The 60,948-nt window shown below is 49.9% G+C and overlaps 3 protein-coding genes across 4 annotated transcripts in view; 2 read left to right on the top strand and 1 right to left on the bottom strand.

Moving 5' to 3' along the window:
* The first annotated feature begins 11,073 nt into the window (after positions 1–11,073).
* Positions 11,074–25,503, top strand: LOC119112558 (uncharacterized). Of its 2 annotated transcripts, none has more exons than XM_037236773.1 (5): positions 11,074–11,117; positions 15,886–16,099; positions 21,791–21,862; positions 22,528–22,700; positions 24,274–25,503. In XM_037236773.1, exons 2-5 carry the CDS (start codon positions 15,941–15,943, stop codon positions 24,389–24,391), a joined length of 522 nt encoding a protein of 173 aa, XP_037092668.1. In that variant the 5' UTR covers positions 11,074–11,117; positions 15,886–15,940; the 3' UTR covers positions 24,392–25,503. The 2 variants fall into 2 exon arrangements, with proteins under 2 accessions (XP_037092668.1, XP_037092669.1); XM_037236774.1 differs by having other exon boundaries at positions 11,076–11,117; positions 15,940–16,099.
* Positions 25,504–27,284: 1,781 nt separating this feature from the next.
* LOC119111220 (forkhead box protein E3) lies at positions 27,285–33,164 on the top strand. Its single transcript, XM_037235039.1, has 4 exons — positions 27,285–27,366; positions 28,003–28,140; positions 32,259–32,333; positions 32,986–33,164. Exons 2-4 carry the CDS (start codon positions 28,101–28,103, stop codon positions 33,162–33,164), a joined length of 294 nt encoding a protein of 97 aa, XP_037090934.1. The 5' UTR covers positions 27,285–27,366; positions 28,003–28,100.
* Positions 33,165–54,124: 20,960 nt separating this feature from the next.
* Positions 54,125–60,948, bottom strand: part of LOC119111219 (protein pelota-like) — a 35,753-nt gene continuing 28,929 nt past the window's right edge. The window contains 3 exon segments of the mRNA XM_037235038.1: positions 54,125–54,950; positions 56,115–56,184; positions 56,186–56,222. Of these exon segments, the coding sequence (XP_037090933.1) occupies positions 54,856–54,950; positions 56,115–56,184; positions 56,186–56,222 (202 nt within the window). The 3' untranslated portion in view covers positions 54,125–54,855.

Here is a 60,948-nt window from a genome sequence, read left to right as displayed (position 1 = left end):
ATGCGCCCAATATACGATCGCTCAAAACGTTATAGATAAAGAGCAGTTGTGTAGGACTATTCAGGACTCCAGTACTTTGAGAACCAGTGTCTCTTACAAAGATGTGCTTTGAGCTGAACAAACATTTCATCTGTGGACGTGGAGGTGGGGTTGACGCTAGTTGGGCCAAATAGCAAGATTAAACCATGAATAAAACACTCGAAAATTGAGCAGGCCAGAGTCGCGAGGAAAACGACGTTGGAAAGATGCCATCAAACTGCTTCAGTTGGATGTGACTAGTGAAACAATGGTGAACGTGGCCTTTGATAGGGAAAGTCAGGTGACACGGGTTAACTTAACACTTTTGAACATTACATGTTCGGAGAAAAACCGGGAGAATATAAATATAGAATGGAATCCATATTTCCTTCCTCTATCCATGGAATTCACCTCTGCTATTATTTCAACAAAGGCATGTTGCCGAAATATCAACCAATCTAGATATCCATTCTCTGGTTTTTCTCCGAGGAATAAGGCTATTGTTACTGTCTAATCTGTGTGAATAATGTTCTTCGCGAATGCGCTGAACAACTTACGTAACATTTGCTGTTATCTTAAAACGCACCAACAGGGAAGGCGGCGTTGTTGAGCTCTTGGAAAGCTGTCAGATGAGCCTTAGTGGACGTGGACACCTGTGACCAGTGATTTGTGATGTTAGGTCAAAGGGATTTTGCTGTATTGTCCGTCCAACATGTTAAAAACTAGACAAAGCTCATCGATGGGAGAACAGCGTTTAGAAAGACGCTTTAAAGTTGTAGGGCATGTTACATTAAGGTTGAATTGTGCGACCTTCAAAATATCAAATCTGGTCACAACTGCCTATGCTTGACCTAGCTTGACCTGGCGAAAGCGTTAGCATGCCATTCAGAGTGACTGCAGTATTGACTGTATTTGTATGCCCTGCAGACATACAAATACAGTCTATATTCCTTCTGGTGCATGTCCTAGGAGAAATGCGTATATGCATACGTGCTATTTGTGACTTTTGACAAAATGCCACCGACATTACCTGGATAAAGAGGTCATAGATCACGAGCCGGACATCAGCAAGGTCGAAAGCTTCGAAGTTTCACGCCGTGTGTAAAAACGATTTGAGCCCATTTGCCCAGAACTCAGCATGGTGCTCAAAGCGGTCACAAGTTATTCCAGAAAAAAACAAACTTTATGGGGTCTTCTCAAGCAGTCTCGTAGGTCAAGGGTTAGTGGGCGTCTGTCAATTTAACGTCGTTAAACTCAGGAGACGCCACTAGAAGACGCGTGGCTGCATCCCACCTGTGCAAACAAACATGCTGGTAGTCTTAAAAGCGGCATCTTGAGGTCTGAGAACACAGCCCAAAGCTGAAACGCGTCCGAATTTCTTTTCATCACAGCCCGGCACAGCATTGTAAGACTTCAAACAACATAGTGGCCTACTGTACGACCTTCCAGTGGAAAGTGCTGTGTGCCGACCCTTACCAGCTCATGCAAGAGCCACCTAATGATGACCCGCGAGAAGTCTGCATTTCGCCGCGTTGCTTTCATCCCTTTGGCTGCATCTGCTCTGCTTATTCGTCACCATCCAGTTCTCAATCAATTTATGCAGCGTGCTCAGTCGGTGTCTTAAATGCTTGCTATTTGGGTCAACAATTCAACCATAAAACCTCAAAACTCGAGATATTACGGAAAAGAGCATTCAAGGGTGTTGTTTCGGGTGGGGCCTCTGAGACCCTCCTTCACAGAGCAAAGCTGTGAAATCCGTGGCGCGAGTGCTAAACGTCGGCCTACCGTTTTATTTCCTCCCCTGGAGTACGTGATAGGTTCTTTTCAAGCTCACAGAACTGAAGGGGATCTCATTTTTGACATTCACGGTTTGTGTTGAAGGGGCGGTGATGGCGTAGCAAGGATCGGTTGCACTGGCTTCTGCTCGTAGTTAATACATATCCCACTGAATGTCTTCATTAGTTCCGCACGACTGGCCCACTCGTGGCCATGGCTTGACGGCTCCAGCCGTCGATCTCGATATGTCGACTCTCCATTCGCCGGGCCACATGGTCCCGCACGCCGACCCGGCCTCAGCGACGCACAGGTACCCCGCGCGCGCCACTACCGACTGCACCTCCCCACCACTCTCCCGGAGTCAGGGATCACTCCAGGCGCGTCACGCACGTCACAAGCGGGCCCAGCCAACCAGCTCAGGTCACATGTCGGTCTGACCCGAGTGGAATCTGGGATGACAGAAGACGCATGCCCAGGGTTTGCAAAAATAAGAGTGAGAGAGAAGACTTGTAAGGCAGCAGGTGTTGCCATTCAAACATCTGCTCTGCGGGGGAATCTGACATCCCAAGCGTACCAGACAACCAGGCAGGGCTTCGACCGAGCGCCAGCAGCGCCAGCTGACTAAGCAGCCATTGTGTGTAGCTGCCGTCCGACAACGCTGTCACCGCTCTCTCGCGGCCGCCGGCGTACGCGACTGGACGAGTTACAAACAAAATATACTCTCAAAGGGCTTAGAGCCGGACAGTAGGCCTATGTTACCTCAAAATGCGAGATGTTACGGACGGAATCTTTTAAGCCATTTTGTAGATGTCATTGTGAATATTATTTTTGTAAATGCTTGGGGAGGGGGGGTGGGGTGCTAGCCGTGAACCTGACGACACAATCTCATCCGATTTGTGTTTCTCAACGGATTAACCCACTTTGTTTTAATGAGTGACAATTTTGGTTTGTTGTTATTGCCTAAATTATCAAAAAGTCCCTGATTGCAGTGGCATTACAGTCATGGCCAGAAAATAACGCCCAAAGAAAATAGGCCCTGTGAGGCAGTCAGACTTTTCTAACATTCTTGTAATATCCCTGTCAAAATATTGGGGCTGGGGGAAGCCAACACCGGGAAGTTAACCCGACATTAGGACAGAGCTCTCACAAAAATACAAAGCGACACTCCTGGAATGATTGTTTAGACTGTCGTTTCCTTTGGTGTGTTGATGTGTACACAACGCTTCAGCCAATTAATTCTCCGGCCTTCATCAAGATCTATTAAGTAACGAAAAGCTGTAGAATTTATTCTAATTTCAGCCATGTACGCACCTCGGCCAGAAGTTTCTGTTTTGAATCACTAGGACCCGGGCCGGGGCCTTTTGGTCACGAGTTTAGCGTTTTACCGCTGAACAGCCAGCCACGTATCCAGGGTGCCAGAAGCAGACAGAATGAATGCTGCTGTTCTCCACCGCCAGACCAGAGGACGGTCGGCGCTGACGCGGCTGACGTAGTCATTTCGGACCTGTGTCTCCATCTCCTCTCAGCACTGAGAGCTGGGTCGATGACGCGGCTGATGTAGTCACTGCGGACCTGTGTCTCCATCTCCTCTCAGCACTGAGAGCTGGGTCGCTGACGCGGCTGATGTAGTCACTGCTGACCTGTGCCTCCATCTCCTCTCAGCACTGAGAGCTGGGTCGATGACGCGGCTGATGTAGTCACTGCGGACCTGTGTCTCCATCTCCTCTCAGCACTGAGAGCTGGGTCGCTGACGCGGCTGATGTAGTCATTTCGGACCTGTGTCTCAATCTCCTCTCAGCACTGAGAGCTGGGTCGCTGACACGGCTGATGTAGTCACTGCGGACCTGTGTCTCCATCTCCTCTCAGCGCTGAGAGCTGGGTCGCTGACGCGACTGGCGTAGTCACTGCGGACCTGTGTCTCCATCTCCTCTCAGCACTGAGAGCTGGGTCGCTGACGCGGCTGACGTAGTCACTGCGGACCTGTGTCTCTATCTCCTCTCAGCACTGAGTTGTGGGTCGCTGACGCGGCTGACGCACTGACTGTGGACCTGTGTCTCCATCTCCTCTCAGCCCTGCGTGCTGGGTCTCAGCCTCCTGAAGAGCGGGGTGCCAATGCACGTTTCAGACGGCTTCGAGACGCCGGACGTGTTGACCGGGGTCGCACTTGAGCCAGCCAGCTGGGTCGCAGTTTCAGGCGGTCTCCTGTCTGGATACGACTTCGGTTTGGTGAGGTTCAGTGATCCAAGTATGCGGAGGTGGCGGGTTGAACAAGAATGAGTACCCTAATCGATTCCAGTATTGGAGCATAGTTAGGATGATTAGCACATTAAGCTTTTCGTTTTCTTGAGATTTAGTCTGCGCCTTGCAATTAATGGATTGGTGGGATCCGCGCCCAAGCCAAGCATTACTTGGTGCGTGAGCCGAGCCCCCACAATCCGATTATAAAATTCCTAGTTAACGGCTGAATTTTACAGCGAAAACTTAACATGTCGCACTGCTCAGCGTGGTCTGCCATGCTATCTGACACAGCCAGCTGACATTTATTTAGCAAAGTCCCCGACACCGGCCCCACTGGTCGCAGGCTATTCTAGTCAGGAGCCAAGATCGCGTTCTTACATCGATTCGAACCCTCCCCGCCACGGCCGGGTAAACCGGGAGACAGGCGCTCTAACCTACTGAGCTACCGGGACGGACGAAGAAGCCCACAGACCGGACTGCCGGTGTCCTGAACGGAGGAACTGGATCCCTTCCGTAAATGACTGGAGATAAAGATAATTTACAGAAAGTTTTCATGCTTGCAGTCATGCGAAATGACAGGATGCGTGGCATTTGCGTGCCCCAGTTGCCTTAACTCAGGTTTAGTTTTTTGTCAACATGTGAATGTGATGAAACCGCCGCACTTTGCTATTCGTCTAGGGGCGGTATGGATCGTCCTGACATGTTCATAGCTAAGGCAATTAATCAGCTGCGGGACGATGTCTTAGCATGATTCCATTACGCTGCCAGACAAAAGATTTCGCAGGTGTTAGTGCCGCGAAATAATGTCTTCCATCGTTGTTGGCTACCTTTAATCCTTCTGGTCTGGTGGTGCAAAAGCGTTTGAGCTAGGATGGGAGGAGAGTTATGTAACGGTCTTACGTGAAGAAAAAAAATTATATATCGCTACCGCTATATACTGTTATCATTAACACAAGGCACTTACTGAAAGACTCCAGGTTCTTGTACTGTGGTGTAGAGCGGTGCAGCGACTGTAGGAACATCAGCCTAATAGCCACAGCGAGATTCGACCATTAAAGGAAATATTACATTAGCTATATCTTTGTGCATCAATTAATGCATACCATGTTTGCTTCGCATTTATAATGGAATTTTGAATGTTATCCAAAGAGATGTTATAAGCTTTCTTTGAGAAGGGCGCCCACCAAAGACAGCGACACGTATATTATGCTTGTCAACATAAGAGTATAGCCGCTGGTTCCGATTCGCCTATAATTCATAAAGCCGATGGATTTTATGGCTAAGGCAGATTTTTGGTATGGAGAGCATGACAAACATCGTTCGCTGCTAAAGTATTTATGGACCTTTTTCAAGCAATTGGTTGTAATTGGTTAGTTGGATAAGCAATTGGATATCACTGCCACTGAACGCCGAAATTTTTGTCTGAATAAGTGTGACACACCCGGGTGTCAGGTTTTGAAGGGAATGGTTCACATTCGAAGATATTTAAACAAGCATCGGATGCGATAAACAAGCACACTTGTAACTACTGGCGTATTTTTTAAGTGGAAAAGACTGTTCTAGGCAGCACAATTCCCTGTTTAGTAAATATGTTCCTCAATGAGTCATAGTTTGATTACGTCTTCCTGGCTTGCACAACATTGATTGAAAGCCAACTGACGCCGTTATATCTGGAAATCTTGCTCACAAACGTCATATTTGAATCTCTCGTCTGGACAATTATATTATTATTGGCCTTGGTCGTCGCATAGCCTATGAAATGACAAAATTTGAATGGCGCTATTATGACGTCACGAATGTCAAGGTGACTTTGAAATGCTCTCCCCGATACACCCTCCGTCACTTTCGCGGGCGTGTAGCTCAGAAAGTAGAAGGGCTTAGGTCTTGAGAACGGCAGGATTGTGAACAGCACTAAAAGGTCTTCAAGATGGCTATTTCAAATCAAGCCCCCCAAATAAATGTGGAACATTCCCTTTGAGCAAATCCGAGCAATTGTAAGACTTCTCCAGTCTTTCTTTTAGTTTTCTTGGCGGGCGCCTGCCGTGGAGCTCTCTTCGAGCAGGGCTGCTTAGTTTTCCGTCTGCTGGCTGCCAAGTGAAGCACCGTTGCTGGCTGTGTCTGATATCAGGCACCCATGGCGGATGGGACGCCTATCAGCTGTCCACTGGTAGCCGGGTCGGCTGCTGCTGGGTGTCCGAGTCTGCTGCCATTGCGACGTTGGTCCCGACTTGCGCTCTCAGCAAAGGGCGCTGCCCTGGATGCGGCGCAGGCCGGGCATGCTGAGGTCTGAACACCCTAGACGGATGCTGATATCGCGGTGTGGTGGACGCCGCGGCAATCACTGGAGAAAGCATGGATCACTCACTCTGACCTGTCCCAAATGCACTGATCCCGCCCCATGTTAGGTTAAATGATTGCACAAACCCGGAGATATTCATCCCGTTCCTTACCCCTTTATCCAGAACATGATCGCATTTTGCACTAGCCTCGTATTTTTATGCATGCGACAAACCCGCCTTCCTTAGAAAATCGAGAACAATTTCCTTGAGAAACTAGCTTAAATTAATATGCTGACTATCGGCTCACATTCGTTTTACCAGCAGCCAATAAGCGCTCAAAAAGTGGGGGTGTCAGCCAGTCGGTCGATTTCATTGGCATTCATGCAGAATTCGTGCCTGGGACGTCGAGCTGCCTTTTTGGCGACGCACGGGATCTCTGATTTTCCGAAAACAGCGAAGGATTTCATTGAAATAATGGAACGAATGTACGAGAACATAATCAAATGTACATTCTGTTGTACATAACATAGTTCGCATTGCTGGAAATATACTGTCCAGAGTCCCGATGATGCATCGATTTAACCGCGAATGTGGGAAACCAGAGGCATAGCTGCGGCATAGCTTTTTATTTTGACCTGTCATGGTCTGGACTGTCAGGTCATCCTTGAACAAGGGCCTTTGATTTGTGTGCAGATCAAAGAGACTTGTACATTAAATATAAAAAAACACTTATGGTGACAGGCTGCTTGTATGGTTACAATCTCGTACCGGTGCACAACCAAAGGCAATGTTTGTCCAAGATGACCAAATGTGCTAGGTCAAGCGAGGGTGCGCCCCAAATACGGCTTACGTGACACGGTCCTCAAGTCTGCAACAGGTTCCGTGGCAAGATCACGCTACCGATATGGCTTTAGGTACTATGATGCCATTCCGTCTATCTTAAATGTTGTTCTGAAGACAGCGATGAATGCTGCTCACCTATGGCAGCTTAACATTAGCTTGGAGTCACCCGTCCCGACCTTCGTTGATTCCATGAAATTTTGAAATGTATTGCCACAATGGAGTGATGGCATATCAAGCAGCATCCCGGACACGGCTGAAGCTTCCAACTTCGCTAGGTACTGGCCACAGCGCTGATAACTTCATTTTGACATAGCTTGTCGAGATCCAGCTCACCAAATATTTACACAAGGTGACGTTGATGCCCATAAGGTGGTGCTGAAAATTGTGAGTCACTCATGTAAATCGCTAGAAAGTGGGGCTGGAAAAGCCAAGAGGCAGCAAATCTATAATTTATCGGTAACTGACAGGCAGCACATGCAGGTAGGACGTTCCACGGAGGAGATGCCGGGAACGTTGGGAAGGAAGGCAGCGTTGGCAAGTGTTCCATTCTTCAGAATAATTTGCACGTTGGCTCAAGCTAATTCCTTTCCGTGTCAGGTCATGTTGCATTAACAAAGTTACAAGCCGTTGCGTTTTCCCTTCACCTACTCAGAGGATTAACCGCCACTGCATATTAAGAGCCTCTCTGAAAGGAAATGTGCTGCATTTGCATTGGGTTTCGACCTGAATAAGTCATTTTGAAGATCACCTGGTGCAGTTCAAATTCCTGCCCTTCTTAAGACCTTATACCCGCTAGTTATTGAGCTACACGTCCGAGAATATATATATATATATATATATATATATATATATATATATATATATATATATATGTGTGTGTGTGTGTGTGTGTGTGTGTGTGCATGCTATTCCATGCACAGTATTTCAAGGCCATCCATGTATGCATGACGCCAAAGCAACACATTCAAATTTTACCACCTCATAGGCCAGGCGCCGTGCAAGGCCAGGACAAATATTATCGTCTAGCCGTTTAGATCTGGCGTCCGTGAGTACAATTTCAAAACATGGTGGACGTCGATTGACTCCCAAAAATGTTGAACAGCCTGAGCAAGATTCAGTCACGAGTCACGTTTTATACTGCATAATGCAAGATGATTGACATAACTTCTTCACTTGCGAAAATAGGACATGCGATCGAAGAACTCGAGAATAATGCCATGACTGAGCACGCGAATAGAGGTAGGCACCTAAACTCATAGATAGATATGCAAGAATATCACGAAAAGGGGTCAGAACATGGACCCACAATGATATTCGGTTCAACGAACAATTCCGACACCACCACTTACTTGTGGGCTTCAAGCTCTCCAGGTGACAAATGGTGTGGTGACAAAAAAATCCAATGGTGGCAAATTTGCATGGGTAGTTGGACAGCACCTCAACATCATGCAGATGCTCCATGACGCAATCACACAATGACGTGGTGAGGAGCGTGTTTGCTAAAAACAGAAACTTTGTGGTCCAGAGCAGTGTTTTCCACCTAGAAATATCCCAGTAGGTGTAAGTGAGTTTACTTCATCACATTTTTTCTCGCTTTCATATCTTGAATATATTAGTCATTTAAGTCCATCAAAACATTAAATGTGTATATATATATATATATATATATATATATATATATATATATATATATATATATATATATATATATATATGTGTGTGTGTGTGTGTGTGTGTGTGGGATATATAATCTACACTTACTACAGTTTTTACAGCTCATGTGCGTAGCCACATCAATTGCATGTGAGAGCCTGGCAGTTTGCATTGGCTTCTTATAAACGCACCTGTTTTGGGAAGCTGAAGGGGTGCAGTCGCACCTCCGTCTAGCATTCTGAATCAACCCATGCAATATTTTTTCCTGCGGGCCCAGTACTTTTACGCGGGAACACACACATGTTTGTGGGCGGATAGACAGGGATAGGACAAGTCCCAGAATGGTATTTGTCCGTTCACCGACTGTTCGTCCGTTCGTGGATATTCCGTCTGTCCACAAGGTGACAATCCTTCCATGCGTTCACCACCAGCCCGTCTTCCATCCACCAAAGGCTCACGCAATCCTCCACCATAGACGCACATCCATGATTTTCCTAGTGGGATGGGTTCTAATCTTGCAAGGGTTGTCTTCAGTTCTAAGCAGAGCACCATTCAAAGTCCGATCGGAAACTTTGCCGAGACTTCGAGAGAGCAGAATGCGTTCGAGACGCCAAACAATTTTTTCTCCTGGTGCAGAAATTCTGAAAAGGGTTTGAATCTATGCTATGCTTCTAGCTATCTAAAATATCTCACAATCACATACTCCTCGAATAAAGCGGACGAATGGCTATTATGGTGATTCATAATTCACCCTGTTCTCCGATCACGTTTTCAATGCCTGAATGGTTCAGAAAGCTTGTGCATATTTGCTGATAGAATTGTCGCATATACTGACCAACGTGAAAAGTCAATTTTTGACTTTGGTAAAGGTCTTTTGACAAAAGTCTTCTTTGCATGGTTCCAAATGGAACCCTGCAAGGAAGCTCCAGGCGGCTCGCGACATTGCAGTATCCCAGGATGTTGTGGCGACACACGACACACACACCGGTCCTGGTACCAATGACGATTCACGGGGCATAACGCGCTCTCTCTCTCTCTCTCTCTCCTCTCTCTCCTCTCTTATCTCTCCTACTTCTCTCTCTCTCCTCTCTCTCTCTCTCTCTCTCTCTCTCTCTCTCTCTTCTCTCTCTCTCTCTCCTCTCTCTCTCTCTCTCTCTCTCTCTCTCTTCTCTCCTCTCTTCTCTCTTCTCTCTCTCTCTCTCTTCTCTCTCTCTCTATCTCTCTCTTCTCTCTCTCTCTCTCTCTCGCCTCTCTCTCTCTCTCTCTCTCTCTCTCTCGTCTCTCTCTCTCTCTCTCTCTCTCTCTCTCTCTCTCTCCTCTCTCTCTCTCTCTCTCTCTCTCTCTCTCTCTCTTCTCTCTCTCTCCTCTCTCTCTCTCTCTCTCTCTCTTCTCTCTCTCTCTCTCTCTCCTCTCTCTCTCTCTCTCTCCCTCTCTATCCCCTCTCTCTCTCTCTTCTCTCTCTCTCTCTCTCTCTCTCTCTCTTCTCCCTCCTCGCTCTCTCTCTCTCTCCATTCTCTCTCTACTCTCTTTCTCCTCTTTCTCTCTCCTCCCTCTCTCTCTCTCTCTCTCTTCTCTCTCTCTCCCTCCTCTTCTCGTTCTCTTCCCTCTCTCTCCTCCCTCCTCTCTCTTCATCTCCCCCTCTCTCTCTCTCTCTCTCTCCTCTCTCTCTCTCTCTCTCTCTCTTCTCTCTCTCTCTCTCTCTCTCTCTCTCTCTCTTTCTCTCTCTTCTTGCAAAGGACACAACTATAAACTGCAGGGAATGATCTTAACAATGGCTACCATGCCCTTTGACCCCATGCAAAGGTGGGGAATATGCAGCACCACATGGCCATCCATATTTGTGAATATATGTGCCGGTGCTCGTCTTTAACGTTTAGAATAGCGCTAATGCTATATTTCACCTTAAGTCTAGCGTAAATGCATGAACAACAAGAATAAGTGTCGTCATAAGGATACTGATTTAATGTTACCCATGTTGACAAAGTTCCTCTGAAATGATTCCGGAAAGGCAGAAGGAGATTTTACTCCTTCATTCCCTGCAGCCATGACTTCTGCACAAAGTTTTCAGCGTTTTTTCACTTGCGAGCAGTACTTTGTGCTAGTTTACACCTCTTCCCGGGCGTTTTAGCCGTGGGCGTCCCGAGCGCTCCGAGCTGGTCCAGCTCCCTCCCACGCGCAGATTGTGCGGCGGTGCGGCGGCGCCCCCGCGCCCTCCTCCCACGCGGCGGCGGTGACCTGGGCGGCGTGGCGGCGTCCGGTGCCAGTCGACCGCCGCATCCCGCCCCGGTCACCGATCCCCTGACGTAGCAGGTGAGCCCGACCACACCCCAGCTCGCGGCGGCGACCGGCGGCGGCGCCGGGGCCGCCCCGCTGCCGTCTGGCCGCAGCGGCGACCGTCACGACCAGGGTTCTCAGGCCGCTCTTTCGATTCAACGCAAAACGGCGTACTGGTATTTTCGGTAAATTGGGGGGAACTCTGCTTCCGGTCCTTGCTCTAATGAGGAGGTCACATTCATTGGTGCAGAAAGCAAGGGTTAATTGGCGCTCTCACCTCTTGACGAAGCACTGACGACAGTTGGATGTTTGTGCTTTTGACAGAATGTGTTGCGCTAATGTATACCAGCGCGCTTGTCGTCTTTCGCAGATATGATCAGTCATTCGAATCCCTTAAAACTGATCATACCTACATCGGATTTTCTGTGTTTAATACGCTTTCATAGCAGCGGCGCAGGAGCCTCCGTGAAGATTCGTCCGGAATAAAAAGCGGAATTTTCACCCCGTTCCAGGCAACACCATAGGACTAATATTAAATGTTGCTCGAAGTCCAGGCAGATGCTCCCCTGCCCCTCCCGCTCCCCATAAATCTGCCGTACTTGCATCACACTTCCGCGTAGATTCGCAAGCCATTCATACTCGGGGCCGTGTGAAACGTTTCGCATCATTCAGTATGTTGCCGCAAAGCGCACCTCTTTACGAGAATGCAGCCAAATAAATATCTAGCGCAAAAATGTGCGTCGAATTTCAGAATGAAAACGCAATGTGAATTTTGGATGTGTCTTAGACAAAACCCTTTTGAATTGCCAAGGAAAGGAATTTCAAAGGCTTAGTCTACACACATTCGTGCTTAACACTCACACGAATCGTTATAAAACACTTTACAGCGTTTTGCTTAGTCACAGGCAAAACATATTGGAGTCATTTAATTTGCAGGCTTCCGCTCTAAACCATAGCATCACAGCCGAAGATGTAGTGCAAAAGTAGCGATATTTCAGTTGTTCTGCACATTTCTGTGGGATGCAAATCATGACAATGATGGTTTCTGCATTGTGGTGATAATCACACCGCTTTTATGATAATGACACGGTCTGTGGTTGATGGTGACATACTAAAAAACACTAAGCAATTCTTGCATATAAAGACAAGATGGCGAAGTTGCCAGAGCATAGCTACAGTTCACGGGCCACGGAAGAGCGAGCTGCAAACGGTTCATGTGCGCAGCAGGCACGTAGTGTCACACTGAGGCAATGTGGCTCTTAAGTGTTATAGCTCAGTCAGGGGGATTGTTCCTGGAACGCCTTTAAGGCTCTTACGTGTCGGCTCCATCATAAAATCGTCGTTAAGGTCCTTTAAAGTGCATGTGAACCAAACAGTAGCCAACATGATCCGGGCTGCCTCCAGGCGGCAGCTACGTTTGTAAGGGGGGAGGGGGAGGGATTGATGTCGATGCCAGCCGTGGATGTGTCGGCGTTACGCTCACAAACATTTGATCCGACAGATGTGACAGGATGTGGCCTTTTATCGGACGTTGTGGTTCGTGGATTCCGTGCAACAGAGTTTTGCACTAAAACACGATCTCTGCAGTCGATCCTGTGACGGCGCTCCCTGAAGCTGTCATCATGCGTCAGAAATGTAGCGCTGCATGCGTTTACCAGTGCCTATGCAAGCTGCATTGTGTCTGATCTGATCTGATCTGATCTGATCTGATCTACACGTTGACGTTGCCGCTGTGTGGTGGACCGCGCGCCGCCAGACGGTAGGTGCAGACGACAAGCGTTGTACGATGTGAGCAATCCTGTCCCACGGGAGAGCGCCTGGAAGTGTACCCACGTGACTGGATTGCCGTAGCATCACCGTGCTGCTTCCCTGGCCTGTCTTCGCATGGTCAGTCCCTGACTCACAAGAACGGCAAACATTTTGATGCTTTGCTTAGTTTTACAGCTATGCAATCACAGCTGGTTGCATAGCCAGAAGTCTTTTCGAGTGGAGCTGCCGTCCCAAAAATAATTAGTTTCGTTTGTGTCAGATTAATCTCTAGACCGTCGGAAGTGAGCCGCGCAGAGGGCGCGCCCAGATCCGTTTCCACTCGCTTACGCAGTTCGGTGATCGAGGTAAGCACCGGGGATGCCCGTTTTGCACGAGAAAAGGCGAATTTTCTCGTTATTTTCCTCCCTTTGAGCCAATTGCTTCAAAATCTACGAAGGAAAAATGTAAGTTAACGCATCAAGCTCTTTTTTAATAGAGCTTACATCGGACAGGCTGGTCTGTAAATAAGCGATCATTTACTCCCATGATGCGCAAGTGCTACCAACATCGTTGAGATGAGTTATTCTGGGTTCATGTCATGCCCATTATATTTGTGTACTTCGCTTGGTTCACTCTCTAAGCCAGATCAGGTGTCAACATGCGCGCATTTTTCGAAATGACGTCTTCAGCACTGAACCCACCATCTGATGTTAAAATTTCCAATCAACTTAAGCAATTCGCGAAAAAAGCTTTAAGTGCCTTAATGCTGCTTGACCTGTACTTGTGAGAGCACAGCCCCATGGGCAGCACATAAATTCGGTAAAGGAATTCTTATCCGGATACCCACTCTCTATGATTGGGCATTACCTCCCGCCCCTTTCTGTACAATGCCCCAGATTTCGGTCACTAATCGAACAAATTGCTTAATTACAAATGCAATTCTAGGTTGTGGGAATATTCCATTTTAAGCGTAAGTAACAAATAATATGGTCTCTATGTGTCCATCAATGAGCCTAATTACTGATTCATTTGACCTAATTATACATGTGCTGCATTTTTTGACTGATGTTCGCCATCATATACTTATTTTGCAGCCGTTTTGTGCTATGTTTGCAAGACAAATACGTTCATGGAACCATCTACGACAGTAGCATGCGGGCAAATTAGGAATAGGACACGGAGCTATGGAGCCTACAGAACAACGCTGCGATCAATCCTTGGCAATGACAACCCCAAAAATAAAAGAGTTAACTCAAATATCGCGCTGAATATTGTGATCTGATCTGACCCGATCTCACCACCTGAAAATAGGATTCCAGTTTAGATATGAGCACTAAAACAGTCGCATAGCTATCAACCTGAATAGTGATAAACAAATCCAGTGGCTGCATCTTCGTTTTTTATTCATACAATTTGCCGTCTTTTGCTTCCTGAACTGGTTGGAAGCCGTCTCAAATGTGGCCGCAATGATGTCGATCTTCCGGTTTTATTCTTACTCACACGGATTTCGGACAAGATTTTTGCACCATTTTGTGTAATCCGTTTGTGCATGGTTCACGGAATTATCCATGCCGTACTCGTTTGGAGGTTGATGCGTACCTTGCTTAAGATCTCTGAGCGAATTTATAAGCCCATAAATAAAGCTGAGCTATAGTCGGGGATTATAGTCGGGGATGGGAATTATTCGCTTGTGAATTGTTAATGGGTAAGTTAATGCAGTTAGTGCAGTTAATGGGTAAGGTGCAGTTGATGGGTAAAGGGCGCTTCATTGCTTCACATGCTATGTTGAGGCAGCCGAAACACAATTACCTGATTGGAGTTAAAAATCCGTACACATCGACTTGACTTAATGTTTTTATGTCAAAGAAGAGGAACACACATACATCTGATCATGATGATATGTAGGTATGTGATTGAGCAAGATAACTGGATCGGTTCGCGCCTATCTGCAGGAAAAAATCGTGCGGATGCAGTAACATTTATCTAAAATGGTGTCCTGACGACGATTCCACCAAAAAACAAACAATTTGGAGTGAAATGAGGAACGGGGAGACAATATTTGTCCACAATATATTTCAGGTTACATTTGAGTGCGGGATGTCGACCCAGCTTGAGGTATTATATATTAGCATCATCCCAATACACGATGTGGAGCAAACTTGCGCATTTAAGCCATGTACCTACCCGCGGACTCGCCAAAAATATGTTTGCTTGGTCGCGCCGATGTCGAGAACTCCAACTTCCACACACAGAATGGTTCTTGCCATACGAACGGGCTCAAGTACAGCCAACTGAGCGGTCCGCCAAGGTGTTACTGCCGTCCAGCACTGAAACGATTTCGACACTCACCGCTCTCCGCGTGGGTAAAACCCCAGAGCGCCCCTGGATCACCACGATGAAGGGTCGAATAGGAAGGCGAACGTCAGCGTCCTCCCCCCAAACCGGATCCAATCTCATGGCAGACACTTCAGTGGCCCACAGAGCTGGACGCGCGATGTGGGCGGCTCACTTGCTCTGCATTGGACCGTATTTCGTCTTACAAGTACAGTTTTGGGGAGCACAAAATCAGGCTTGTCCCATTCAATGGGCTATGAGGTGTGGCTTGTGTGCCATGAATCCGAGAATGAATCGAGCGTTATGAGCCAGTCGGAAGATGTTAGAGAAATTGGAAAGACGCGGCAATATGGACCCTACGAGATACGGGCCGATAGTAGAGTGCAACAACTTACTGACAGTGTTGGAGTGCACTGCCGAAGTGCAGCGCTGTATCAGGTGTGTCGCCTCCTTTTCAGACTGGAGTCAGACGAGCCTCTGTGTTAGACGGGGGTCAGACGGACTTCGTGTTGGCATCCGTGTCACATGTTGGCATGAGCCCCCCCCCCCCCCGTGTCGGCATAAGATAACACTATCATCATTCGCCCTGCCTCACCTAACCCATCATTATCGTGGCATGTAAGACGCATACGCACAGATTCACCTCGTGCGCAACTTCATTCACTCACTTCTTTCCCTCGCACTGTTGTATTGAATGACGTGCTGTTCTCGTCCCGCTCAGGGGTGTGTCGTTGTCTTGGCCGAGCGACAACACGGCCGGCTGCGTCTGCGGCAGGATGTCAGCCAGCGCGCAGCTCTCAGTGGTCGGATGCCAGCTGCTGCTGGTGGTGGCCGCCCTGGCCGTCTGCGGCACCGCGTACAACGACGACAGGCCCATCTTCAAGTGGAGCCCCAACTTCTTCAACAGCCACTACCGACGCAGCATGTACAAACGCGTAAGTGGTGAGATTGGGCACTTTCTATGCTCTGAAAAGTGCACGACGGTGGCTTCACCCGGGTAATTAACACACAGTGATACGAAACGCGCATGTTCCATGCGATCTCGATTGGTCATTGATGATATCATTCAAGACGGAAATAAATAAACAAATGAATGTGATATATATATATATATATATATATATACATATATTTAAGGGGAATTAAGATGACCTCCTTACGATGTTTAATGCGTGCTATTCATAAGTAAGTTGTCTTTCTGATGAATTTTCGGTCACGGACCTTACTCATACAGTCAAAAATTCAAGCCGTCTTGAATTCCTCCCCATCAAAAACACAACTTACTTAACGAATGCCACGTGCATAATTAATGTACGTAGGCCATCTTATTCCCCTCACCCGTGACACCGGTCCCGCCGGTGACGGCTCGGCACGCCTGACCCGTGCCATCAGTCCCGCCGGTGACGGCTCGCACCCCTGACTCGTGCCATCGGTCCCGCCGGTGACGGCCCGACACCCCTAAGCCGTGCCATCGGCCCTGCCAGTGACGGCTCGACACTCCTAACCCGTGCCATCGGTCCTGCCAGCGACGGCTGGACACTCCTGACCCGTGCCATCGGTCCTGCCGGTGGCGGCTCGCACTCCTGACCCGTGCCATCGGTCCTGCCGGTGACGGCTCGACACTCCTAACCCGTGCCATCGGTCCATCGGGCGGGGCGAGCGCGGTACTCAGCGACCCATGGCACGCGATGATGGACGAGATTCGCTGTGAAGGCGACCTCCATCGCGCGTTTGTCCCACTTGGCCCCGTGCTGTGCGGAGCTGTGCTGGTCTAGCAGGTGATCGCCGAAACGGTGTCACATGTTCCGGACAGCTGACGTGGGATGGCTACTCTTGCTATCCACTGGAAGGCTGAGTGGATTGGTTAGGCTGAGAAGTGGGCTCAGCCAGTGAAATGGAGTTCATCCAAAAATGTCCGAAACAAGTCCTGCAAATCCGTTGGCAGGCAGCATCGGACTACTCTCATAAATAAAGTTGAATCGCTATGGATCTGTGTAAAAATAATGCTGTCCCATAGAAGCGCCGTTTGGCGACGATATGAAACACATTGAAATCGATGTGCTTCTCCTAACGAACAAAGTATCCCAATCTTTTTCGGAAGCCTACGTAGGCCCCGTTTACCTAGCCCTATTCATCCAAAATCAGCTTTGAGGCTAATCCTTATCCCTTGCATATGGATAGGGTTAAGTTTGCAGGGAAATCCCTTTTGTGGTCAGTTTGCAAGTTTAGTCATTCACTAACTACACACGATCTCAACTGATTGGCCCAAAACGATAGGCCTCTGGTACTTGTTCGGCGCCTCCATTCCCTCCCCCCTCCCCCCCCCCCCCCCCCCGGCACTGATCTTTTAATGTATGGATCTTTCCACCCGTATTTGGCACCCTGCGTGAGTGCAGTGCGCTAATATCGTACACGAGCCCTAAAGGGCCTTTCAATTTCAACTGAACTGGTCAGATTTATCACTCCCACTTTCTCAAACTACGTGACTGTAACGCACAACAAATGCATAGGCTATGCACGTACAGATTGCAGAACAAATAATACTTGCAAATTTGCAGTTGACAGATTTACCCGCCAGCATGGGGATAATCTGCTTTCAGCGTGGAGATCGATTTTTGTCAGACGACAAATGGTCAGGCAGTATTAAGCACGGAACAATATATAACGCGACATGACAGCGTGGCACAATAAGCCATTCATTTTTAGGCCGGGTGGGGTGTTATCAAGTTCGAAATGCGCTCTCGACGCCGACCTGAAGTTTGCATGTTCCGCAGCTTGCATGCTGAATATAGGTGCCAAGGTCCAGCTGGCATGTCGTGAGCAAAGTAAGTCATCTGCGTCATCGTTCGCTCTGTCGCATCCCTGGAACTGCCGTGCGGGGCTCTGTCGGGGGAGCTCCATTAGCAGCTGGTAATAACGCTCGGACGTCAGCTGGAGTTCACCATCGAGCCCGCCGGCGCTAATCAGCTGGCAGTGGAGTGACGGGATTCAGACAGGCCAGACACGCAACGAGACGTGGCGTCGGTGGAATGACCCCGGTAGCGGTGGATTTTTTGCTTGAAGTCCTGGATTAGAACCTGCAAATTTCTCAGAGAAGGTGCGGCGAAAATTATTTTCCTGGTAGCTTCTAAAAGTTGCCAAATGAAAGGGCCACGATTGTGAAATATCAGGCCAGTGGGGATTAAGGATCATTAAGTATTCAGCAGCTGGCTGCTTGATCTAAGTTGACCATGCCAGTCCGTCCTGTCCCTTCCTGGATACATGTCAAACTAAGATCCAGGCTTGACATGGAATAGCACTCAGAACACAATACGCGCGCATTCAAGCATGGCGCTTCAATGTGCCGTCCCAACATTGCACAAGCAACACCGAACAGATCTTTTTAAAATAAAACCGGATCCGGTTCTCGCCCCGCGGCCATACCGCTCACCGCGAGATCAGTTTTCGAGCAAAGCCGGCACGAAACTGTCATGACACTGTTATCACAAACATGTCATGGCATTGTTCCGATTTTGTTTCTTATCTTCCATGCATCGTAGGATTTTCAATTGGCAGCTGAAATAAGGTCTGCTTTGTTGGCTTACTCAAAAACTAAATGACGAATGAGGTTCAGGAGAACTACAGATACGAAATACATGTTGGAAGGCAGGAGTGTCTGTCATGATTGGTATGAAGAATGTATTTGTGGTTACAGGCTTCCTGGTTTGGAAACAATGTCTCGTGGCAATTACATCAAATCATGTCAAATTAAAATAATATCAAAATCAAATCAAATCAACTCAAAATAAGTGGTACTATCATCGCAGCCATGCACTCATGACTCGATTTCATAGAAAACATAACGTTGCATTTAGGTTTTTATACAAAGCAATGTAAACAGTAAAACTTATCAGAAAAAGAAACGTTCTTTCAACCGACTTTTCTAAGATGCATTAGCTATTTCACAGTTGCACTCTTGGTCATTATTCGTGGTACATAGACCGTTTGTATTCAGTCCTTTCGCATGTTCAGGTGACAAAAACTGTTTAACATTGCCTACTTGCCTGGAATGTGCAATCCTACCCACTTGAGTGTACGATTTTACAACTAAATGTTGCAATCCAGAAAAAGAGTGTGTTATCTGAACTTAAGCGAGGCGCGAAGGGTGAAGGACGACGATATAATCACTTTGAATCGAACCTCACGTAGTCAAATACTCGTGGTTAACATGTTAAGATGGAATGAATGACGTGCAGTTTAATCTGGATTTGGTTTATTCCAAATCTATATAATCATGATGCATTATGATTCTTAGAAAATACCTCATCGCACATTTTCATTAAAGCAAACAGACGTTAACGGGACAGTGCCAGTCACCATTTATTGAATCAGCGTGCATGCATCTCCTATCACGTGAATGCACACTTCAATGCGACTTACATTGTCATGTAAGTCAAGCACTTTAATGGTACATGTGAATTGCAAACTTGGAAACTGCCTCCAGGAAAAGACCAAAAGGTTCTTTGGAATATTCTTTAATGCAGGTAAGGGTTGCCAGCGTGCTCAGTATAAAGCGCTTCCATTGTCATATCCTGGCCATGAGCTGCAGGACACAGCCAACGGCCATCATCTGAAATAATACAGATATGGATTGGTAGAATTTAACTGTTGGTTACAAAAGGGGCATAAAAGTACAAAAAGGATTTACTGTACACTGTTCTGGGTCAGCGAACCTGAGCACAGCACCACTCACCAACACCAGGCTGAACTTACCCAGGTCCAACATGCAATGAGATGCGGCGCCGACGAGCGCTTGCGAAAAGCTGTTCACGGTCAAGACAGTGGAGACATGCACTGGCTCCCATAGAGCACGGATTTGCACACTCCAGTAGAGTACAGGAAACTATTGTGGATTTTCTGAATTCCGCCTGTTATTGACCTTAAATTTTGCGCAAATACGGCAATCAAACGTTGAGGTTGTCTCTGAACCTCCTGTTGAATTTCACCGCCGTCAAGGTTTACGCACAGCTCGCGTGGTCTCAGCGGTCGGGGGAGACTTCTTACGAGAGTAGGTCAAGCATTTCGCAGAATGGAGTAGGTTTTGGCAGCGTAACACATGCTCGTCATCATGAGGTGAAAGCACGCGCTTTACTTACAATATGACCTTTTGCTGTCCTGTTGCTAAAGCACGCTGAACTGAAACATCTCAAAGGCAGGGGTGAGGCGCCAATGGCCGGTATATCCAAAACTTGAATGGAGAGTAGTTGTACAAATTCTGACGTAAGCTCAGAATGCCAACGAAATTCACCAATGCCTGGTCGGTGTGCAGGGGCGGAAGTTTCCAAAATGAGTTAGCGGCCGCAGAATGCAACGCAAAATGAAGGAACCTCCCAAAACTACCCAGCAGGCGTACTTTTCCCCTCGATCTAGCTCACTTTCCCCTTAATTTTGGAGGACTGGAATCCAAGTTGGGAGGGGGGCTGATTGCTCCAACTGGATAGGAAACTATATCCCTGTCAATGTGTATGCCGGGACTGCTTCTCGTGCTCCGGTTACTCAGCGGTGGCTAAAAGGTCCGCCGATTTTACACGTGAACGTGACGTGGCTCAGTTGAAGATGACGCTCGGCGAGGGAGGGTTCACTTGAAGATGACGCTCGTTGAGGAAGGGCTCATTTGAAGACGACGCTCGGTGAAGGATGGCTTACTTGAAGACGGCGCTCGGCGAGGGAGGGTCCACTTGAAGATGATTCTCGGAGAGGAAGGGCTTACTTGAAGACGACGCTCGGTGAGGGAGGGCTCACTTGAAGACGACGCTCGGTGGGGGAGGGTTCACTTGAAGACGACGCTCGGTGAGGGAGGGCTCACTTGAAGATGACGCTCGGTGAGGGAGGGCTCACTTGAAGACGACGCTCGGTGGGGGAGGGTTCACTTGAAGACGACGCTCGGTGAGGGAGGGCTCACTTGAAGACGACGCTCGGTGAGGGAGGGCTCACTTGAAGACGACGCTCGGTGAGGGAGGGCTCACTTGAAGACGACGCTCGGTGAGGGAGGGCTCACTGAAGATGACGCTCGGTGAGGGAGGCCCTCTGAGGCCACAACGCCCGAACTGCTCGGAGCGTTGCAAGAGGTGATCTTGGAAGTAGGCGGATCAAGATTATAAAATTATGACTAAACTTCGCGTACCATTTGGTTCATTTGGATCAGTGATCAGTGATCATCTCCGCACGAGCAAGGAGTCTGTCAGATGGGCGCCGCGAAACCTGAGCCCCCAAGATCGGTGTTGGCGTTTGCGATGCGTTGTAGGGAGGTGCGAAGTCAGTTGTTCGAGTCTATCGCGATTTGTATAAATACCTTGTTGACTGTTTTTGGATTTGGCGATTTTAGCTCACCACGTATATACAGGTGTAAAATGACTGCGAGTTTTTCCCAACATCAATTGAAATCATCTGGGTCCCGATATGCAACATCATGACGTCGATCATTTCTACTCTTTCACTAAGTGCATGCCATCATAGATGTTCATCAAATCGAGTGCTGCTCGCATGCTTTTCCAACTCCAGGTGCGTATGCGATAGGATACGTTTCTTGTTGAATGGGTAATCGTTGTCTTGGAACGGCCTGTGGCACATGATCTTTTTGTTTGCAGTTCAATGAGGATCAGCCTTTTTACAAGTGGAGTCCGCGGTGGTTCCAACAGTATGGTGGCACCTTCAAACGAGTAAGAAAATCGATATCAAGATGTAGCTTAAATGACACCGAACCATCCCGACACGGGTTGCCGCTACGACACGCACGCATTTTACACGCAGATGTCTGACAAAGCATCTTCTCTGAGTTCTGGAAAAGCGAGATCCCTTCTTGACACCTGACTTGGCCCGTCGTAATGCTCGGCGCGGCGCGGTCCGCCGCCGCAGCCGCGCGCCGACAGCACAGCACGGTGCGTAGCTGCGCTCGCCCCGTGTTCAGACCGAGCGCCGGCTGGGCCCCGCCGACAGCGCGCTGGCCCGTCCCTTGGGTCATCTCGTGAGAGCGATTAATGCTGATCGACGAAATCAATGTACATTTTCATTCTGTTATGGCATGTTCAAGGCCTCCTATTTGGCTTCAGGGGCTAATGCAGCCATTGCGGAAACCGAACTGCACAAAAACGTAAAAAATAATCTTCAGCCAGAAACATTTATTGAAAATCCAAATGTCAACGTCGTCCCTGAACAACAAAGGGTTTGCAAGCTCTTTCCACACACTGTTTCAACAATAGAGCACAGCCAGCATCTTGAATCAACGCTGCTTCTTGCATTGACACTGCAAAACACTACTGCCATTAGCTGCGTTTCGTCCCCTTAGCTTACAATGCGTGAATATGCGTTTGTGTGTGCGCGTCAGTCGGTGGCGGCTCCGGTGCCATCTGGTGGTGACCTGCGCGGGAAGATGGTGTGCGGTGCCGCTGGGGCTACCTGCCAGCCGGGCCTGTTCGGCTGCTGTCCGGGCTTGCAGTGCCTGCCAACGGCTGGCGAGCCGCGCTGTCAGGAGGCTAACGGCCTGTCGGGAGATCTCAGGTGAGCACCACAGGCCAGACGCAGCCTGCAACCGACATGACCTCACACACTGCCCGTGGGGTACAGATGGAGGTTCACAGGAGAGGACCCCACACTACCCGCGGGGTACAGATGGAGTCTCACAGGAGAGGGCCCCGCACTACCCGCGGGGTACAGACGGAGGCTCACAGGAGAGGGCCCACACAATGCCCGCGGGGTACAGACGGAGGCTCACAGGAGAGGACCCACACAATGTCCACAGGGTACAGACGGAGGCCCGCCAGAGAGAACCCCGCACTACCCGCGGGGTACAGATGGAGACTCACAAGAGAGGACCTCACACACTGCCCGCGGGGTACAGATGGAGACACAGGAGAGGACCTCACACACTGCCCGCGGGGTACAGACGGAGACCCACAGGAGAGGACCCTCCTCTGCCCGCGGGGTACAGACGGAGACTCACAGGGAATGGCTTATGCACGCCCCACTGTATGCGGACGGAAGCTAGACTCATATTCAGGCTAACGTACAGGCTGAGGCCATGCCCACCTCTAAGATCAGACCACAGCCGGGACTTCACCCTCGTTCAGATCAGTTTACACACAGAGACTCTCCTTACACCAAGGTGCAAACGAAACCTGTGTTCATACTCATGTTCAGCTACAGACGACTACACCGAAGCACGACGCCTCCCAACAATTATTGGGGACCGAATCGTAGGTCTGGACTTTCCGGTGTCATACTTCACGCTTCAATGACTTGGATGAAGGTGCACCTGATGAAGGTTTTGGTCACTTTGACCAAGGTATTGCTACAAACGCAAAGTCTGTCAAAAGCTCACAACCAGTTCCTTCATCTGGTTGTGGGCTGTCACGGTCTATGCCACGCAGATGATTGATTTGTGGTATTCTAACATTTATCTGACGCGGTTGCTGAAATCTGACACAGACCATTAAAACGTCCCAAAACGGTATATGTAGCATATAGTTTGTATAGGATAGCGCTTGCTGGATCACACACAAGGACCCACATTCCTTCCAGAATGATTTTTCGGATTCAGCTCCGTTAGTCCCAGTCTCGCGTCACTGGATACCGAGCCGTCGAGATCTTGACCCGGTTGCGACCCAAGTTCTTCAGTTTTCTAGAAAACGGAGCAGTTCACCTCTCACATCTTCATCGAATGTGGGAGATGATGTATTGATGATATTGCAACGCCGCCGGAAAGCCCAGCCTGATCACATAGGGTGCGTTCAGATGCTTACGAATTTATCCAGATTCCAAATCCACCACACAACAAAACAGATCCACCTGATGAGCAAACAGCACAACCTTTGCATAACGGCACTTCCCTTAATCAAAGCTTACTGAATATGCGATGAATATGTCTCATCATCATATATCGCGTGCGTTGCATGTTTATCACATATGCGATGAATATGCGATGATGCGATGAATGATATCGCCTTGTAGAAGACGTGACTGTTAGGGCCGGACTTGGCCGGACCGCTCGAATCGCAAACCTCATCACAATTCCAGTGAGACTGAGTCAACCAGCCGTCTCGCTCGCGGTGAGATTAATGAGCTCTTTTCTCAGCAACTTCGCGGACGAATTTGGCCCGAACGAGGCGGAGCAGGTGATCCCAGAGCTGCCGACCAAGTCCTTCTGGGGCAGGAGCGGGCCTCCTCCGTTCTTCCCGAGGTCATGGGCGTGAGGAGGATCTGTCTTGGAAGCGGCACCTCCAGCAAGGCACAGAGGAACGGGACTGGTGCCATCAGAACGACAAGGCCCCATCGTTAGGTGGAAGCATCATGAAGTACAGCGATCGAAACCATTGTGACCCACAAAGTAGTGACAAGTGGCGAAATTCGTTCGCCGTTAAAACTTCGCCGAATGATTTGTTTATCGAACGAAATGTTCTTTGGTCTTCGTTTTGACGCGTGGTACTGAACATTGACACCTGGGTGGCAAGCGAGACCGCAACGTATTGTACGGATCGGGCTGTTTTCCATTACTTTAGGTTAGCTCTTTTAGTGTAATATATCTTCATGTGTCGAACCCGTGTGTGTACATGTGCACACGGTTGTGTGCGTGTGTGACACGCAACCATCTCAGCAGATAACGCCAAAAGTGGGTAGCGGGCGCGGAAGTCCTCGAGCCATTGTTGGTGCTCCCATTAGATAGTATGGCATGTTGTTACTGCGCAGCCTAGCATATCCCATATATTTTGCTCGTTTCGGGTGCAGTAGTCACCACATATGCTTTCCTAGAAGACTGTGTGTCGGTAGTGTAGTCCGTGTAATCAGCTTGTTTCGAAAACGGTTTCCGGCAAATGAAACCGGTGCGCATTGACCTCCCATCTGCTCTATTAGCACGATATGTGTGACGACGTACCAGAGCTTTGAGCCATTCTTTAGACCATGTGATTAATACGTGTAGCGTTCCTCACCATCTAAGACCGCGGTTTGGCCGGAAAGAAGCCGTTCATGCGGGTTCCTAGATTCGTCGTGACCATACTTGTGTGTTATCATCATTTGTTTTACGTGTTAAGATGTGTGACCTCGTACCTTGTTTATGCATTTTGTTATAAGTTGGGAAAGGCCCGGGTCCGAGTGGTTGGAGACAGCGTAACAATAGTCTCATGTCGCCGGAGAATGTGAGGCACCAGAGCACCCAATTCGGAGGACGAAAAGCGAGGATGCGCCCCGATTAAAGACATGGCAGACAGTGGAGCACGCAGGCACGGCAGACGGGAGGTGAATATGGTCAATGTTTGTTAATCGTCTCCTCCTGTCCCTATCGGACTTAATGAATACATGAAAACCCCGCCGGGAGAACAGGCTTTCGTTACTCTCAGTACGTACTCCAAGGCTGGGGTGTGGTGCTTGCCCTGCGAGTGTCCGCAGAGGGCTATCATAGAACGTAGCTACGGATAGAACGTAGCTACGGATAGAACGTAGCTAAAGAAGGTCGGACCGAGTGGTTCACAATGCAAATCTGGCATGTTAGTGGAATTATTTAAAGCGGCTTAAAGTATTTCCTGTCGCACTGACCCAAAATTCATCACATGTTATCTTTCTGCTAGCGAAACGTGCGCTTGTCTGAACAGGTCTCATCTGGCGCAAGACGCGCAAGTTTGCCGGTTGCAGCAGAGAGGCGCACTTAAGCACAGATTCTGCATTGCCTTTTGCCTCGCAGTGGATTGTTCAAGTCATCTGCCAGGATCGTAGAGCTTTCAAAAACTGCAGTGGTAAGCAAAACGATATCAGAACTAGAACACATGGGCTTCGAACAGACCAGTCTGGAACACATCGGTCTCGAACACATTGGTCTCGAACACATTGGTCTCGAACACATCGGCCTCGGACAGACCAAGCTCGAATACATCGGCCTCGAACAGACCAGTCTCGGAGACATCGGTCTCGAACGTATCGGCCCCGAACAGACCAGTCTCGAACACATCGGTCTCGAACATATCGGCCTCGAACAGACCAGTCCTGCCAGGGTAACATTCACACCTGGCTGTACCGGGGCAGGGCGCGGACCCAGCGAGCAGGCCGTGACAGGCGCTCTCGTGACGCCCGAGCTTATCATGACACAGATGGCGCTCTGTACCGTCTGATCGTGACGGAGTGCGGCCAATACATCGACAACTGTACGTCACCCGAACGTGACATGACAGAAGGCGCGCCATGCCGTCTGGTCGTGACACAGCGCGGTCAGTAGGCAGGCGCGACATCACATGACATGTGCTGTGACATGTGATGCGGTCTCATTTCACCCGGACGTGACACGACAAAAATGGCGTGTCGTATTATCTGATCGCGACAGAACGCGATCAATACCTGGATGGTGTGATGTCACCCAAACATGATACATAAAATGGTGTGTCATATCATCTGACGGCCACAGAGTGCGTTCAAAACGCGACTAACGGCGCGCACCGTCGCATGTGGCGCAATGCCGGACTGAGCGCCCCAAAACGCCAGCTTTGTCGTGCGGGCTTGGGGCTGAACCAAGCCTCGCCCATGGCCACGGTGCGTACGCGGTGGTGACGGGTATGCACTTCCAGGCGGCCTTCGGAGGTGGAGCAAGACTGGCCACTGCGTCTTCCAGTGAATGGGGTCACAGTCCAGACACGCACGCCGTGACTGCCCTGCTGTCACCGGGTCCATTTCGGGCCTTTGGAGGCTTCGAGCTTGAGCTGACAACCGAGCTGCGGCGGGGCGTGACCGGACTGTGTCGTGGGCGATGTGTGACCAGATGACCGTCGGCACGCCGCTTGAGCCCCGAGCTGACCCTGGCGTCTGCTCGCGGCGCGACGCTGACGCAGCCCGTCCCAGTCTCGACGCCACCCTCCGGTTCGGCAGTCCGGGGTGGATTATCGAGGCGGCGCCGTTACTGTTTGGGGGCCGGTTTGTTGATGCGGTAACTAGGGCGGGCCGGGTGGCGGCGCGGCGGTGCCGCCCTCGCTGCCAGTGTCCGGGTGACAACAGATGAGCGCGCCCCCACCCAGCCGCCCGGGCCGTCGCACCGCCGCCGCGCCGATGGCTCGAGTCGCTGCTCACGGCTCGCGGCGCTGCTCGCCACCGGCCGGCGCCGGCAGGAGTGTGCTGGCCGTGCTGGCCGTGCTGCTCAGCCTGGTGGCCGGGGCCGACGCGCTGAGCTCCGACACGTCCGGCACGCTCAGTAAGTGGCCGCAGCGGACAGTCGGCCGGCCGGGTCGGCCTCGCTTTCTGTTCCACGGCACGCCACTCGCCGCTCACCTGTGGCGCGCGGGCCTGGCCAGCGTGAGCCGCGCTCATTACCCCGTGATGACGACCTGCCGCACGCGTCGCGCCGGCTTTGATGGGCCTAAACGAGCTCAGGTCTATAAATCGGCTTGTACGGGTATCTCGCATGCATAAATCGTTTGATCAACAAGGACTCAATCTTCATTCATCGATCATCAGTCAGTCGTCGATCACAATATTGTTCCGTGCATAAATGATGTGAAAATGCGAAAATGCTATGAACCAACTGACGGAGCTAAGGAGCATCTCAATGTGCGGGCTCTTAATTGGCTTTATGCTAGGAGTATCACTCGCCTGTTTTTTATATTTATTTCTCGGGTCCAGCTTTCACTGTTTGCGTCGCTTTATATAACAGGAATCCTGGCTTGAGCAGAAGGATAGAATGCTTCATCCAGGGGAGTGGGAATGCTGACGACCAGTTTGTATCACGCCAGTCGGTGTCTCCACGGTGATGACCATTGTCCCCGATAGCGTAGATGGTGGTTTGCTCGTTTGGCAGTTAGATGGCGGTTTGCTGATTGTGTGCATGCAGCGATCGTGGTTATCGCGCTGACCAGCTGTGCAGGCGTCGGTGGCATCGCCGTTATCGGCTGGTACTGCTACAAAAATAGCAAGAAAAAGGCGGACGTCATGCCCCTGCCGCCGCCGCCGCCGCCGCCGCCAAAGCCAGGTCAGTAGAGCCAGCTTCTTCTGAAAGATGAGGTCTCATCTACCAATACATTTCGATGTCCAGATATAATTGTTCGTGATGTCCATTGCTGATATGACAACTCATTAAGTGCCAAACGGTGACAGAGTTCAGGCATGAGTATCTGTTTCAATCTCTTACCCCGTGGTGTGAGGCGCCCAGCCTCAAGCCGGGTCAGGCGGCGCACTCCGCGGCTATGCAGCCGAAGGAAGCTCCGCTGTTACGTCTGTCCATGCTCCGCAATATGTTTCATTCAGGTCAATTCAATGGGCACTATCACGGTATAGGGAGAAATCATTTAGTTGCCTTCGGACCTTGATCGGGCTTTTCCGAAATTCAGGGCAAGAGCCGCGCCAATGCGGCCAGCATTTTGGATTAAACGTAATTGGGCCAAAACTTCGCGGAGATGTCTCCAAGAAGGACAGCAGAGGGGGTTTGTGGCTGGCGGTAATGCTTAAATGCTGGCTGGGCAGGACTGGTAACGCGGGACGTAGACTCATAGGCGCTGTTGCGTTCTACGAGCGGACCCTGGCCGCCGCTGGCGCTCTGCCGCCGGCGGCCAGCCAACCCGCGGCTCCGCCCCTGGCGCCCATGCTGCACCGCCAGGCATGCTCGTCACAGGCTACAGCCAACTCTCCATTGGCGGGTTTCGGAACTCTCGGGTAACTCCTCGCACGGGAGAACGCGTGGGCAAGCGTCTCGTAACGTGTTCGCGCCCGGGTTTATGATCTGCCCGTCGCGTAATCGTGCTCTGTACCGGGTTGTGAGCGCGGCACCACACAGCCCAGTCGGTTACCAGAAACAGCAACAAACAACTCAGTCGGCCTTCGGTGACCAGAAACAGCCAAAAACAGCGTCGTAGTGCAGCACCCAAAGCAGGGTCGCGACAGGGTCCGACACGGTCATAATATAGCAGCTGTCGTCACGAATTGAGCTTTGCGTGAGACGCTGTTAATTTTTATGTTTGGAGAAATATTTCAGCAGTATGTGACATATTAGAGGGTTCCAGGCATTGTGGTGCCCACATTACAATGCAGCTATGCTGTTGCAAAGATGCTGAGCGTTGTTAAAAACGAGGCAGAAGGTGGTTGGAACTTGAGCTCATTCGAACTCTCAGAACAAAACAGTGAAATATATCTAATGACCTCTTGGATAAAGTTTTATGACAACGGGTAGTTCATGTCAACATTGGAATACCTTTGTGGCAGATTGTATCTAATGGGTACGGGCTTTTGATACTAGTGACACAATCTTGAACCTAAATTTATTTTTCAAGTTTATATGACAACAGTCAATGTCCACATTAAAATACTGATTTGAAATAACTTGGGCCTAATGGATACAATCTATTGAAACTGGTGAAACTGGAAAGCTATTCATACCAAATATATTTTTCACAAACAATTCCTGTACGTACTAAAGTATTTACATAAGTTGCCAGTGCGTTTGCGAGGAACACTATTCACATAGATAAGACGGTAGTAATAGCCTCATTCCTCGGAGAAAAACCGGGAGAATGGAGATATAGATGTGTTAATATTTTGGCAACATGAATTTATGGAAACAATATCAAAAGGGAATAATGTGACAGAAGTTTCAGCAAACTTCATGTTCACCGCTATGAAAGCAATATTTTTCATTTGTCCTGCCTTTTCAACATTCTATAATGTTAACGACATACATACTAATTCGTCAAAATGCTTGTGTAATAAATGCTATGAAAGCTTACAACACTTTAGAGGATAGGATATACAAACATGATGCCTAAGTGGCCTAAGAGGCCACTTATAATTCACGCGAATAGAATATCACGCGAATTCGACGAAACGTTGTGCTATGACTTTGATCTCCCCTATGAAATCTGGCACAGTGGCCCTTTTCGAAGCGCACTTTGACTTTGGGAAACAGAGAATCACATGAGCTCTACCAAGTGATGCACTGGTTCAAACTTTAACCAATGCGCTTCTCGGTAGATTGCCTTCGCCGCTCGCTGTGCCAATCACAAACGCTCAGTTGCCTGCAGGCCCTCAATGTACGGATTAAAATAGCCCGAAAGTGCTGCCTTTACTCCGTAGCAGCAAACGAATGTGTTAGCAGATTCTGCCGCCGCCATCACGGTGACAGTGACAAATGCCACCGTGCCATGACAAATGCAGTTGTCGCGGACTGGGGCTACACCTTGGGGCTACCAAGAAAGAACTGTAGTGCTGTACCAAAACGCTGGCGGAGTAATTTTGACTAAAAAAGAATTCGAGCTTATGCTCTCATTATATCTTGATGGTGCTGCAGTGGCACTACCCAGTACTATTATTAGACATAAGTGAACGTGGGTTCGAAATATGCCCCAAAACTAGGACGCTCCTAAAAAGCGTTCCTGTGTGGTTTCGTATTGCGCCCCGGCGCTCAGTGCTGAATCATTGTTTTGGGAGAGGAAGCCGGTGCCTTTATTTTCAACTCAAGGACACTGATTTTACATCACGATACGACATGGGCGGTCCAAACCGCCAGACATACCCAAAGCATTCGGCTGGTCGGTGTTGGATAAATCTGTGCGCAAGGGCTTTGTTAATACCAGACAATTCAACTTCAGGCTAAAAATGACGACGTTAAAATTAGGATAATTACTATAGCAGCACAATCTCACTCGAAATATCAGTTTTGACACAAGCTTCAGTCTGACAGAAAAATTACTGTGAGATTATTTTCCGCCCAGCGTCAAGACCCAGCAATCGCTTTCTGCTCGGGTATATGACTACGATTCTAAGTTGAGGTAAGAAACTGTCACTCTGGTACGTCTGTCGTACATCATGCGTGCGCAGGGGGTTTGCAGCTAACGGAAAAGACATGTGACTGTTTTCGATCGTGAAATCCGTGATGCTTTTATTCTGCAAGACCTTAGACTAAACGGCTATCTTGATTTCCTTATCTCATTGCTACTTGTGATCAATAACATTAAAGTAAGGTGGCGTAACGCGGCAAACACGTCTCAACTGAAAGGGGCCGAAAAGGGAATGCGGGACACATCGCTGTACGCAACAGTACACGATGGTGATGAATGTAGTGTAACACGTGCTGTAGACGTAATCTTTAGTTACGCATAACTCTACTCAGGTAACATGCTGGCTGGTAGCCAAGGTAAAAATGTCCTTGAATCTTGGGCTCTTTTGTGCTTTCTTTTCTTCTCTAATTAAATCCAGCATCCCCGTTCTGCTTTGCATCACACCAATCCAGTTGATTCTCGTTGCCTTAACAAAAATAGCAAGCCACTTCCATTCACAGACAAGTAGCATCGCCAACGAGTGTCCATGGACGCCTACTAGCCTGTGAGGGACACTGCTTAGATGTGGTTACATGTGGCGATCTCGCCATTACCAAACCCGCCTTGCAGTCGGTCACTCATTCTTCATGATGTGCCAAGGTGCCATGTTGCCCCGCGGAGCGATACATTTCAGATTCCCACCTTCTTTGCTCAAGGGAATGCACTCGCGCAGCATTTTAGAAAATACAGCTTTGAGTGCATCAACAAACGTTATTACTTAATCACGATCAAGCTCACTTGCATGCCACTTTATCAAACTTTTCCGCGCAATCTACAAAGAGTCAGGATCTCGTGTTGCGGGCCCACTCATCACTCATAAAAGCATTCAGGCAGCCTAAAAATACCAGATTTTCATCACTGGCAACACGCTTCAGGTGACCGTTCTTCATGAGAAAGTGTAAGCCCATTTGCAGCATATGTTGAGCCCAATTTGTGCTCGTGTCACTTAATGGTGAGGGAGTGGTGAATGGGTGAATTGCTGTTTATTTCAGTCACAATCACCGGCTGTGTAGCGGGACTGACTATTCGCTTCTTACGACAGCAGCGCGTCTACCCCGGGGGGCCTTATGGTGTCACTGTTCTGACCGCTGGCTGTCCGACCCTGTTGTTCGGCACGGCGCTGTCCAACACATGCCGTCGGTCCCCTGCTCCCTGACCGACCCGTGCTGTTGGTCCCCGTGCCACTCACCGGCCCTTGCTGCTGCCGGTCCCCCTGCTCCCTGACCAACCGGTGCTGTCGGTCCGTTGGTCCCTGACCGGTCCGGTGGCTCTGTGTCCACAGCGCCGTCCCCGGTGCCCGGGCAGCAGCAGATGATGCTCGTCTCTCCTGGCATGCAGGCCATGGTACCGGCCGGAGGTAATCAGGGTTCAGGGAGTTAGTGGTACCGGCCGGAGGTAATCAAAGCTCAGGGAAGCAGGAGGTCGTGGTATGGGCCGGAGGTGACCAAGGTACAAACAGGCGGGTGTTGGTGGTACCTGCTGAAGGTAATCAGGGTTCAGGGAGGTAGGAGTTAATGGTACCGGCCGAAAGTAATCAGGTTTCAGGGAGACGGGGGTTGATGATCCCTATCGGAAGTAATCCTGGATTATGGAGGCAGCAAGCTGTGATCCCACTGAAGGCTGCAAAGCGCCTTCAGGGCCATTGGGTTGGTGTGGCCTGTGAACATAGCTGTGGCTGTTAGCACTTGCTGCACGTGGTGGACAGTGCTTGCCACACACATCTTAATTTTTTCTCTTTGCCGAGGAGTTGGTGCTGTGTTACAGATGTCAAAGTGTAGCCATTCATCATGAATATTGTCTTGACGTTCGTCGGTGATAGACACATATGTATAGATAACGCTAATTAGGTGGACCTCACTAGTTCGATGACGCTTTCGGAGTCCCAACTGCTTATCTGCTTCGCTACGGTGCTTCGCTTCGCTACCTTTTCCGACGGTGCGCAGTGCCCGTGTGAAGGTACTGGTGAACTTTCCATCATTGCAGCCGCTGATGACCGGTGCTCATTCCAGGGGTGATGATGGGCTTTCCGGTGGCCGTGTCGCCCGGCACTCAGTACCCGATGGCCGCGTTTGGCGGCGGCGCGCCGCTGTACCAGCCGGCACAGTCGGCGCCCGGGGCCGCTCTCCCTGGCGCCGCCGAGCCGCTGCCCACTGTCCACGACCTGGAGGCGGAGGCCGCCGGCAAATAGACAGCACCCCGCCCCCGCCACCGTCCCTCGTGGCCTCAGGCACTTTCGTAACAGCACGGTCCGGCAGAAGTGCGCGCGCATACGTCCTGGTCTGAAGGACAGAGTAATGGTGACGGAACTTGTGTGGAGTGGGATGACAGGTCTGGAGTCGGCGTGTCTCGGCGGGGTTGGCCTCTCCAGATTAGTATCGACGGCGTGCCGTCGCGCACCGGCGGCCGACTGAAGCCTGCGAGCTCAGGTCCACGGCAGGGCTACTGACTTCAGTCCACGCCGCTCTTGCACACGGGAGCGCTGCCAACGTTGGCAATGTTGCTCGCTTTTCATTCACAGAGATCGCAGAGCATCAGTAACATACCTGGGTGCACGGATAATAAATGTTCTTTTCATCAAGCACATTCAGCAATCGCGTTGCATATGGTTAACTTCACTTCCTCGCGTCAGGTCTATACAAATCATGCAGACATGTGTTCTCTGTGTTTGCTTCGTTTCTAAGTAGGCCTCGCTGCTCGGGGTCTTCTTCTCACTTCCGCCTTCCCTATCTATGGGGTATGATCGGAAATTCCGGGAAACGTCGAGTTTGTCATGCTGATCAGTACTTGCGCAAGTGCGTTCGTAGTATTCTCTAATCCGGCCATCGGTTTCAACATCTGTAACATGCCTGTGTACCGTAGGTGTCGAACATAGTCCGTTCTTGACGTCCATGTTGTAGGAGGGCTATATGTTGTAGTGTTTTGCCGTATCTTATGATTCCTACTTTTTTGTACTTCTAAGATGCCTTGCCTAAGATGCCTAAGACCGCCTACGCAATTAAAGGAGGATTCAGCTTTGATCAGTAGTCGAATTACGAACAGCACAATGGTAGTGAAATAAATCGATTTGGTATTTAGTGCGGGTGAAAATTTCCACCTTGACTTGAAAAATTTGAATACAAATATCAGTTTGTTGCCTATGACTTATTAAGTGTCAAGGAAAACTTCCAAAAACACCGCGTTTTTTCAAGCTTTGGTTCGAGCCTTTTGTGACTGGACCAATGCTGAACAGAATATCTTTGAAAGGTGCCTTGTAATAGAAAAAAACAACTTTATGCATCGGAGTAAACTGAATAAAAGTGAGCTGCTTTTTATTAATCACCAAGATTAGGAACAGCTGTCGATCATTGGCATGCTGCGCGGTGTTGCCTGAGATTACTGTGTATTTATTCACACTCGTGCCTTGCGGCTGAAAGCTTAGTGGATGCCGACAAATGTCAAGCATTATTGCTCGACTTTGCTATGGCTACTGCAGATCAACTAAGCAAAGCAAACTGCTTTGTTGAGGTATCATCCGTTATGTGATACAGCTTTATGCACCACATCTGTGATATGGTATGGTAGGGATGTTCAGGAGTCTCAACGTTGCCTGGATATTGCCGTAGTTATTAGCATAACTAATGTGCCTCGAATCGCAGCGTGTCTGACCGTTCTGACTACCCATGCTGCAAATGCATCACTTCAATGAACTATTGCATCGTCGTAAATACATCGGTGTCCCACTCTTCTGACCTTTATACAATGTGTATGATGGAATTACCGACAATCGCATTGCAGAAGACAGCTTGTTAACTAGTGATTCAGAGTATATAACATTGCCGAGCAGTGACTTCACACGATATCTTGGGGTGTCAACACAGGGAGATTCCACCTCAATCTTTGCCACAGCATGCCAAAGTATTTTCATCTCTGCTTGGCTCTGCGTCTTACGATTACGAGGCAACATAAGGTAGCGCATTGCAATAAGGCACGGACACAGCGCTTTTAAAACACAAGAATAACAGTGAACAGCATGATATGCAAATTCATGCCATATTCATGATGGTCCACTAACACTGACAGTCATGTGCATAAATTGAACTGCAATTCCAAGATAAGAAAAATCCAGGTGTAACTAAGAAGTTAACGCAAGATCGACGCCAACACAATACAGAAACGCGCATCATGTGTTAATTGTGGAGAGCAAAATTGCAAACTAAGTACAGAAGCCAGACCAGTATACAGGCCAGCGTAATGCATACACGAGCTCACTGATAGACCATAGCATGCGACATATGTAAACCAGCACTACACACATTATAACTGGGTTTCATGTATTTGCAAAGTTTGTTTTTCACGTAGAGGCGACATACTGTGTTTGAGAGTCAGATGTGTGGTGTTTCACGCCAGCATTGTTAGACGCCGACCCCTAATTTGTCCTCAAATCTGGAACGCACGGAAAATAGGATGAACAGTGGTGAAACCCATTGTTTCTCGTCAGGTTTGTCGAAACTGGCATTCCTTGACTAATGGGGGGGGGAGGGGGGAGGGGGGAATGCATGGCCAGTGTCGGGGAACTTGGAGGAGGGGAGGGGCATCGCAGCACCACGCCCCCATATCAGCAAAATTTAGCACAACCTGTGATATTATAAAAAAAGAACTGACGCAGAATAGCCTTGGCCCCAACCCTCTCCGATTGGGTATGCTTCACACTACAGAGCATGTGCCCCTCGACTACTACTACCACCACGGCTGCCATTACTTTTGCTGCCAATTCTTCTGTTACTTCTTCTATTGCTACCATTTATGTTACTATTACTTCTGCTACTACTGCTGTTGCTACTACTACGGCTACTACCACTTGTGCTACTACTAGTACTACTTCCACTACTGCTACCTCTACTTCTGCTAGTGCTATGTGTGCTATTACTACTATTACTGCCACTACTGGTACTAATTCTTCTGCTACTGCTATCACTACCACTACTGCTACTACTAATTCTGCTACTTCTGCTACTACTACCACTACCACCAGCCTTACCGCCACCACTACTACTACTTCTTCTCCTACTACTTCTTCTACCGCTACTACTACTACTGCTACTACTACTACTACTACTACTGCTGCTGCTGCTACTATCATTACTACCACTACTATTGCTACTACTTCTGCTTCTTCTTCCGCTTCAACCACCACCACTGCTGCTACCACTTCTACTACTACCACTTCTACTATCACTACTACTTATTTCACTTCTACTACCAGGGGTAGAGCTAACTCAAGTTTGCCTAATGGGTCTCCTAGCCTGCACGGGCTCCTTCTCAGTACCTGAGACTCGTGCTCTTAGCATCTCCTTTGCGGAACATTTGACTGTCCCAGGGTTCTTTATAATCCCAATGCCCCGACAATATCACCACTTGGCTTGGCTGGTTGTCAGCTGGCTGATTAGCTTGAACTGATCCTTGAACAATGCGAAATTTAGTATTCAGGGGGCGCCTGCACACTTATTGGCTATTAGCGCCGCCTGTTACCAATTTTGAGGACCCGGTTGTCCTGTCAGTGTCCCTAAATATTGGCCGACTTGGTGGCCTTTTATCTCCCTAGGGTCGTTAATATTTTAGACCATGCCGCCTCCACGGGCCACTGGGCAGTTTTGGGGATCTCTGGCTGCCTTTGGTCGCCTGAAGGCTTTAGGGTGCCATCCTACCAGTTTTCGGATAGGTTTAACAATCTTGACGTGGCCACTCCGTTTTCAATCGTGATCAACCGTGAAAAAATCGTTTCGCCAACCGTGATCTTCCGGCCTCTTGTCAGTTTAGGTCCCTTGGCCGTCTGGGATCAATGGACCCGAGATGGTGACCTGGCTTAGGTTCGTAGACTTTTTTATTTGGTATCTTTATACCCTTTGACCGTTTCGGCCCGCAAACGTTTAGTTGTCTTAGTTGTTTTGTGGTCCCTCGCCGCTTCGAGACAGTGAGACTAACCCTGCGCCCTGTAATCAGCCGGGACATTTCGGTTATTTCGACCTCTTTAGAGCCCGGATCCCCTCAACGTTCCTGTTGACTCTGATCAGCTCTGAGCTGCTTGAGAGTTAGGGGCTGTTGATCTTGTTCTGCGGATCGGCTGCGTCTGAGGATCCCCTGGTTTTTTGGGGAGCCTTGGCTAATTTGAAGGTCCTTAGCTCTTTTGGAAGACGCCTGGCTGTTTTGCTTTCTTTAAAGACCCTCTGAATTTTTGGTGGCTCGAATTCGAGACCATTTGATCTTCGAGACCACTTGAACTCCTCTCGTTCCAGCCCTAGAGCATCTAGGGACATCACTTATCACCGTTGTGTGCCTCGCTGTTAGCCTCGATTCCCTGGGCCTGTCTGAGAGGCCTCCATCGATTCGCCGGGCCTCACGACAATGTCAAATGTGTTTCGCATCCGCCATTGACAGTTAAATTTATTCAGTTTTCAGAGGGTCCTTAACAACATTGTGCGAGGACATTGCCATGGTTTTGCGGGGACAGCTGACATCGCTGCTCTCACGGCTGGCCAAATCGCCACTGCTCTGTCCTGTAGCAAGGCTCAGGAGCCTCCTGCGTGAGCACAGTCCGCAATCTATGGACCGCGCCTTCCCTGTGCAGAATGGGTGCAGTTTCGGACGTGCGGCGGACAGCGAAGAGCGACAACTTCTCAATGGTCTGGTGTGGGGTTTCGGAATATTTATCCCGTTCCAAAACACACATGCAGGCCTGTTGTGTCTCGAAAGCGCCTGAATATCTCTGACATGGCTGCACTGCTAAGCGCTTGCCATTCTTCATCACGTGACCCCACTCAAACTTGGAACTAAATTCGGTCATTATCATAGTTTATCGGGTGGGAAAATCCAGAATATTATTAAGTATTACAGATTTCGTAATCGCATGACATGCATTAACATATCAGTTGTGTCACATCGTCTTAAAACCATTTTATTAACCAGCTCGACACCTTGAGCAAGAATGGTGCCTGCCGGCTTGCTTTAGAGTTATTGTAAGCCCTAATAGCTTAAATGAGGTAGAGTCTTGCAGAATATGCATTGGATTGCTCTATTCATGTCGTGTGGTGATGTATATCCGTTCTATTTTGTGATGATGTTAGACTGGCGATAAAGGGATGCTTATGCCATAAAGGCCACTAGCACTAGCTATCAATAGGCTGCAAAACGCTGGGTTTGTTGGTGAATCTGGGCTCACGTGTGTAACAATAAGACAAACTAAGTGAACCTAGCGATTAACTACACATAAATATGTCAAGTGTATACTGAATGAGTGCCTAAATGTTGCGGGCATTGGCTGCGGCGCATATAAAAGGCTTTTTGCGCCAACTTTATAAACATAAAAACGCATGACATAGCCCAAACTCCATGACATTGATAGGAAAGGAGCACAACCAAAGCTAGACGCATACGGTTTCATGATGCAAATTAAGAGGGAAAGCATTTAACGCTGGTAGCTCAGGAAAAAGAACAGCAATTGCGCCAAGAGTTGTACCAATATGGTTATTTGGTATTAGCATGTGGGGTACTTACGTCACAACCTTTGCAGTCAGGTAAGTACTACTTTTGTCTGCCGTAATGGCGAAAATTTCTCATCTCATCAGGCTGGAATGTTTTCTTTACGCCACGGGCTCTAACAAAGGTAATATCAGACCTCCATTCACCGGCGACACCGATATCACGACGCCGTATTCATTCGACAGCGTGACCTGTGCTGCCACCATGACGGTGCCCCGAAACTTCCGCTTCCAAATTGACTACATTGCCGTCGCGCTGCACGAGGTGGGGCCTGGAAAGTGCAATTTTCTCCTTGCTCCCGAACTTTTGCAAGCTTTTTGGTGGGTTCAGTTCATACGGTTTGGAGGTGCAGCCACTGTTATCAAAACTTTGCATGACTTGTCACGAACTTTTGAGGTTGGCTCAGACGAAGCACCGCACGAAGTAGCTGTCGTGAACTTCTAACGGAAAAATCGTCAAGCCTGGACCATAAACGTCCAGGCGAAGTGCGCCTGCGGTAGCGCCAAGGTGCTCTTTGTGGGCAGGCATCGCTTGACCGCGTCAGAGGCCTGCTGACAGGGTAAACGTCGGTTCGGGCGGCTGCCTTACAGTGCATCGATCACCCCCCGGGCTGCCACAGTATCGACCATTGTGCAGCACACAAGCACTGGCAGTAAACAGTCTCTTTATCTAAACAGCGCCCTGAATTCCAGTTGACAGGGGAAGATGCATCCACAGTAAGCGGGAAGCCAAACAGACTGGTGACTCGGGAATAGTGGGTGACATGTTGACGGAAAGATGTAAGGGTAAAGCATCAGCAGTGTTTTGCTAAAGTATTGGAAGATGAAGTCACCTAAGAGCGCAAGAGGGGGGAGGGGGGTGGGTGGGTGGTCACGGCCTTTAGCCTCCCTTGATCATGATCGCTAAGAGAAGAATACAAACCCTGAAAAGCAGGGTTCAAATTCTGAAAATCATTATTAAAATCCGGAAACCCCTGATTCAAAAGCATCTGAACCAAATACTGAAAGCTCTCTCTTAAATATGCAATGAAATGTATCGACCCTGGTTGCTACGATGGGGCCACATAATCCACCACCTCTGAGCAAGTTCCGGAAATATTTTCTAGGTGGTCTTGAGCACGGCGCTGAAATTTGTCAGATGTTTCACCAATCTCAGAAAGTTCAAAGCTTTGCAACACACGTAGCTCATGCACTTTTAAACCTTTATCGCAGTCATGTGGCTAACATTTTACTGAAAGTGACAAATAGTGCTGACCTCTCAAAGGAAATAAAGGAAAGAATGAATGGGCTTCGAAGGGTTTTATGAAACTGATTTGGCAACTTTATTGCTATGAAGTCCATTAATATGGTTTTGGTTACTTTTGCAAATTCATGCTATCTAAAGTCAGAATAGATCTGACTTGGCCGTCGTGAACAACTCCGACATTTCGATGGTTATACAACGCAAAACGCATCTCCGCTTTTATCCTTAAGAACTAAAACCACTTTGGTCAGACCAAGAGACAAATGACCAGGCTTTATAATCATCGAAAAAAACAAAGACACGTGCGTGGCGCACGAGAGCCTCCTAAATATCAAGCGTTCAGCAGTTGCTTCATCACGCCCACCTGCCTGACCTGACTTCAGGTGACATGGGGAGTTCGACGCCTCTAGAATATGCGCATTATTGAGGCACCCCACTTCACATTTAGGCGTGACAAGACGGAACGCCTCAGACTGGTGATTTAATTGATTTGGAACAGAGTTCGGGCCATCCGAGAAATGGGTTTTGCCACATTTCCAGTTGGTCCTTGCCGCCCATTTTGGCAATCAAACACTTTTATTTGTACTGGCGTCATTCATACCAGTAGAAGTGCCACTTTTAACCCTGTAGGCCCGCAATGTGCTGGTTTAAACAGCTGAAAGGTTGTAACTCGCCCCCTAACAGCTGACAACGGTCCTAAGCAAATTCTGCTGTCGTCATAACAACGGCAACTGTCATGACAACGGCAGTCGCCAAAGCTGCAATTGTCGCGGACTCGGGAAAAAACTGTGGAACTATTAAGAAAGGAATAAATGTAGCGCTGTTACAAAGCATCAACTGCGTTATTTAGACTCGACAATAATACAGGACTTAAATTATTGCTATATCTTGATAGTGTTACAGTGGCACTTTCCGGTACTCTTATCAAACTAAATGGTCCTGATAGTTCACCAGAGCATGTTTTTGAAATATGCTCCATCCACTCCCTTCAAGGATTTATGTCATGGAAAATTAAGGAAATTAAAGCTGAACGACAAGGAAATACTTTTTGATGATTTTCTCTTCCGAATCCACCTATTGTTGGTTTGTGATCAAAACGTTCAGGTGCTTTCTAAGGCGATATGTGTCATTATATCAGGCGATATGTCACCTGTTGATCACCATTGGGCCTGTTGTATTCCCGCGGTAGTCTATGACTCGCTAATGGATGATAGTGGTACTCTGACAATCTTTTTCGATCAGTGATATAATAGCCTAGTGCTATTCAGACGCATGGCGCCCTCGTAGCAGCTAGCGTGTGGCTGATTAGGGACTTGGTTTGGAGCGTGATGTGTCACCACCACCCGAGGCCGTACATCACAGGAGCTGAAAACAAAGCAGTGGGTCGCATTGCCAGACGGCATCATGTTTTCTGTATGGCGTTGACTTGCTTGCCATGAACGTTTACCTCACGCGGCGTGCGTTTTCAATTACACGACCGTGGCACGCGCCAAACTCACCAGTGCAGGACTACGGCCAGAGCTGCCGTCCGTGAAGTCAGTTCGCTTCAAGTAGCAACTGGTACCGTTGAGGTATCAATTCCAACACTCCAAGGGTGAGGGTCAGAGGCCCAGGCCCACAGCTGGCAGACCGGCTCCCGGGAAACCTGAGCTGGTTCCATTCCGAGGACAGAGGGACAAAAAAAACGGACCAGCAATAGCAAACGACGGGCATGGGAAGAAAGATCAATCGTGGAGATAATGCTGGTAATGGTGAAAATGATTGGCCTGCCGTGACAGCCGCATGGCCGCCACCGCTAATACAGCGCCCAAATCGGCCATTATCCCAGACCCTACCACAATAATTTCCCAGAACGCATTTGGATCAAACAGTGTTTATTCCAATTCCAGGACAGAAAAGGTTGCCTGTCTGAACAACCACGCTAGATGCGGCCGCCGCCGGCGTCGTCATGACGACATGAGACGAAATCACGCGCGGAACGGCGTCCCGTCACGCTTCTCGCGCCAGAAACCGCCATAATGGAATCGCTGAGAGACAGTTGCAAGAACCGGTGAGAAACCATATTGTTGGAAGAGGCTCACCGATAAATCCCGCTCGTCCACCACATTTCGGACCTGGAAGCTAAAACCGATGCAAGCTGAATGACCACTAGCCAGGGGCACGTTGGTCCGGCGACACGTGCAAGCAGGTGTATGTCACGGCTACTGAGCTCAGCGTCTCCCTAAGATACATGTTACGTGGGCATATATATATATATATATATATATATATATATATATATATATATATATGTGTGTGTGTGTGTGTGTGTGTGTGTGTGTGTGTGTTAAGTCGCATCAGGCAACTTTTTGGGAAACTTAAGTGACGGATGAAAAAAAATGACATGAAAAAATCATTTCTTCATATTTGTCTGACAGAACTCAATGTGTAAAAATCAGGAATTATCTATCAACAATCAAAAACGTAACAATGGGGTACCCCAAGGATCCATTCTCGGCCCAATCCTCTTTTTAATGTACATAAATGACTTACCTAAATTAAGCAGTAACATGATTTGTCTGTCTTATGCTGATGATACTGCGATTGTTTTCAAAAATAAAAGTATTGTCGAACTTCAAAACAATGTCAATACGCTTTTGCTTCTAATGACTTCTTGGTTTGCTGCTAATTTTCTCTCCCTGAACGTATCAAAAACATTCACACAGCATTACACAACCCTTTCTTCGCATTTCCGACTAAATGTGCAAATAAATAATTCACCTATTGAAGAGAAAAAAGAAATTAAATACCTTGGTGTAATCATTGACAAATCTCTTAAGTTTACAAGCCACACTAATTTTGTTGCAAGCATAGTAAGTAGAAATATTGGAATAATAAGTAGGGTTAGGTACTTTATTGATAAAACAACGTCACATCTACTCTATAACACTTTGATTCTTCCTTATCTAAATTACTGCTGCTTGGTTTGGGGCATAAATTATGCTTCTCAACTAGATCGGTTGGTAATTTTGCAAAAAAGGGCTGTGCGTCTTATAGAAAATGTGTATCCTCCACAAAGCTCAGAGCCAATCTTTAAACGATACAAAATTATGAAACTATCGGATATTGCTAAATCTCAAATGTTAATTGTGATGCACAAATTTTTAACTTCACACCTCCCTGCATCATTCGATTTAATTTACAATCTCTACGAATCCAATGACATGGATATGAGGCGAGCAAAACATTTAGACCAACCTTTCTCTTATCGTAATTATAGACTATTTACAGCATCTTGCCTTGGCCCTAAGCTGTGGAACGACATTATGGTTTCATATTTTCCAAGAATAGCTGATATCCCTGTATCGAAAACCATCGCTAAGAACAACATCCGCAAGCATTTCGTGAACACATATTAACGTAACCAACATATTTGAAGACATTGCCATCCTTGTGCTGTACATATCCAACGCACTTCATATTTGACCCTCCTTCATGTTTCATAATCAATTTCTGATATAAAGTCATGCACATATACCCAAATTCACGGCGCTGGCTCCGGGAGTTCTCCCAGCGACAAGCTCTGCTTAACTGGGTGAACTCCCTGGACATCCAGCTCAAAACCAGCACAAAAATGACCAGGTAATTGCCCCCCTCCGACTTGTGACTGTATAGCCCTTACTAACACGGGGAATTGAGTGGTTGTAGATTATTGGGCGGTTGTAGCGGGCTGCCATTAGCTGACTTTGGCTAATGACTACTTTAAGCCTTTTCATCTATGATTTTTCCCTACCTATCACGTAACACAATTTCGGGTCTGCTCTAATAACTTTCGGGTCTGCTCCACCTCTTCGCCTGTTTTTTTTTTCGTTTGTTTCATCTTCCTAGCTGGGAGTGCCGCGACTTGATTTTATGTTTTCTAGTGTTAACGTACGGTTTACTGCGTCGCTGGGATTGAGGGAGGGGCACTCCTGGCTACCTGTTCTTGGGTAACGGCGTAAAAAAAAGATGGTGCTGAAATATCAGTAAATATTTGACAGCAATTCCTTCAAACTCATGCACATGGAAAGCGCACATAATTCCTCATTTAGGACGAGGATTATTCAGGAAGAGGGTCAGCCAATATCCAAGAGTGGATTCCCAATCAGGTCTTGGGCTGAGCGAAAGTTTGTTCGGGGATAAAAAAAGATAACCAAGTCCCCAAATTTGGCGCCAGTTGTACTACAATCAAGCACCAACAGGACAAGTTGTGTTTCCGACCGCCTTCAGCAGGGAATAACCTAGTTGTGTCTCCCACCGCCTTCAGCGGGACATGACCTAGTTGCTCCCCTGCCTACAAACATTTTTGGTGACATTTGATGCTATCACTAGCTCATTGGATACTAGTGTGATCTAGCGAGCCTGAAGTGACATTGTTCCGTTCATAAAACAAAACTGAAAACGCGTGAGTCGAATGGAACTTCGACCACAAGAGGACGACGTTTTGCTTGTTAGACAGACGGACCAGCCCATGCACCAGCAAGTTAATCATGCCAATGCTGTGCATGTTTTAAATGGTATAAATAGCCGGCATCCTGTGAAGCTCTAAAAGTTGCGGAAGGAAAGCATGACTATCTCAAACAGATTTAGATTTCACGTGGCGTGTAAGGTATGGTGTTGGTTGACCACATATAAAAATGGACGAATGGCAACATGCCTGGTCTAGACACGGCATTGACGCCTCATACACCCCGTGTCTTTTCTTTCCAAACATTTTCATTCACCCCAGGATTTCCTTTGCTGAAAGGCCGCGAAGACAATCAGGTATGCCAAAAAGAATTTTAATGAAAATATCGCCAATGTGAAACACGCAAAACTTTATGGCCTGGCCTTTTCAGGTCTTTACAAGAACAATGCAACACACCAGAGCTTGACCGATGCAAATTGCCTGAATCGGTAATTAGACTGTGCTAAAACTGCTAGCTTAGTTGTCATATCTGTTACCAAATCTTACTGAATGTTAGTTATTGTTTCTAATGCTATGATTTATTATATATAATTATAGTACTACTAAGAAATATGATGACATTTATTGTTACTAACGTGAGCTGTCAACTTAGTTGTCTTTTATGAACCAAGAGCCGTGTGCTTGGACTCATAACGGATCCAGGACCCTGTCACCATTGGGCAATGTGACATCCGAAAGGGGTTCGGGATCCACCCATGTGGCACATCTGTATCGCCCTCCACGAAGCAGAGGTGAAGGGCCAGGCGTTCTTGATGGCCGGATCACCACACGAAAGTGGCGCGTGCGGTGTTTACTGTGGCGCAGCTCTGCTGCAACGTTTGAGACATCCCCATCACAACCATTTGATTGCGGTGCTTCCATCTGGACGAGTTCGGCGCTGGTTGTTTCTGAACAGCGGTTAGCCGGCCGGGGGCGGCGGCGGCCGGCGGCCGCTAGTGCTGGCCGGTGGCGTCGCCAATGCAGCCAATGCTGGTGTTGCGGCCATGGCCACCGTCCGGCGAGTGACCCCGGACCGGGACCCTGCCATTGATCACCGCAACACAACAGGCCAATGAGGAGGCAAAAAGTCCCAAGCTCCGGTAATAACGTGACGGATGGCACATGGCGCCGCACCAGGAGCCTAGGCCTGACCGGCTGGCCGTCCGTGGGTCCCGCTCCGGGGCGTGGCCGGTCGGGCCCGCGCGGGGTCCCGCACCGGGCGTGAGCGGCTGCCGTCCGCGGGTCCCACACCGGGCGTGAGCGGCTGCCGTCCGCGGGTCCCGCACCGGGGCGTGAGCGGCTGGCCGTGTGCGGTCCCGCACCGGGGCGTGAGCGGCTGCCGTCCGGGGTCCCGCACCGGGGCGTGAGCGGCTGGCCGTGCGCGGGTCCCGCACCGGGGCGTGAGCGGCTGGCCGTGCGCGGGTCCCGCACCGGGGCGTGAGCGGCTGCCGTGCGCGGGTCCCGCACCGGGGCGTGAGCGGCTGCCGCCGCGGGTCCCGCACCGGGGCGTGAGCGGCTGGCCGTCGCGGGTCCCGCACCGGGGCGTGAGCGGCTGGCCGTCCGCGGGTCCCGCGGGGCGGCGTCGGGCCGCGCGCGGGTCCCGCACCGGGGCGTGAGCGGCTGCCGTGCGCGGGTCCACACCGGGGCGTGAGCGGCTGCGCCGCCGGGGTCCCGCCCGGGGCGGAGCGGCTGGCCGTCCGCGGGTCCCGCACCGGGGCGTGGCGGCTGGCCGTCCGCGGGTCCCGCACCGGGGCGTGAGCGGCTGGCCGCCCGTGGGCCCCGCACCGGGGCGTGAGCGGCTGGCCGCCCGTGGGCCCCGCACCGGGGCGTGAGCGGCTGGCCGCCCGTGGGCCCCGCACCGGGGCGTGAGCGGCTGGCCGCCCGTGGGCCCCGACCGAGTCGCGTGTATCCGCCGACTCCCGGGGTCCCCGACGTTCAGCGCCGTGTGGCTCACACTAATCACCGCCTCAGCGGCAACGCGTGGACGTTAAAACAACTCGGTCATGAGATTTACTAGCGTTGTTGGTGATTTTCTTGGGTAATATGCCGACCGTTGCTGCGTGCAGCCAGCGTCGGCATCCATTTCGGGAGCATTATAATTAATTGTCTAGCGCTGCGGTGTCTCTCCGAATCCTAAGTGAAAGTGGTCGAAAAGGAAAACGGCCGTTCAGATGCACATCATCATCGATGGAAAGCGCGGTAGCGGCCACACCAGCTTTCTTGAAAAGAACAACACATTAGCGTTCGCCACAGAAAGAAGCTAGGTTCATCGTTCTCCCAGACCGGTTTCCCTCCGCATTCCCTATCCGTACACACCGTAGATATATGTTTGGTGCACATAATGGAATTAGATGCCGTTCTCGCGGCTTTTATTCGAAACGATATATCGCGCAAGGGTGCGACACTTGTTAATGAATAAATGAACAGGCCACTGCTTGCACATTCAACACGCTATGTGGGCATTGTTCCTTAAGTACTATTGCATTGCCGCAATCTATTCAATTACCCTTGCAATGATAATACACTCTAACCCCACCCACCATAACCCCGCCATTTAAAGCAATACAGCAATACATCGTATAAACATACAGTACAATAAACAAACATACATACAATATAAACATCGTATATGCTCGAGTCTTTGCAGAGTCAAACAGATGTCATCCCTTCCCCCCCCCCCCCCCCCCCCCCAATTATCGTGCTGGCTTGTCAACATGCCTTAATGGATGGCAAGCACATCTCATTCGATCTGATCAGTCTGCTGTTAGAGCGGCACACCGACATGTATCCCATGCATTCGATGTGAGCACAGTGTAGCCGTTTTACATCTAACGTTTGCACGGATCCAGCGGTGAGCCTGGTGGAAGGTTTACCCTTCAACTAGGTGTAAATATGTGCATGTTAATGGGGATTGTGATATGTGGTATGCTAGATTTTGACAGTCTTGCGCAAAAACACAAAAGGTGTCTGAAACCTGTCGCCATGTCACCAGCGTGACTATCTGAAATAATTTTCATTTTCAGTTGCTGTACAAGCCGTTGAGAACTTTTGACAAATCCGGAAATGATTTCCAGTGCCAGTCTCTCACTCGCTTAATTTGTTGAGCTTGGTGGCCGGTAAGCCCTGGATGAAAAGCAGTCGTGGAGTATTAAAGCAGTGGTCGAACGAGAAGCAGTGTATTAAAGCAGTGGTAAAGCATACGCGGGGCGAAGTTTAACCGCTTGCTTTTGAGACGAATGGTTATCGTTGCGTGAATTAATTGATTAGCATTATTAATAAATTAATGGTTATCGTTAATGGTTTTCGTTACGTGAATCATATATATATATATATATATATATATATATATATATGATGATATATACCCCCTAGCACCCTTCTTCGCAATTTCATCCACACGTGCCTGCCAAGACATATCGCTGGACATTGCTACTTTTTCAAAGTTAGTTCTGCTAACAATTGGTAAGCTGGTCCCATTTATCACAATGTCCGGGAACACCAGGGGTTTCTTGGCAGTAGAAAACATGCATGACCTGATGCATCTCAATATCAGCACATCTTATTTGCAGGTACCAATATACATCGTCAGTATTGCCTCGCTTTTAGCCGCGCTTCTTAGTTGGCCAATTTGACATCCTTGATATATTGTAAGATCGTCTACACATTTCAGACGATGTTCCGTATAGGGACGCGCCACCATTGATGATAGCTAAGGAAACAACCGGTACAACCAGAGTACCCTGCAGGATGCCACTAATTATTGATTTACAACCACTTATCGCTCCATCCGGCATATTTTACCTCTGCTTTCTGCACTGGAGAAATGAGGCCAACCACTTTGCATATGTAAAGCGAAATCCCATGTTAAGCATATTCTGTATTACCATCGTATAGTCAATGAGGTCTGAAACTCATACAGAAGTACAAAAAGCGATTTGTCTGGCTAATCTAACTCAACACAATTTACTCTCTAGAGTTATTTAGAGTAATCTAGAGTAATTTACTCTCTAGAGTAAAGTGTGCAGCAATCTTATCAAGTCGGACGCTGGACATCCTTTACATTCACGTATCGGAGTTTATCTATTCGCCGCCTTATGTTCGCCGGATTGATGGGCACAACGAACTGTTCCAGAACTTTGTCAAACGTAAATGTAAGGCATACAGGCCGCAGGTCTCCTGGCGAACTTCGGAGTTGCTTTTTGGGGACCGAGATGATAGTTGCCCCTCTTCGAAAAACCGGTGGGGCCTGGGCCTCATTGAGCGATCGCAAAAATGTATGGGTTAGAGGTGGTGACAATGCGACACAAAACTCATTCAGCAGTTGCAATGGTAGTTCACCAGTGTGGCCAACCATGTTCTCTCAAATGTGCGGTAGTTTATATGGCACTACCATGGCTGTAGATAAAATATAACGCGTTTTGCTGGCAAACAATATGGCGATTGTTCGGTACGAAGTGGTTCATATGTTATGCATACTTGAAAAAAGATTGATCGACTCAGCTTTGGTGGTGTTATCGGCAGCTTGAAGCAGCTCCAGGTCCCATAATGTATATTTTTTATTAAATAGAATTTCTTCTTGTCTGCACTAAGACCAACTCCCGCCACTGACAATTTTTGTCATTCGCGGTTTGCGACAACTGTCTTTGAAGCGTTAAGCTCATGACACGCATCTTCTCGCAATTTCTTTAGTTAACCGATCTGATGACGGCTGTGTGCCCTGCTTGAGTGCTTGAGCGGTCTTGTCATCCAAGAGTTGCGGTAATTTTGCGCTGGTACATAATTTCGGGAAAACACTACTTATAAACCAACTGAAGCTTGTTCCCAAGAAACTCAGCAGCCGTATCAATATTCTGCATGTCAGAGACATCTTTCCAGTCCTTGTTACTGTCTAATAGTTCAATCTGTACGTGACTGTAAGGAACGAGATTGGCTGGCCTCTCCTTTCTTGTCACGATTGATCCGCACCACGTTGCCGTGACCAACCGTTCCAAACGCCGGGAGATTTATCGGTTCGTTCAGAGAATCAAGGTCAGTCTATATTTATCGAGAATCGCTGATCCTCTGATGGGCTCTGTCACTATTGATCTGCTCTATGCACGTCATCAGGCCCCACACGTAGTATCACGCCAATATTTCTTCGCTTGATTCGCTTCACTGCATTCCGCAGGCGCTTTTCAACATCAACAACATCATCAACGTGGCTGTAGCAAATGACACGTTCTAGTCGACAATTCGTTCACAGCCGCAACGTTGATCTGGCTTACGTTCTTACCACAAATCTAAGACCGTTCACGTTTTCGCATGTTGTTTTTCTTCCTCTTGCGTGGATCCACCGCGCACTACCCTCTTCATCTTCAGCCTGGGTCATCTGTTCATCAGAAGCATTACCTTCCATCCTTGCCATAGTCATGGTGTTCCACGTGTGAGTTGTCATCGTGACTGTCCATGGCCACATCTTTTGCGTCACTGGCCAACTTTCTTACCCTTGCTGCTTTGATTGCCATCCAACATTTCCCTTACATGACCTCCGTTAATATTTTGACACATTCTGCCAACTACCGCTGACTCCTTGACAGCATATCCTTTCATATCCTTTTTAAATGTCTCCTCCAAGTTCACTCCAGCCAGCTTTTTGTTCATTTCAGCATCCAGTTTACTGCCCGCAGCAATCATGGTAGCTCACATAAGGCGCCTTGTCACTGGATTGTTATTGGGTTGTTATCGTGGTGTTGTTTTGTCTGATCTTGGACCAATTCCTGCGTGTTATCCCATCTTTATCCTTGCTTTGATCCAAACCAATACAAAGGTTTGAGTGACCATGGTGTCATGGTCGCTCTGAACTCCAAACAAGGACAATTTCCCTTCTATCAAACACATATTCTTAATCTTCCTCACGCAGGAACCGCACAGACTTTCAAGCAGAACCGCATCAAACTGGAGAGTACTGATTCTGAAATATACTTCAAGCAGTTGAAAACACCGTAAACATAACTTGTTACGACTTAAGGCAAAGAGGCAGGAAGCTCCGCAAGGCACGGCCCGTCCCAGTCGGCTGACACCAGCCTGTCAGCACTTCGGCAGTGCCCCGCCCAGCAATAAGGCATCGCCACTGGCGCTTTCGTGCCCTCGCCTCCCGGCTGACGGAGTGGGCCTTACAAAACATCGCCTCCATGGTGCGTCCCTCAGCGGAGGCCTGGTGGTGACAGCGAGCCTGAGGGGAGGGGGGAGGGCGGTGGTGGAAACACTTGGCAGACTGCGAGAGCCCGGACTGACCCGGGCCCTCGCCTTTCGGTCTCCTCCGGCCGGCACGCTCTGGATACTCGGCCTGACCGGCCTTTTCGACGACTGAGTTCCCTTGCCGATCTTTCTATCAGCGACCGTGGCGAGATCTCTCTACCCGTTCCAGAATATCTCGTTATGCCATCAATGACTTATAGGCCGATGCGTACCGCCTCTCAATATGGGACAACACACATCCGGGCCCGCCCTCTCCGCGTGTGCTGCAGTATCAGTGAAGTGAGGGGCCGCCCGCCGTGCGTAACACCTCATTCCGGACGGTCTCCAAATGGTGCCTGGTCATCGACCCAATCACCGCCATGCCCAAGATGGTTCTGGATTGCCTTCCTGTCCTGACCTACGGCTCTGGATTGATTTTCTCTCACCCAACGCCTATGGATTGGCTTCCTGTCTTGACCTACGCCTCTAGATTGGCTTCCTGTTCCGACCTGCGGCTCTGGATTGGCTTCCTGTCTGACCTACAGCTCCCGGATTGGGTTTCTCTCACCAACGCCTATGGATTGGCTTCCCGTTCTGGCAGACACGTCTGGATCAGCTTCCTGTCCTGACCTACGTCCCCCGGATTGGCTTCCTGTTCTGACCCACGCTATGGATTGGCTTCCGTCTGACCTACACCTCGTCACGTCATCATCCCCAAGTCAATTAAGGGATTGTAAGGGAGTCGCCAGCGTTCTTAGCCACCCAAATGAGCGGTATCCGTTGCCTCGCATCGCGTAGCGCCTCAAAACCATAATCTGCGTGAGAGCAAGGCTGCAGTCGACAATCTTGTCCTGAATCGCATCCATAGCAGTCGGGCCGAATCTTTCGGACCGAATTCCTCACTAATCCGCATTTTGGCCATTGTAGTCTCCTATACAAGTCAGCATCGTGAAGAAGCAAGCAGAAGCAGCAGCACGCAAATGGGATTAAAGTGAGTTGGCATAGTGTAAATGTGTCTATTGATGCTCAGAATGGACGCAGCATTCGGGTATGATCACCCGCTCTGGCTTTGCTAGCCCTTGGCACATTCGGTGGGAAACTGCGTCACACGAGTAATGTCATAGGGAGTTTGTTAGGGGTTCGACAATTGCCACTGCGAGTGGTGACAACCACTGCTAGCCGTGTCCGCTTAAATGGTTTGACAACATTAATTTGGGAATTTAAACTTTATCTTTACAACTGCTGAACGGAGCTGACTTTGCTGATCACCTTAGATTAAGGACAAGGTGATGTTTTACCCCGAACGTTCTAAGCATTATGATTATTTAAGTGTGCGTGTAAAAACACGACATCAACCGCTCACCGGACACCAGTGGGTAATAGTTTTCACAACCCCTCGGGAGCCACAAACAGCCTCAAACGGCCTTTGCCCCCCCCCCCCCCCCTCCAAACTTGCCAGTCACTTCCATACCCCTGGGAGGTAGCGCAGACGACGGCAGCTACCCCGCAAGACTGGCTGTGATAGGGCGCAGCCTAAAATGCTCACCGGACGGCACCTCATGCACATGGGCATCCGCCACCCATGGTGATCCGGCCCATCCCTTACGGCCGTTGGACCATGCCCTGGCATGCGATCGATGGGTCGCCGTGTTTGCACGCAGTGGCTGGGACGGTTTTTCGTAGTTTGGCTGTGTGTGCAGTGTACACCGGCGCGCCTGGCTCGCTGGCAGCAGTTGTGCGCGGCTGCCACCGGCTTCCAAGTGTGGGATCGGACTTCGGCGCGTTGCACCACACGCCACCAGAGGCCTCGGCCCGCGGCTTTGAACAGACGGTGGCATCGGCTCGGCACCAGCCAGATGAGCGCGAGCGGTCTTAACCATTCACACGCGGAGTGTGAATTCAGTGGAGGAACAATGGGACCAGTCCTGGCCACGCCACGGCATCGGGACGCTTCACGACTGCTTATTGTTCCAACGCTGACCACGTGGGCCAACGTTTTTCACGGCCCATCGCGTTACACGGTCGCGTGTACCTGTTATTGCTACAGGGGCGGGTCTATAAGTTAATGATGTATTCCGGACACGAATGTTGGCTTCCCGGCAGCACAGAGTGTGTGCACCGTGTAGGTTTCGTGCAATTCACTTGTGAAGTCTTTAAAGGTGCTTTATGATGCGACGCAAATGATGCGCTATCTACGGTAACGTTTGCATTACGATCACGTCATTGCCATTCAAAAGTACATGGGTGAATATGATATTCATCATGGTTACGCAATCGCCACCATCGGGATTTCCTTGCTCCGGACAAGCTGGGAACCACGCCGAATGTCCATGCGGGCACCAAATCAGGGCAAAACAAGCCTACATCAAGCTTGAGTGCAGGTAACTGCGCTAGCACTTTTGCTTTTGCTTGCTTTCGCTCGCCATGAGTCTAAAACTTGCCCGCATTGGGATGCTTTGACGTCGGGTATTTTTCGAGACCCGAGTTACTCCTTTCATTAGTCTTGAGTTTGATTCCAGATGCGGGCATGGACTTGATGGGGGCCCATTCAGGAATCAGACAAATTTTCTTCGAGCAAAACGGAATCGATCTCCCCAAAAATGGGAGGTTGAAGTTTGATTTCATTCAGGCATGCCAGATGAGATCGTCGGATGAGTTGAGCCATATATTTTTTTCGGACCTAGTAAGGTGCCGATCGCTCCCCCCCCCCCCCCCTCCCTCCCGGCTTGCTTTCCTCGCGCTCTTGACTTGGCCGGATGCGTTCCATTATCAGTCAGAAGCCACGTCCCAGCAGGACGTGCAGGCGGTGACGCGGGTCTGCGGGCGACATCAAATAAACGGTGCACCTTCAGACCTTTATTCTCCGACTTCACTCGGAGCAGTGATGTCAGCTGCGAACACGTGGCGTCGGGGCAGCTCCGACGAGGCGGCATTCGGCCCGTACCCGCAGCGGGCCCGCCGTACTCTCCAGCGAGGTGTCAGGTGCGGACACACCGCGACCCCCGGCCAGCCGACCAACGCCCAGTCGGCGAGAAGAACCGGCGCACCCATGCCGCACACGGGCAATATCACAGCAGCGGGACAACCGGCGACGACCGCACAGAGGAGACCCGGGGCCATCACAGCGCAGCGGGGCGTGGTCCACGCGACGCGCGCTCGGTGGCGAGAAATGACATAGGAGGCGTTACCCCTGCCCGAGTCCCACAGTCTGTCACAGGGGCCCGGCGCCACTCCAGACGGAGTCTCGCGCTCTGTCTAGGGAGATTACAAGGCAAACCTCCTGCTGGATAACGAATCTGCTTGTTTTTAGGCTGGTAACCAGCTAATGACACGAGACAACCCGCTCCAGAAAGAAGTAAGAGTCCCCTGGCCGGGCACGTATTTCATGCATGCGTCCCATGCTTCGTTTCCGAGGCGCTTGGCATTGCAAATGTCTTTTTGAAGACGTCATAAAATTAGACGGCGCATGACGCAAGAACCGCGTCACATTAAACAACCCCAAGCGTAAGATGGCACAGCCGGACTGCCATCAACCATCAACGACGCCGACTAGCGGACAAGGTGCACGGAACATACGCAAACAGGGCGCCCACCTACTGACACACCAGACCTCAGGAAAGTACACATCCGGCCTCATGGAGGCCGTCATATACACGAACCGGGCTGAGATCCGCCATTCAAACCTAGTGTGCGCGCGGGGTCGTGGCGCGGCAGTCGGCGAGCCCGGCGCAGCGACCCCGCGTCAAGGGGGCGGCTGACGACCGGGGCGGCCGCCCGCCCGGCCGCCAGGCGGACCATCGGCGGTCTGCGGGCCGCCGCCGACCTCGCCCGCCACTATCACTGATGGCCGGTCGGTCGGTCGGCTAACCGCGTAAGCGATGTTTACAAGACGGCTATCATCAGCGACAGGGCGCGGGATTGGTATGGGGGCTACGCACGCACCGGGCCGAGTCCGAAACATCTCTGCACGAATGGTAGCAGGCCTCGCAGGCCAGCGGCCGCGGAGTGCCCTCGGCAACGAGGTCACGGGGTCGACGCACATGTTACACGACAACGAAGCCGGTAGGCACGCAGTTAGTTGCGATGCTGCAATGCAATGCCGGCGGCGCTTAAATAGCTACACGCTGGCAGCATGGTGCGAGCACGACTCGTGCTCATAGAACATAGCATAGTTGACTGAGGACAACATCGCCGTCGCCGGCAAAAAGCGCCAGCTCCACCATCAGCTCGAGACGGCGCGGGGGCGACCCGGCCGGCAGGGCGACGGCCAGGGTCCGGCGGCCCGTGCACTGGCCGCCACCCGCTGCCCCGGTCCCAGCGGCAGCGGACCGCCCGCGCCGCTGTCTCCGGCCTGAGGACCGTGTCCTCGGGCCGGTCCGGCGGTCCTCTGCGTGCGAGCGGAGGTTGGCTACGTCGCCGGGCCGGCGGGGCCGGACGCTCGTCAGTCGTCCCCCTCCTCATCCTCGTCGTCGTCCGACTCGATCTCGGGCATCGGGTACCGCAGGACGGCCGCCACGCCGGTCAGCTGCTCCAGCTCTGTGACAGCGCGCCGCTGCGTCAGCTGACTCGACAGGACATCGCCAGGCCACACCGCTCCGCGCGGCACACCGCCAGGTCACACTGCTCAACGCGGCGCAACGCCAGGTCACACCACCAGCGTGGCACACCACCAGGTCACCCTAACGCGGCACACCGAAGGTCACACGGTCTAACGCGGCACACCGCCAGGTCACACGGCTCAACGGCACACCGGCCAGGTCTAACACGGCACACGCCAGGTCACACGGTCTAACGCGGCACACCGCCAGGTCACACGGTCTAACACGGCACACCGCCAGGTCACAGGCTAACGGCACCCGCCAGGTCACACGGTCTAACCGGCACACCACCAGGTCACACCGTCTAACGCGGCACACCGCCAGGTCACACGGTCTAACACGGCACACCGCCAGGTCACACGGTCTAACGCGGCACACCGCCAGGTCACACGGTCTAACGCGGCACACCGCCAGGTCACACGGTCTAACACGGCACACCGCCAGGTCACACGGTCTAACACGGCACACCGCCAGGTCACATCGCTCAACAAGGCACACGGTCTGGCAGGCAACAGCCAACAGCAGACAGAACGTGCATAGCGGGGTCAAAGTCCTTTCGAAACGTGACTTCTGGCGAAAACCCAGACACCAGTAGTACCACAATTCTATTTAACGGACAATTTTTGTAAACAATTTCATCGTGCCACCAGATGTCACGCCACAGTTTCAGCCTCACTCTGCTGTCACTCACACTCACTGCTGACCAGCCTGTTTCAATTTATCTTCAATGACGAGACGCATGGGCACGTAACACAAGAAACACGACACAGCTCTGGGATGTGGAAGCCCGCACCTGTCACTCATCAACACGAGCGGGCCGCCGCCCTAACCCACTGAGCTGGGGGGAGCAGCTGGGTTATCGCCATGTTCGAGAGTTGGAAATGGGGCCTCTCCAACTGTGGCCGCCCGGTAAGCGAGATCAGAGGGTCGGACTCGGACTGTGCGAGAAGTCAAGGTGCGGTTACACAACGCGCGTGCCGCCAAACCAACCGTGCACGTGTTCCCGCGCCACTGGGGAAACTAGCGAGACCTCACCACGGTGAACAGCATTCTCAGCTCCACGCTCCGAACGCGCGGCGGAATGCCACTACATGGTCCTTACGTTCACCGGAGATGTGGAGGCTGGAGAATATCTTAACGTCGCCGCCGTACTCTCTGACACTGTCCACCAGGGGCGACGTATTTCTTCCGTTCCGACAAGTCCAGCGACCTGAGACAGGCGACGAGGACAGTAAGCAAACATCAGAGCCCGCCCACCTGCGCCACCCGAGCCAAGAGTGTGCAGCGCGCGTCATATCCTGCGTGGTGGGAGCTTGCAGTCCACCGGTTCGCGACTCCAACAGATATCCCGAGCGAGGACGCGCCCTGCAGCGCTCCCTGTTGCCATCCAGCGTCAGGCGAGCCGCCTCTCCGGCGGCGTCTGAAGAGGCTGCTCGCCTCGGCCGACACCGGGGCAGCGCATGCCACCGCTGGTGAGTGGTTGGCCAGCCGCGCCGCTGTCGCGCCGGGGCGGCCACCGCCGCGTCGCCCCCGGGGACGGCGCGACACGATCTCGCAGGCGTCCGCCGGGACCCCGACCAAATGAGACAAGCTCGGAGAGACACACAGGTATACAGGCGGCGACAGCCGCTCACACGGATATACCGGGGCAGGCGCAGCAAGGCGATGGCCAGTGGAAACGACGAACACGCACGGAAAATAGGATGTCTCATCCGGTTACGAGCGAGCCGCTGGGCCGACTGAGCCATTCTTCAAAAGTGGACCAGCTTTTAACTTGAGCGACCCGACCCGGCAAGGCCAGACTTGTCCATCACGCTTCCCAGCAACTAATACCTGCAACCACTGATCACAGATTCGTGCAGTTTTCAGCAACAGCAAGGGAGCGTCTCATTGTTGCCGAATGTGCTCTTTCTTCAACGTGCCGCCGACGCTCTTTGATCAGCATGAAAAAAGCAATGTTTACTTATTCGGAAATGCTCTAAAAAGAGGGCCGAGACGGAAGACAAATCTTGGCGACCCGGCGGATCCAGCGGTACGAGGCCGAAAACGTTTTACGGAGGAGAAGGCGGAGAGTGGTGCTGGGCAGGGATACGAGCTAACGCGTAACAGCCAGTCACGCGCACTCGTGCGCAGACCACGGGTCGGCTCGTTCTCAGGCCTGTTTAGGACTGACGGTCAGGTCAAAACCACCTGATTCATCGGAGCACTTGTGATTAAAGAGCGGGAAGTGGACGACGATCACCTTTACGCGCTCTCGAACATCATTCGACGCGGCTTTAAAACAAATCAAAACAGAACCATAAAAACTACCTGGCTTAGGACTTCAGTTTTTTTTTCTGTTCAGTTACCAGGAGTTATCGAGAGTTATCACTGGTAATCATAACCCAACTTATGATTACCAGTGACGTCCACCTTTAAAAGCGCTCTCAAATATCATTCGACGCGGCTTTAACAAGCAAAACAGAGCCATGAAAAAACTACACTGGCTTAGGACCTCATTTTTTTCTGTTCATTACCAGGAGTTATCGAGAGTTATCACTGGTAATCGCAAGCCCCAACTTAAAACACCGAGTGCTGTCATTATCACCGATGCTTGAACTACAACGTCGTTCAAGTACTTCCTGTCATACTGAACGTCAATAACTCAGCATAAGCACTCTTAACTCGGAATCCCGAAAAACCAGTTGAAGATCTCCTTTTTTCTATCAAGAACTACACTGGCTCGCATTCTGCCGTTGACCCGCATCGCTCAAAACAGTTGCGTTTTTTTCTTCAAAATCCGTTTGCCATGGTCACCAAAAAGCGCATCATAAAGCATTTGAAAAAGACAGATCAGGAATACGTAAATCTCTAAAAAGAGACATGTCTGGGTAATTCATAAGCCTTCGCCAAAATAAACTCGAACTTCGAATACATAAGCTGAGAAAAACTCGATTGTCGCGGTTACGCTGGTGCTACCTTCTGTTAAGCGGCATAACTGTGACGTTATATCGCACTTTGCGGGCGATGTAACTTCTAGCGCACTTTCCATAGAAGGCTTGGCAGTCGCTGGCTCAAACCAAAAGTAAAAAACGAACTTAAATTGGCAAAGCTGTGGGCCAGTGATGTTATCACTATGTTAAGAGCGGCCTCCTCCAAATGCAAGAAGAAACCAGCACAGCACAAGCCCCGGAGACTTTGAGTGTAGCAACCACCAAGCGACAGAGCAAGATTGCCTCGCTGTCAATATTTTCTTCTAACCAAAGCTGATCTCTCCCAATACGAAAGCCTTCATCTGCATGTGACGCTCCAGTTCTGGCTCACATTTTACGTACGTTACGTATGTATTACGTACGTACGTACGTATGTATGTATGTATGTATGTATGTATGTATGTATGTATGTATGTATGTATGTGTATGTATGTATGTATGTATGTATGTATGTATATACGTATGTATGTTATGTATTATGCATATACGTACGTATGTATGTGTGCGTGTATGCAGGTATGTATGTATGTATTGATCCATCAATCGATGATGTACGGCGTACAAAACCACAGAGAGCTGGCTAGAACTTTTAGAGGCTCCTAGGCATGTGTTCGGGTGGTGGTCAGTCGCCCAGTTAGCAGCACGTGCCAGCGGTCATCCGACAACCCACACGTTTCCGGGCGTGGGCATCACCTGCGGCGGTGCGCCTGGCGAAACAGCCTGACGTCGGCGGGCCGCCGCCGGAGGCCGGCGTCTCGCGCGCGACCGCGCTCGTTACCCGGCTCCTGGGATTGGCGGCGCCCGCTGCCCGATATAGAGCCGGCACGGAGTGACGCGCTGCGGCGAGTCCGGCGCACCGCCGGCGCCGCCGACCGGGCTGGGCGCCGACTCGGAGAGCACTGGCCACACGCGCGCTGGCGCAGAGACGGAATGCGAACTGCGCGGAGCGACAGACGCGGGATGCGCGGAATTCAACGTTGTTGCGCAACAAGTTCCGACTGTATTTTTTAACGATTCTGTTAAAATTGGGACACGGGATAGCCTCTTTATAACTGTGAGTAAGCAAACATGATTTCCTTCACGTCAACCTTGTTTAAATACATTGTGTCTTTACGTAGGTCACTGACCTACGGCAGGTGAAAGTCAGGCTGATGGATTCAGCGACGCCCAATTTGTAAGGGAATCATTCAATCTGATGCGATAACGGAATGTTCGAACGAAGCCATACATCTCTGAAAGCCTCCTATTACTCCAGACTAGCTGTGTAGCGCATACTCAGGTTCTCATTTCGAATTTATTGATAACAGGAACCGCATTACACATCTTCCATGTAATTCTTAAAGGTCATGAAAGGTCAATGACCTAAGCTGACTCAAGTCAACATTCTGTACTTACGAACATACTCCTAACGTAATGTTTGTCGCTTATTCAAATGCAAAACTCAAGGCAGTCTTGTATGATTTTGGTCACCGTGACCTTCGAAAAGTCAAACAAGGCCACTGACCTTGAAAAGCATGCGACTCTCTGCTTAGGGCTTAACACTTTATTTAGGCTCTGGGGGTACTTTGGAAACCAGCCCGAGGTTTGACTTTGTTTGGCCCTTATTTGACCCGAAGGTCATGACCTATGAAACTCAAACTTTGACCCAAGCGAGTTCACGTACAGGTCAGCACACACCCTAAGAATTTGGTGTCTCCACCTCTCTTAGTTCCTGAGATCTTAGCGGAGGAGAGTCAAATTGACCTCCCACCCGAGCGCAGGATATCCAGCCGGCCACCCGGGCGCGTGTTATTAAGGTTACTTCACGGTGATACTCCAGCACGCACAGCAACAATTTTACAACCTTTTAAACTGGTCCCCGAGCCCCCAGCATTCGGATACACGAAATTGGATAGCTCACTCAGAGTACGCATCTTCTACGAACTACTTGCATCTTGAAAACCCAGCGTCGCTGCCAGTTTAGCTTCAAAGAATGCTACACTCCCGTTTCGACTCAGGCCGTCGCCGAGCAACGTCAAGACAACTCGAGTGGCCCACAGAGAGCGTTCTCGGGAGTTCCACCGTCAGTTGGCGGGCGGGATGGTCACTCCGGGCAGCACTGAGACCCCCTGACCAGCCGTCCATCGCACTGCGCGCGGAGGACACGCAAATGCCACACAGCTCGGTCCCAGAATATATCGGCGCCAGTATATAGCGGAGTAGCACGACCAGGTCACGGAGACCCACCGCGTCCGTCCCCCCAGGGGAGATGCGCGACGACGCGGGCGGCCCGGCCGGTCGTTCCACGGCATTAGTAGTACAATAAAAACTCCTACCGGCAGGAGTGCTTCGATGTTACTTCTACTGCCAATAATTATGGACGACATCAGTGCTATGCCACAAAAACTTATACTGCAAAAACTCACTCATCATTGCTTCTACTGCGAACACTTCTACAGTCGCAACTCATGCCGAATTACTTCGACTGAAGAACATACGCGACATTACATCTACATTACAAACCCATACTTCTACTCGTCATACTTCTACTGCAAAAATATATACAGTCATAGCCTGGGAACGGGTTAACTTCTACTGCAAATACTTAGACTAAAAACTGCCGGCCCGTTGATACTTCTACTGGCCCGTTGATACTTCTACTGGCCCGTTGATACTTCTAGTGCAACAATCTATAGAGCTATTGCTTGCACACGGCATTACTTCTGCTGCATATACCTCTACGCGACAAAGTTGCTACAACAGACTTGTGGTTGTTCTTTCTGAAAAAGTAATGACCAGTATGCGTTTTTGCGGCGTAAGTTTTGCCGTGTACTACTCATGTCGTGTAGGTGTTTTTACAGCACAAGTAATGAGACGTATCAGTGAAGGCTGGGAAGTCTTTGTTATATAAGTAATGATAAACGTAACTTTTTTGCAGCATAACGTTCGTCGTGTAGCATTTATGTCGTGTATGATTTTTTGCAG

Source organism: Pollicipes pollicipes, unplaced genomic scaffold (assembly GCF_011947565.3).
Source record: "Pollicipes pollicipes isolate AB1234 unplaced genomic scaffold, Ppol_2.1 Scaffold_7261;HRSCAF=8764_pilon_pilon_pilon, whole genome shotgun sequence".
Taxonomy (NCBI): Eukaryota; Metazoa; Arthropoda; class Thecostraca; order Pollicipedomorpha; family Pollicipedidae; genus Pollicipes; species Pollicipes pollicipes.
Note: the sequence above shows the minus strand (reverse complement) of the source record. Positions and strands in the feature narration are given on the sequence as shown.

Coding starts and splice junctions, on each gene's coding strand:
- LOC119112558 (XM_037236773.1), top strand. CDS start 15,941: ATGTCAGCCAGCGCGCAGCTCTCAGTGGTCGGATGCCAGCTGCTGCTG. Junction 16,100..21,790: donor GACGCAGCATGTACAAACGC/GTAAGTGGTGAG, acceptor TTTTGTTTGCAG/TTCAATGAGGATCAGCCTTT. Junction 22,701..24,273: donor GGCCTGTCGGGAGATCTCAG/GTGAGCACCACA, acceptor CTCTTTTCTCAG/CAACTTCGCGGACGAATTTG.
- LOC119111220 (XM_037235039.1), top strand. CDS start 28,101: ATGCCCCTGCCGCCGCCGCCGCCGCCGCCGCCAAAGCCAG. Junction 28,141..32,258: donor GCCGCCGCCGCCAAAGCCAG/GTCAGTAGAGCC, acceptor CTGTGTCCACAG/CGCCGTCCCCGGTGCCCGGG. Junction 32,334..32,985: donor GGCCATGGTACCGGCCGGAG/GTAATCAGGGTT, acceptor TGCTCATTCCAG/GGGTGATGATGGGCTTTCCG.